The sequence below is a fragment of the Bidens hawaiensis genome, unplaced genomic scaffold (genome assembly GCF_021521415.1).
Source record: "Bidens hawaiensis isolate Kalapana, Puna unplaced genomic scaffold, B.hawaiensis_p1.1 tig00017562_1, whole genome shotgun sequence".
Classification (NCBI taxonomy): domain Eukaryota; kingdom Viridiplantae; phylum Streptophyta; class Magnoliopsida; order Asterales; family Asteraceae; genus Bidens; species Bidens hawaiensis.
The window spans coordinates 497,189-569,277 of record NW_027492652.1 but is presented as its reverse complement, the minus strand read 5'-3'; the positions used below and the strand labels follow the sequence as shown (position 1 = coordinate 569,277).

Genomic DNA, 72,089 nt, shown 5'->3' with positions numbered 1-72,089 from the left:
CGACCCCAACCACGGGCTCTGCCCCTTGGACCCTGCTAGGGGCTGCCGGCCCTAGACCCCGCTGACAGGGGCGCTGCCCCCGGACCCCCGTCCGTTGAGGGTTATAATTAGAATAGAAACGTGATATGGCTAGTGATAGATAATTGATACGAGTAATTGTTATACAGTTAGCCGTGCCCAACTGAAGAAAGGAATAACTATTAACGGTGAACGTAACCGACTTCAGGTGAGTTTCTAGCCACATTCCTTGTTATGTTTTCGGGGTTGTGTGCATACTCGATGTGATTAGTTAATACACTTATCCTAAGTGATAAGTGTGTGTGCCATATATGTATTATATGAAATGTATGAATGATTTCTTGTCGGTACGTGAACGATCTTTGGAATTGCATGTACTGCCAGGAAATGGTTTGATGTTATATGTATGTTGTAAGATGAAGAATGAATGATGTATGTACGTACGAAACTCTACAATTATGTATATAGAAAGTATGCTATGGAGGTATGGAAGAAAGGGTGACCGGACCCTAAAAATATCCGATGGAGGGTACCGGACCCTAATAATATCCGAGGATGAAGGGTGACCGGACCCTAATAATATCCGATGATGAAGGGTGACCGGACCCTAATAATATCCGAGGATGGAGGGTACCTGACCCTAATAATATCCAAGGTATGTAGGGCGAATGCTCTTTATAACGTGAGGTTAGTTATGTATATGTATGAAAGGTTGAAGGACAGGTTAAGTATGTAATGCGTACCTTCGGGCACGTATATGTGTATGTAAAGTAAGTTATGTGATTAACTAGAACTCACTCAGCGTAGATGACTTTTAGTATGCACGCAGGCAAATAGGTTGAGGCAGCTCGCGTGATTGAAGACACATGGCATGGAATCGAAGATACTGGCATCTCGAAGAAATGTTGTGATATTTTAAAGACTATGTTTTGTTTTAAATGACTATGAATGTTTTATAATACAAGATTTGAAGGTTATGTAAGATATTATGGTTGAAGTTTTATATTCGGCGTAAAGTTTTAATTAATTCTGATTTGTAGAACTATGTTTATGAGAAAATCCAACACCAAAGTAGAGCTACCGGTAACGGGGCCTTACAGAACAGCTATACGGGAGAAATTTCCAATGAACCTTCGATAGTATCCGGCCAATCCCAAGAAACTTCGAATCTCGGTTGGCGACTTTGGGACCTCCCAATTAAAGATAGCTTCAATCTTAGCGGGGTCCACTTGAATACCCTTAACAATGATGATGTGACCAAGAAATTGTACCTCGTGCAACTAGAACTCACATTTCAAGAACTTGGCGTACAACTTCTAGGTTCTAAGAATTTCAAGTAATGTTCGAAGGTGGACTTCATGATCATCCTTAGACTTAGAATAAAAAAGTATGTCGTCGATGAAGACGATAACAAATTTATCCAAGTAAGGCTTACAGATTCGATTCATCATATCCATGAATACGGCTGGCGCATTTGTAAGTCCCAACGGCATAACGGTGAACTCATAATGGCCATACCTTGTTCGAAAGGCGGTTTTCGGGATATCTTCGGATTGAACTTTGAGTTGGTGATAACCTGAACGAAGATCGATTTTAGAAAAGAAACTAACACCTTGAAGTTGGTCGAAAAGATCATCGATTCGAGGGAGTGGATAACGATTTTTTATTGTAACTTTGTTTAGGGCACGATAGTTGATACACATGCGCATGGATCCATCCTTCTTCTTAACGAAAAGTATCGGCACTCCCCATGGTGATAACTTGGTCAGATGAAACCTGTCTAGAGAAGCTCGTCCGGTTGTTTCTTCATTTCAGTTGGTGCAAGGCGATATGGAGCTTTAGCGATCAGAGCAGTACCAGGAATAAGATCGATCCTAAACTCTACTTCACGATCGGGAGGGATTCAGGGAAGTTCTTCGGGAAAAACATCAATAAAATCAGAAACAACATGAACGTCTTTAATTTCCTTTGGTTTGGATTCTTCGGTGACGTAGGCCATGATTTCTAAGCATCCTTGATTAAAACATTTGTTAGCCTTATCATGGAGATTAGGCTAACTTGGCCAGCGTCTTTATCCCCTTCTATTCGAATGGTTCGTTTGTCAGGGGCTTGAAGTTCAACAGTTTTGCTATTGCAAAGGATACGAACATGGTTGTCGGATAACCAATCCATACCCAATACAATATCAAACCCCGCAAGAGTCATAGGTAGCAATTGAATAGGCAAAATATTACCGGCTAATAAGATTTTTCCGTTTTCTAAAGCTTCAGTAATTCTAACAATTTAGCCACTAGCGGTCTCGACGCTTAGAGTTTTATTAAGTTTGATTAAAGGTTCGTTTAATAGACTACAAAAATTATAATCTATAAAACTTATGTTGGCACCCGAATCAAACAAGACTCTAGCATAAGTGTTGTTAACTAGGAACGTACCGGTAATGGTTTCCGGCATTTCGGCCGCTTTCTTTATGTCAAGAACGAAAAATCTTGCGTTGCGTTTCTTTGGTTCATTCTTTTGACCGCTATCACCCGCACCACCAGTCTCGGGTTTGTTCTTGGGGCATTCAAAGCTTAGATGTCCCATTTCTTTGCAGTTATAACAGGTCATCTTTTTCTTCCAACAATCGGTCGTTGCATGGCCGGGTCTATGACACGATTCACAGACTCTTGTTGTGGAAGACGGAGCAAAGTTGCATCAAACTTTGTGATATCTTTTACATGTTTTGCATGGCGTAGTGTTTGAGTTGAATCTAGTTTGTTGATTTACGCTCTTGCCCTTGAATCGATTGCCTTCACTAGTTCTTCTTTGGTCGTGCGTTGTTACGACTTTCTTATCCTCCTCCTTGTTGCGGATCATTCCGCCCATCAAGTACCCAGCTAACTCCATTGCGGAGTCGGCCGTTTGTGGCAAGTGTGACCTCACCATGTCACGAATCTCTCGTGGAAGTCCCCAAATATAACGTGTCACTTTGCTGGATTCAGGGTTAACCAGCTGGGGAACTAATCGACAGTATTCAAGAAATTTTGTGTTGTACTCACGAAGGTTTGTTCCAACGACCTTGTGATTTAGGAATTTGGTTTGGATTTGATCGGTCTCGTGCATTGGACAAAACTTTGCCATCAACAACTCCTTAAACTCGTTCCAGGTTAGATTGTACATCATCTCCCTTCCTTTACTCATGATCATTGTATTCCACCACTCGAGTGCTTCCCCTTTGAACATGAGGGCAGAATATTGAAACTTCTCTTCATCAGAACATTTGCTTGTAATTACAAACGTCTCCATTTCTTCAAGCCACCTCACGGTTGTGATGGCTCCCTTGTCTCCATGGAATTCTTTCGGTCCATAGTATTTGAAATCTTTGAACGAACACCCACCGATCTTGAGTTTCTTAAATTCTTTTCTAACACCTCCATCGGCATTTGACACGTGAACACTTTCTTTGATATGAGATGGTTTTGGACGGGACTTAACGGATCTTTGAGAAGGATTAACAGATCGGGAATGTTTAGATTGCCTAGATTGTGATCTAGCTTCGGATTCATCTCTTACAGTCCTTTTAATCATTTGATGGATTTGATTCATATATTTTTCAGGTATTTGTTCATCTTGTTTCTTTTCGGGGTCTTTCCCCTTATCTTTTCTTTTCTCGGCTTCTATTCGAGAAGCCTCCAAGTTGTTGCTTTGATGAGACATTTTATCTTTTTCTTTTCAATATTTTTCTTTATATCTGAAATTTAACAAATTTCTTTTATTTAAAACATACATTATTTTATTTATTCAACATATGTATATATCATATATGATATATACATAGATTATTTCATCACATAAATATACATCCATACTTGATGTATATTTATTCCTATCCATACGATTACATGACACGTATCACAACAAAGTTACATTAGCACATAAACTCCTATGACTTTATCTTCATCTTTTCAGTCCTTCATGATTTATTCACCACTTTGGTTAACTTGTTGCACTTTCGAAGAAGCGTCTCTCCTATTTTCTTCTTTTTCTTCCCATCAACGGCTATCTTCTTTCTCAAATCATCTGTCACGTGTAAGGCTCGATCTAGATGCTCCTCCTATGACTGAGGGATGTCATTGGGATATCCATAGCGGGGTGGCGGATCACGGTACCCCATCATGACTACGTCGAAATGGTTCCTTGGGTCCGGATATGAAGAAGTAGTCACATCGGAATGGTAGTTGAAGAAAGCTTCGGAAGCCTCATTCTGCTCTCGGATTTCGTTTGCTTGATCTTCAATTGATGGGATCTTGCCCTGGTACGGTAGGAAGCTTGATGATGCCTTGCCTTTGAGTTCTTGTAGAAATTTCATGTAGGGATCAACAGAACTATAACTTGGGTCTTCATGAGAATCTGACTCTTCCACCGGTGTTGTCTCTTCATTCGGATTGTCGGGGTATTCCTCCTCTGGTTCTTTTTGTATTTCCTTTTCTTCTAGGTCCTCTTCTTCCATTAATTTGGCAGTCTCTTTTGACATTGCAGGCAAGTGAACATTCTCGTACGGCATCGTCACCCTCATTCTGGTTTGCGAGATGGCCCTTCTTTGTTGAGGCGGGAATCGGCAAAATCCATTGTAGAAGTTTCGGTATGCCACCTTCGCTGATCCGAGTGGCACTGCATCCAGTCGGATGAGGTAGTCCTTGGTTCCTCCTTGATCGGTTGATTGGAGAGGAAGACATATGAAGGGTGAGGATTCGGTGGTAGATATGTTAAATCACCAGATGGGTAGTGTGGCGGGATCTCAGATGGTTGGTAAGTAGGAACCTCGGAAAGATGATACGTTGATACTTTGGATGGTTGATACATGGGTAAGCTTGATGGGTAACAGCTTGAGTGTCTTGGTGCTTCGTATACATAGTTTAAGTTATTATCGGGAAGGTTGATTGGGTTTTGCTCATTACCGGGATAGTGAAATGGTTGGGTTTGATCATTCTCCACGTTGGTATTGAAGAATGCTTCATTGTAATCTTTGATCATAACGCCTCTTGGAAATTTGTAGTATTTTCCAGCTCTCCTTCTTCATGTTCATAATAATCCATTAATTTCTCGAAAGACATCTTTGATGGGTGGTTTAGAATAAGGAGAGGGAAATAAAGGGTTACCAGCCAATCTTATCCCTATTTCAAACAATCAAATAATAATTTCCTATGCTTAGATCGAAGCTTGGGTATTGTTTTATGATACCCAATTCGCTAAGATCGATGGCTCTGATACCAACCTGTCACACCCCCATGTTAGGCCTAGGAGTGCGACCAACAGTTGGTACCATGTTTGTATATAAATCAAGAGTTACGGTTATTAGCGGAAGTCTTATAAAAACATAAGGATCAAAGTTGTAAATATTTACATTAAAAAAGTTGAGACGAAAGTCTCAAGTTTACTTATTTATAAGTTTTACAAAACCACCATATTTAATATTTAAAAATATCCGAGCCATCGGATTCTTGAGCCCTTCGTCTTCACAAGCCCTATTCTTGATTACCTGCAAAATGTTAAGTAAAATACGTCAGCAACGAATGCTGGTGAATATGTTGACGCTAAAATATTTTCTTTTACTTCGTTACCCCTCGAGGGTTACACAAGCCTCGGTCCATCTTGGCTTAGGAATAACAAAGTTATAATACAATTTAAAAACTCAAGTCTCTACCTAAGTACCCCTGCAAACACCGCAGCGTTCAACTTAGTTAAGTACCGTTCGTATACACAAGGTCGTGCTCCCCGCAGGAAAGCGAACTACGACCAGGTGTGGTGTGATGCGTACACCGCGTACTACCACATATGTAAGGATCTAGACAAACGTACACGACAGCCAGAGGGATAGGCTTTTACTCTTGATTCTAAATGTTTTAGAGACACTTAGTCTCACGTAAAGTTTTTCATATAACACATTGACTCATTTGAAAACAAGTTTGTAAAAGTTTGGGGCGCATTCACCTTTTGATTGGGATCGGCTTCAAACAACGTCCGTGGGTCTTTCCCTTGCTATCTCGCACCTATAGTACGAGTATAACTTTTTGTTAGATGGATATACAATCCGACTTAAGACCTTTAGTCTTAGTTTTATAAACTTTACCTCGATGAACCTTTAGTTCAAAAAGTAATATTATAAACTTTTAGTGTGTTTATAAAACCCTACGTTTCTTCTTATATAAGAATCGTATTTCTTTCTTTTCGTTATTATTTAAGAATACTCATTATTACTTAAATAATACTTATAACAAAGAATTATATTCACACACACACATATATATATATATATATACTTGTACTTCTTTCTTTTCTTTTCTTTCTTATATATTTCTTTTATTCTTGAGGTATCGAGTATAACCTCGACTTAGGGTATTAAGCCTTTATAATATTTTATTATTATTTTATTCGGGCATTGCGCCTACCTTTGTCGGCTTAACAAAAACCCTATATTCTTAAGCAGCACTTCTTCGCCGCTTGATCAACACTCTTTCCCTCCACGTCTTTTCTTGGCAATCCTTCTCCACACCTTGGCACGCTTTACAAGATACCAATGCTTCTTGTAAAGGGATCGTTGAGACGTCGAGATGATATCACCTTCTTGAATGTTGTCGGGTGGTGGCACGAATATCGAGGTAATGGGCACGGAATACGAGGAATCAAGCATGAACTTCGATGTATATCGAGTGTATGGTTTAAGGGTTCTAGATAGATGTTAGAGAGAGAGTAGTATGTGTGTTTTGTGGTGTGAATGGATCAAATCCGTGGCCTTCTATTTATAGGAAAATTTTGGAGCCCGTCGCGGTACGCGACGGCCTCCTTGGCTTGCCCGTCGCGTATCGCGACGTAGGCTTGCCCAGTCACCTCGTAGACCGGCCACGTGGCGACACGTGGCAGGCATTGTGCCGCGTGGTGACACGTGGCAGACGGGTTGCCACGTGGTGACACGTGGCGACATACCATGCCACCGTGTGCCACGTGGCACACGTGTCACGATGTGTCAGGTAGGTCATCGCGGTACGCGATGACCTTGTTTCTAAGGCTGTCACGTATTGCGATCGGCCAAGAAATCAAATTTTCCAATTTAGACCTTGGAGTTAGGAAATTGGCAGAATTGGTCCCTTGACTTTGGAATTTTGAGATTTTGGCTCGAAATTTCCGTGATGTTACAATAACTTTGTAAGGGCATATATTATATCTTTAGTTTTGAGTAGGTATATAAGATATTTTCAAGATTTTCAAGGGTATATATGAAATTGTCCCATTAAAAACTGATGTTACAATAACTTTGTAAGGGCATATATTATATCTTTAGTTTTGAGTAGGTATATAAGATATTTTCAAGATTTTCAAGGGTATATATGAAATTGTCCCATTAAAAACTTCAGCTACTCTGTCAAACACCTAAATATTTAAAAAGCAACAGCTACAGCTACCGACTTCCAGCCACCAACCACCAGCTTCTAGCCAACAGCTACCAGCTAGTTTTGTCAAACATACCCAAACTATATGTGAAAGAAGTTGTCTCATTACATGGTGTTCCATTATCCATTGTATCTGATCGGGACAATCGTTTTAATTCTCATTTTTAGAAAAGTTTCCAAATAGCCATGGGAACAAGATTAAACTTGAGCACAACATATCCTCCATAGACTGATGGTCAAAGTGAAAGGACTATACAAACATTGCAAATCATAATAAGAGCATGTGTAATAGATTCTGGTGGAACTTAGGATGACCATTTACTACTAATAGAATTCTCCTATAATAGCAGTTATCAAACAAGTGTTAATGCTACCCCCCACTTGAAGCACTTTATGGACAAAAGTGCAGAACCCCGGTGTGTTGGGCAGAAATAGGAGTAAAACAATTATTAGGTCTGAAAACCCAAGATCGTCAAGTCAAAAAAATATTTAAGACGACACGAGATCGTCAGAATATTTATGTAGATCATCGACGCAAACCATTGGAATTACAAGTTAGAGACAAAGTGCTACTGAAAGTATCTCCTAGGAAAGGAGTAATGTAACATTCGTAAAATTTCAAACTCGGTCCGTTAAATTTTTTCTCGTTACCAGTTTATTTATTAATCGAACGTTTGTTATTTATTTAATAATGATGATGAATTTTTATTATTGTCATTATTCTTTTACTTGTAATTTTTTCTTGTTACCGGTTTATTTATTAATAGAACGTTTGTTATATATTTAATAATGATAATGAATTTTTATTATTACCATTACTTTTAATTTCAATTCGGTCATTATTCATTTACTCCATACGCGAATTTAATTAGTTACTAAATCAATTATGACTATTGTGAGTGTACAAAATTTATTCCTAAGCTTTGTTTAGTCCTAAATTAAATAACCGACCTAAGACCAAGGACCAATATGTAAAATATATAAATAATATTTTATTCTATTTCTTCTTCTTCCTTCCTTACCCGACGCAAGAACACCCCCTAGTTTTTTTGGCATTAAAATCAAGACAAAATTTATGGGATTTGATTCGTTTATTCGTTTCTTGTTCATCACAAGATCAAACTATATGGTAAGTATGGTTAATTGATTGCTAATGACACCGATTTTTTTTAACCTTAGATTCGCGGCTTAACGATCCTCAAAGCCCTATATATCCACATCTAAAACGCAATTAACTTGTCCTTCATACAATACTCTACATTCCGCATCATAACCCTAACATAATTGCAGCAAATGGGCATCGTAATACCATTTTTGATTACCATTCTTGGTCGAAATCGTAAACCCATGATTACCTTCAATTCGTATCCATACAAGGTAATTAATATATCGGGTTTGATCGGATTTGTATGCTTGTTAAAATCCCTCTGTCAATTTTAATTGACAGAGGGTATAAGATTTCCATCTTGGGGTTTGTTTGATTAGGGTTTATGTTGATTTGGGGATACTGGTCAACGTGTTTAAAAGTACACACACACACACACACACATATATATATACAGAGAGAGAGAGAGCACGGTTAAAATAAGAAGTAAAACTATCCTAAGAAGTGTAAGAAGTGGTTTTGACCCTTAAAAAAATAAAACACACCGAACTAACAAAATAAAACACACCGAACTTAAAACACACTAACAATATCCACCATTAGATGATCACATCCAACTCCCGATATTACTTCACACACTTCTTACAAATAGCTCACTTCTTATTCTAACCCCACCCTATATATATATATATATATATATATATATATATATATATATATATATATATTATCAAACCTGTTTCAATATTCCAGTTGGTCGTGTAGGTGTATGTTCAACCCAGGTTCTTACAGACCCATGTTCGAGCATCTGCAGCAGCAGTTTTCGCATTTTATTTTCTTTTCATTTTTTTTGTTTAAGTTAAATTCTATTATTTTAAGATATAGATATAATAAAAACCAATATTGTTACACTTGTTTAACGGACGGAACCCCTTTAAACTTCTAAAGGAATTTTCCCATTTAACGATTCCATATGTGTGTGTTTGTGTAATTATATATCCATTTATAAACTTATATTGTCTCGATTTGAAAACCTAATATATTTTTTTAAAGGAGTTTTACTCGTCTAAACAACTTGATTATCTCTAAACAGTAAAAACTTCGTTAATAAATATATGTTTAAATAATATTAAATTTGACTCTTATTATTGAAAATGACATTAATCATTTATGCGTTTATTTTAACTCTCATAACATTTATATAAAATATAGTTATCAATCCCAAATCCGTTATAAACCCATGTTATCGAGTCTTGTTCGTTTTATCGTTATATTATTTAATTAGCCGTACCCTTAAAAAAATTAGGACTTGTCATTGAGACTCCTAGTGGAACTAACTAGTCCGCCTTAAACGATGCCACCTTCTCGTTACCATCTACCTTATTCAAGGTGAGTAATCACATCTCTTTTTCCCTATTTTTTTTTGGGGGCATTATGCGTATTAGAAATTACTATTACTATTATATTACTCAACCCAATTTCATTATTTGCGTGGTTGTGATATTGCTTGATTAATTGTTGATTGCTATATGAATTATGTGTTTATTACTTTTATGTTTGTTAGTACACGGTTTTGCGTCTCGAGTCTTTGTAATTATCGTTTTGTATTTATCGTTTATTAATGTAAAAGTTATTTATATTAATTAAGTAAGTTCGTTAGTGGAATAGTCTAAGTTCGTTAAGGATGTTTAACGAACTAGACCATAAGTTAAGTTACCTCATAATTCGTTAAGGATGTCTAACGAATCAGGGGGTGGTTCGTTAAGATTGATTATTTGTTTATTATGTAACGAAGTGGGAGACTAGTTCGTTACGGAATGTGTAACGAACTAGACCCATCTTCCTATTTATAGAGTTGCATCCTCTGTTTAATTTAAGTTTGGAGATAACGTATTGAACCTCTGTCCAGATTTCCTCTCAAGCTTCATCAAAATTAATCCTTCAATAATATACAAACACATATCTATACAACTAATACTAATACATATATACAACATATAATTAGTAAAAGCAACAATGAACTAGATCCGTTAATTGTTATTAGATCTTAGATCTGAGTTAGATCTGAGGGTTTCACAAGTGGTATCTGAGCTTTCGATGATTCGATTGCTATTGAATTGTGTTTTAATTCGTTAATTAAAGACTGATTAGTATAATTTGATATTATTTTGTGTTCGGTTTGAATTTGATCAGATTTAGTGTAAATTTGATTGAATTATGGATTGAATTTGGTTGATATGTGATCGTTAAGGTATTTGGAAGGTGTTGTGGACTGGAATTTAGAATTGGTTTGAGTTTGTGTTGTTATTGGTTTGGATCTGGATTTTGGCCGAAACAGAGTTTTGGTTTTTGGTTGAATTGATTAAGAGTTAAGGTTAATTGGTTACGGGATGGATTGATGTGGTTTCGTGTTGAAATTCCGAGTGTTTTGATAGTTTATTTGGACGATTTGGTTTGGTATCGAGAAAGTATTACATATTTGGATTCTTTGAGTGTGTTCTTCATTTTCCAGATTTCTGGAAAAGTGAGGATGAAGATTTGAAGATGAAGATTCATTATATTTTATTCGTATAAGAAATATGGGTAACACTGCTGAAAGCAAGAAAGTGATGTTAAAGTTTCAATTTAGAAATTTTAATTTGCTTAAGGGTGAGACTGTTGAAGAGATGACAACATGATTTAATCATCTGATAGCTGCAATGGACAAGACGAAGTTGGAAACTTCTGAAGTTGATAAGATTGATACCATCAAGAGTGCTTTACCAAGTTCCTACTCTAATTTCTTAATGGTATTGAAGGAAAATAATTATTTCAGTAATGAATATTTGACCGCAACTGACTTCATGCAAAAGATCGAAGCTCGTGAATATGATATGAAGTGTCAAAAGTCGTCTAAAGAGAATCAAGATCCAGCTTTTTATGGTGGAAGTATGCCTTTGAGTTCAACAATTTCTCCAATCACTGCATTTCTGAAACAAAATGCAAGTGACAATGCTACAACTATCTATAGTGATCCACGAGCTTGTTTCTACACTGCTGGAAGTTCTGGTTCACCTGGTGCTTCTGGTTCTTCTGGAGGGTCTGGAAATGCAACTCCTGCAAATCAATTCTCATCACAACCAAATATGAACATGAGGGAGGCTGAACAAAACTTTGCTTTCTTATCTGCCTTCATGACTTCTTATGAGAATTTGGTTAGTAGTAAAATTTCCACAAGTGATTTGACTGACGAAGATTATGACCAAATCGATCCTGATGATTTGGAACTTATGGATTTGAAATGGAATATGGCAATGATTGTTAGAAAAGTGAAAAAGTTCATGCAACTAACTGGCAAAGATCTTCCATCATTAAACAAGAAATTGGGGTTCGATAAATTGAAAGTTAAGTGTTATAACTGTCAAGAGTTTGGGCATTTTGCTAAAGAATGTGATAATCCAAAGAAGGAGTATAGTGGTCCTAGAAAACAAGTTCAAAGTTCATCTGGGAAAAATGGAAATGATGCTGGGAAGTCTTCTAGAATCAAACCATATTTTTCTGGGTCACAAGCTATGCTGTCCAACATGGATGGGACTGATTGGTCACAAAGATTGCTGTGCAATGATAATCAAGCAAATCTGGCTATGTTCGGGTTAAATGAAAATTTCTAAGATGCCAGTGGGAGTGAGCTATCTTCTGATAATGATACCGAGTCTGATTATGATGACTCGTGTGAAAAGCTTCCAACTAATTTTGCTTGCATGGCCAAAATTAATGAGGTTAGTACTTATGTTCCTATCTCTGTTAATGTGTCTGCTAATGTGTCTTGTGTTGAATGTGAGACAAATAAGCCTAAGTTAGAATATTTGAAAAAGCATAATGATTGTTTAGTGAAAGAAATTGCTTCACTTAAAGATACTTATCGACAATCTTTAGACTCTCAAATTAAATCTAGGGAAAAGATTGAAGTATTGTCGGCAAGTAATCATGATCTCAAAGCTGAGCTGTCTGTTAAAATGACAATCAATGATCAAAAATTTCAAGAAATCTTGAAACATCGTTCTATTATAACCGGGCTTGAGAATGAAGTTCTTGAGTTGAAAAATAATTTAGGCAAATTTAGAGCCTCATCCTTTTTGCTAAATGAAATAATTTAAGTATCTGGTAAGGAAAAAGATTCTAAAAAGGGTATAGGTTTTGTTGAGATACCACCACCATTTCCAAATGATTATAGACCAAATCCTTTGCTAGAAAAGAAGAAGAAGTGCTTGTCAAAGAACCCGTTATCTCTGACAAACCTAAACCAGTAAAATCTGAAACTGTTAAACCCCAACCACCAACTCAAAGGCATCATGTTGAAAGCAATAAAGTATTTGTTGAAAATATTGAGAATGTGATCATTGAGGATGTGTTTGAACCCGAAGTGATACACAAAAACCAGAAGATTCCAAGTTCTAATCACATTTTATGTGAACCTCATGAATTTGAGGAGGCCGTGTATGGTTCACACATAACTCAAGTGAGAAAGGAAGTACAAGTTAAGGCTAAACCGGTGAAGGCTAAGAAATCAGGAAAAAAAATTTCTAATGAGGATTTGATGCGTTTTATCAACACTAATGTTTCCAAGCCATCAACTGGTCGTGTGTTTAAATTAAAAGGAATAGACACCGTTTCCACTGAGAAAGATATTCCGATTAGCATTATCAAACCAGAATTGATTGAAAGTGTTTTACTGATAAAGAATGTCTAATTCTGAAACCGGGTTATGTTATTCCCGAGGACATGGTTGTCATGCGATCACCATGATCAAATGATATTTATGTTATAAATATGAGTTCTAAAGTATCTACGTCAATCGAAACATGTTTTGTCTCAAAAGCAACCGAGAAAGACTCTATTCTATGGCATCGTAGAATGGGTCACATTCATGTTCGAAAGATGAATTATCTCATGGCAAATGACTTAGTTGAGGGTGTTTCGTTGAAGAACTTTATGTTAACCGATCACTATATTGCTTGCAAAAGGGCAAACAAAAGAAAAAGTCACATCCTTCTAAGTTATTTAATTCCATTGATACACCATTGGAACGACTTTATATGGATCTGTTTGGTCCAGTGAATCGTGCTAGTATCTCTGGAGATTGGTACTGTCTGGTGGTTACCGATGATTATTCTAGATACTCATGGGTCTTATTTATGAGCTCAAAAAATCAAACACCTGTTCTTGTTTAAAATTTAATCACAAAGATCGAATCACTATACAAGCAAAAAGTGAGGAGAATTCGTAGTGACAAAGGTACTGAATTTAAGAACACTGTATTGGATTTCTTTTGTGTTCAAAAATGAATTCATCGTGAATACAGTGCCCCTTATGTACCTCAACAGAATGGTGTTGCTGAATGGAAAAATAGAACTTTGATTGAAGCAGCTAGAACTATGCTTGCCGATTCTAAGCTTCCTGTCCAATTCTGGAATGAAGCTGTGAATACTGCATGTTATACGCTTAATCGAGTTTTGACAGTTAAGAGACTCCAAAAGACGAGTTATGAGCTTTTAAACAATCAAAAGCCTAACTTAAAGTACTTGGAACCATTTGGGTGTCCCTGTACGATGTTAAAAAAAGATACGGGTAAGTTTGAAGAGAAGGCCATTGAAGGGTATTTCTTGGGTTATGCTTCTCCAAAGAAACGAGTATTTAATTTCACTTCCGGTTGTGTTGAGGAGTGGTACCATGTGGATTGTCAAAGGTATACCACACCTCCTCAAGGGAAAGGTCCCAACTGGATGTTTTACTATGATGGCTTATTTAATTCATTTACTCCAACAACTGATCAACCGGATGAAGATCTGGTTCGTGCGTATTTTGAAGATCATTTGGCAATTCCAATGTTTTCAAGTTCTAATGATGTTGAAGCTCCAGCCGTAGCTCCAAATGAAGATCCTAATGATGATACTCCAGCTTCATTTGATAATGTTTCTACTTCTTCTGATGATATTCAAATCGTTGATCCAGTTATTGAACCTGATACAGTTGACAGTAATGATTCATTTCATGAGCTTGGAGAACATTACACTAACTTATTCGAGAATGTTGTTGTTTCTGAGAATCCTACGCTTAGGATTCATAATTATCATTCAAAGGAAAACATCATTGGGGAACTTGATATGGGCGTTCAAACACGTCATCAAGTTGCTTATTCGAGTGAGAATAATGTATTGTGTGCTTATGCAGATTTACATTCTTCTGGAATTGTAAACGTTTCTAAATTCACTTGCTTTCTATCCCAAGTTGAGCCTACGGCGCCTCGTATGGCACTTCAAGAACCTTCTTGGGTAGAAGTGATGCAAGAGGAACTGCAACAATTTTCACGATTGGGTGTATGGGATCTTATCGACAAACCCGCTCGGGTTAAAAGCCTATTCCAATAAGTGGGTATTTAAATGTAAAAAAGACGATCGTGGGGTGATCGTGAGAAACAAGGCACGACTTGTAGTGCAAGGTTTCCATCAACAAGAGGGTGTAGACTACACTGAGGTATATTCTCCGGTTGCAAGATTGGAAGCTATACGAATCTTTCTGGCTTATGCGGCTTATAAGAATATAAAAGTCTATCAAATGGATGTGAAGAGTGCTTTTCTCAACGGTTAACTACACGAGGAAGTGTTTGTGTTACAGCCTCCTGGCTTTGAGGATCTTGATTATCCTGACCGAGTTTATCGCTTAAACAAGGCTTTATATGGTCTACATCAAGCCCCGAGAGCTTGGTATGGCACGCTTGCCGACCATCTGACGGATAACGGTTTCAAACGATGGACTGTTGATTGCACTTTATTTTATAAAAACATTAGTGATGATCTTCTCCTTGTTCAGATTTATGTCGACGACATTATCTTTGGGTCAACAAACGACGCGTTACGTAGGGAATTCGAGAATTCGATGCAGACTAAGTTCGAAATGAGTTCGATGGGTGAGATGAATTTCTTTTTAGGGTTGCAGGTTCACCAGTCTGCGAAAGGAATCTTCATTCACCAGACTAAATACGTGAACGATATCTTGAGCCGATTAAAGATTACTGGCGGAAAAATCTCTTCAACTCCTCTCCCCGTGGGTCACAATTTATCACCGGATGAATTGGAGGATACCGTCGATCCTACCCTCAATCGAGCGATGATTGGTTCGTTAATGTATATCACCGCTACTCGCCCTGATATAATGTTTGTTTTTTTGTTATGTGCTAGGTACCAAGCTAGTCCCCGAGTGACTCACCTGGCAGCGGTCAAGCGTATTCTTCAATATCTGGGGGGCAATCAAGACATCGGGTTATGGTACCCCAAGGACGATAATTTTGAACTTACCGCCTATTCTGACTCAGACTATGGAGGGTGCAAGATTAACTTCAAATCGACCTCAGCAGGGTGTCAATTCTTAGGAAGCCGACTTGTTCCTGGCAGTGTACGAAGCAGACAACGGTCTCTACTTCAACCGCCAAAACTGAATATGTTGCAGCCTCGAGTTGTTGTTCCCAGGTTGTGGATACAACAACATCTTCACGACTACGGTTTGAAGTTTCTTACTACTCCCGTTTTAATTGATAACTCTGCTGCCATTAGCATTACCAAAAATCCCGTACAACATTCTAAAACAAAACATATCGAAATTAGATATCATTTCATACGGGGTTGTTTTGAAAAGAAGTTAATTGACCTTGAGAAAGTACATACCGATTTTCAAAACTCCGATCTATTTACCAAAGCATTTGACAAAACGCGTTCCTGCTTAGTTTAAATGGATTAAAAACCCTTGCTAATATCCTGAAACAAGGATAATTATCTTTATTTTCGGTCTATTTTTCTTTTAAATTTTATTTTGGTTTTGGATTTTAGGGGGTGAAAAATAGAAAATACAAAAATATTGTGTTTTTCGTTTGTATAGTTAAAACCCAAAAACATTGAAAATTTTGAAAAAGGTCAAAAACATTGTGTTTTCTTGTTTTTATTGTTTCTTGTTTTTACGTCTTTAAAACATTTTGAAAATCCAAAAACATTTTAAAATCTCGAAAATGCAAAAATATTGTGTTTTCAGTTTGTAAAGAAAAATCCGAAAAACCAAAAAGATTGTGAAGTTTTTATTTTTTATTTTATTTATAAGAAACTTGAAAAAGACAAAAATATTGTGTTTTCAGTTTGTAAAGAAAAATCCGAAAAACCATAAAGATTGTGAAGTTTTTATTTTATTTTATTTTATTGATAAGAAATTTGAAAAAAGACAAAATGATTGTGTTTTATGTATGTAAAGAGAAAATCCAAAAAGATTTTTGCATACATTTGCTGAAAATTATGTCAATTACCTACATTTGAAGGACATATACTTGTATATGTTTGGTCCTGAGATTTACTTGTAAACATTCAGGATAGCCATTTACCTGATAATGGAAAGTTTTTGGGCGTTTGTTATGCGTTTTTACTTTATTCTTTCGCTAAAAACTATGTCGGTTATTTAAGTTTGTGGAACATGCTTGCATGTATTGGTCCTGTTATCTACTTGTAGATTGATAGGATAGCCATTAATCTATAGACTGAAAGTGACTGGGGTGATTGAATTTATTTTTATGCTCCTCAAAATTTTGAGTTTTGAAGCAAAAAGAGAAAAATGATAGTACATTGATTGTTTGACCCCAAATCCAGCAAGAAATAAGCTTAAAATACTGAGTGCTTAATTGCATGGGTGGGTGCATTGGTAGGTCTTAAATAAGCTATTAGAGCAAAATATGTGATATAAACATAAAGAAATGCCAAATTGAAAGAGGTGTTAGTTTCTAACAAAAATCTCAGTGAGGACGGCAGAAATGTAATAACCTGTCATACTCAAGCCTTATATCTGTTTGATCACCAAAAATATAATAAAGCAAATAACAAGCGTTAGGGTTCTGGACACTGTGAGTCTTTATGCGGCTTAACCATATGGGTATTCATATGCATGAATATTTCACTAGCTTTTAGAGCAAACCCAAAGTCATTAAACTTGATCACTGTTGTACTTCGTACAAATCTAAACTACTGACTTGATCAAAATCCATTGTTAGTCATACAATTTTTCCTCCCTTGCGTGCGTCTCAATACCAATAAGAAACGGACCCAAGGGGATACAATGTATGTAAGCCGAGAGACGGACTCGTGCATACTCACTCATAGTAAAAGAAACTTGATGCATTGCTCAAAAATTCTTTAAATTCAAATTTTGATCGACATTATAATGGTTTAAGTCAAGTTGGGGTGATATGGCAAAAATCAAATTAAGCTTGAACCGAGATTAGAGGCTGATAGTTTCTGATATTCTGTGCGCTAATTGAACCATTAATCATATCACAAAAACGCTTGAAAGTTTGTTATAAGATTTAATTGGACAACAATATCAATGACCGACTTAACGCCAGTCACAATATCGCTGAAATATAAAACTGTGATGGAAGGGCGATCTAGTTAATATGATTCTCTGCTCAAACTCAACAAAAATCCAAAAATATGTACTGCTTTTGAAAAATTATGCAAAAACACAAAAATATTTTCTATTCTATGATTTTATTTTCGGATATTTTCCTTGTAAATATATTCTTTCAATTTTGCTTTCTCGTTTTACATATTATTTAAGTTAAGGTATTTGATCATCGAGATATGGGATCTCGTTGTTTATTTAAGTTACTTCAATTGGTATCATTAATTTGTATTTAATTAATTCTCTTATTTAACTATTTAAATTAAAATTACATAAATTGATTATTTTAATTTATAACGAATCAAAGTGATTCGTTAACTATGACTCATTAAAGTAACGAATTAAAGTCATTTATAACGGATTGAGTTCCAATTCGTTAATATTAATTCGCTTCCGCCACTCTGTAATGAATGGCTTCTAATTTGTTAAGTTTTTAATGAATTACTTGTAATTCATTACGCCACGTGTTTATTTAAGATAACGAATCACCTAATTCGTTATTTCAAAATTCAAACGAATCAGATGATTCGTTACATTGAAAACTGTGTGTCAGACTACATAGGGATTCATGAAAGCGATTCGTCTCACACTATTCACTTTCTTCTTCACCTTTCCCTACTGTTACTCTGGCAAACTTTTTCCAAAACCTTCGACCATCATTATTTCGTATTTCGATCATATATTCTAAATCCTATGTACAATGGCCGATAATATGGAACAAGATCCTCCGGTTGCTTATCAAAAACAACAACAGCAACAACAAGATATGCCATTGCTTCTGTACGAAAAAAAGCATAACATTTGTTCTTTTGTCGGTACGAACTTTGCAGATGAAGACGTATTTGGTGATTTATTGACGTTTATTCGACGTTCGGCTATTCATCATGTCGTAACTGCATGACCGAAAGTATACTTTAGTATTATACGTCAATTTTAGAACACTGCTTGGTATATTGAAGCCGACAACCATATTGAAGCTACGATCAACCGAACGCCTATTACTGTTGACACCGATGTTATTCGACGGGTGCTTCGATTTAGAGATAATGTTGATAATCCTTGTGAGTTCGACAAATGATTGATCAGGGGTTTATTTCGTGGGGTGTTCTATGGTGGTGACCTTGAAGCTTCTATGTATAACAAGAATGGATTATGTCCCACTTACAAGTATTTATTGCACGTGTTAATCCATTGCCTTGGAGGACGTAAAGGTTGATTCGACGAATGCCGAATTATATTACAATCGGCATTTTTCTCTTTGATACTGCACAAACCTTTCAACATCTCTGAGATGATTTTCTATCACCTTAAGGAACAATGCCTTACTGTGATTCAACATAAGAAGTTCCTGATGTATCCTCGATTTCTACAGTTGATCATTCAAGATTTGATTCCGAATTTGTTTATTGATCAAGCTTTATTGGATGATGTGATCCCGCTTGAGCATATGTCTGCTGATACAGTACGGAGGATGAAGATTTATAGGAAAGATCCTCCACAGACCAAACGTTTGATTGGTCATCTAGTGAATCCAGACTATGTATGTCCTCCCGATGATCGTTGGATCCACGATGATTCGGATTCTGAGCATGAGGAAGGAGCAGGTGGGAATGACGGTGATGATAATGATGATGATGGAGGTCATGATGGTAATGGTGACGCTCAATCTCAACAACAAACTGCGGTTGAGGTTGCCTTAGTTGCTGCTATAGCTGCTCAACGCAAAAGGAAAGGGAAAGAGTTGGTTGGTGAAGGATCGACTAAGCGACGTGTGTCGGCTGGTGCTGGCGTCTCATTTGGAGTTCAACCTCCACGGTCGTCCATTCCTCAAAGACTGGTGGTGCCGCTTACTACTAGCACTCCGGAATTAACTTTGGTGACCACGCTTACGTCGGATCCTAGGCTTGGTATGATCCCTCAATCTGTTCTATCTACTCTACCAAGACCTACAACTGTTACATCGGTGGTTTCTCCAACACCAACGATGATGCCTTCCCAACCGATGGACTTTTCATTTTTTGAGGCTTAACCGACCTCAAGGTCCTGTTCAACCAATCCCGGCTTCGTTTCTTGCAATGTCACATGATCAACAGATGAATATGGTCTTGAGTATACTTCATTTGTATGAAAACCAAATGTTTGCTGACCGAATGACTCAAGAACGCATGATGGACAATCAACGAAAGCTGATGGGATATATCTATTTTTGTCAGAAAGAAACGAAAGATCTTCGTGAGATTGTTAAGTCTCAGGGGGTGAAGATCAAAGAGCAAGAGAATCTCATCTTGCAGCTGACATGCAAGGACGATGCACTTAAGAAGCTCAAGAACGATGATGAAGATCCAGATGCTTCGGGTGCTGGAGGAAGTGAGCCTAAACAAACTCACGACTCGTCCTCTGGTGCAGTTACAAGTGCAGTTGGTGATTTGGGGAAGCAGTTGATTGTTTATCGTGATTATACAGCTGCTAAACCCATTGAGATGATCAAGGCTGATACGGTCATCTTTGTTGATGATAAGGGGTGGTTAGAAGTATAGTTAATGCATATGAGATTGAGGAAGGACAGTTTGTTGAGAAGTCCCTAACACGAGAGCAGATTTCCATACTTCTTGGGCTAAACGTCGATGAGTTAACCGAGTTAGAAGCTGAGGATGATGTGGAGGTTGAAAGCGATGAAGAGATCTTAAATGATCCAACTATTGAGATCAACACGTCCTTTATTTATGAAGACGAGGAGGTGGAGATTGAGGACATGACTGCTGAGGAATACCCTGATTTATTTCAACACACTAATGTTGATCAGGGTGCTCCAATCTTTAATGAAGAAACTGTCAAAGTAGCTGAGGATCATCTGGAAAAAGTCTCAAAGGGGAAGAACGTTGTTGATACAAGATTTGATCCAAGACGAGATCCGACTGTTGCTGATATTCAAAGGTTTAAAGACCGAGTTGATAAAGATCATTGATCCGATGTGGCTCGTGAACTTGACAGAGACCGACAATGACGTACTTTTCAAGAATAAGATATTATTTGAGTGTCGTGAAGACTATGACCGAGCAATGCAGTTTCAACGCGTTATTCGTGTGTGTCATGAACATGGTATTCATAGCTGCAGAGATTGGCAGAGCAAGCGCTTCAAGTAATTTAAAGAAAAAGAGCTCAAGACGAAGGGGTATCTGTTAGTAAACGGTTTTGCGTCTCGAGTCTTTGTAATTATCGTTTTGTATTTATCGTTTATTAATGTAAAAGTTATTTATATTAATTAAGTTAGTTCGTTAGTGGAACGGTCTAGTTCGTTAAGGATGTTTAACGAACTAGACCATAAGTTAAGTTACCTCCTGATTCGTTAAGGATGTCTAACGAATCAGGGGGTGGTTCGTTAAGATTGATTATTTGTTTATTATGTAACGAAGTGGGAGACTAGTTTGTTACAGAATGTGTAACGAACTAGACCCATCTTCCTATTTATAGAGGTGCATCCTCTGTTTAATTTAAGTTTGGAGGTAACGTATTTAACTTCTGTCCATATTTCCTCTCAAGCTTCATCCCAATTAATCCTTCCATAATATGCATACACATATCTATACAACTAATACTAATACATATATACAACATATAATTACTAAGAGCAACAATGAACTAGATCCGTTAATTGTTATTAGATCTTAGATCTGAGTTAGATCTTAGGGTTTCACAATGTTTGGTTGATATCTCATCCTCATAGTATGATCATACGCCATCCGAGTAGACGTGTTTGAATCTAGTGGCATGTTCGAAAAGACACATTTATTACTTTTATTTTATGTTGTTTATTGGTTGCGAATTCGTCCGAGTAGACATGTCCGTAATCTAGTGGCATGATCAAAAGGACACTTATGTTTTTCTAGATTAACTGATGTTATTCACATCGCAAGGAATTGTTTATTTCTCAATATTATTATATTTATACCAAACTGTGAATTACTCGCTCAACATGTGTTGTTGACAAATTATTTTTACGCATATTGTAGATCGTTATTTCAGATGATTTGAAGTGGAGAACATACATCATACCTTAAGCTAAAAATTATAAAACTTTAAATGTTGTCGAAATTTCTTTTGTTTTAAATACTTTGTGTACTTTGATATGAATAAAATAAATTAAATACTGATACTTATTATTAATTTAGTGTCTTTGAGCTATGATACAAATTATGTCGCATCCCGGCATGTTCCGCTGTTAGGTTGGGGTGTGACAAAGAGTTTGATTCGGTAAAATAGAAAACTTGAGTCCAAGGCTTGTCGGACCCCTCAAATTATTTAACAAATTGGACCAGTAGCCTATCGGCTCGAGTTACTAGAAGAGATGACAAGTATACATGATGTATTTCATGTAAGTAACTTAAGGAAATGCTCAGCTAATGAATAGTTAATCATTAAAAGTACATCTTCAAGATATAAAGGTAAACGAGAAGTTGAAATTCGTCGAGAAATCTTTACAAGTTGAATATAGAAAAATCAAGAATCTCAAGCATAAGAGACTCGTTTGGGTCAAAGTGAAATGTGATTCAAGGCGCGGACCATAATATACTTGGGAATTGAATCATAAATTAAACAAAAATATCCACACTTATTCCAATGAATTTCGAGGACGAAATTTAGAATAAGGAGGAGAGAATATAAAAATCCACAATTTAGAACTATGGAAAGTGAGTTATCCCACATTGGAAAATATCAATATAACTTGTCTCACATATCTAGAAAGAAAAACTTGTAAGATGCTTATAAGGAATTGGACAGACATGATAATATTCTTGTATGACAAGACACTCTTAGTGGTTTAAGCAAGGGTGCGAAGCACTCGACGCACACGGGCTCGGGTGAAGTGCGATGGGCGCAATGTGGCGCTTTTATGACGCACCTTGCACTTCGGCATGAGCCGCGTTAGTATTTTTGGTGAAAAACAAAATTTTTATTCCCATCGCGCTACAAGACGGGTGGAAATTAGCCTTGTCACGATACGTGAAGGTTTATAATTATCCGAGAAATTTTGTTGTTCTTCGCGCTACGAGACGAGTCTTTAAATAACCCATCGCGATAGGCCACGTGACATAGCTAGGGCTGACTGCCTGAATCGACAAAGCTATAGGGTCATCACGCTACGCAATGCCCTTCTCCTGATTCTCCCGAGTCCATCGCGATACACGACCAACTTGAAAATAAGCTATAAAAGCGGAGTGATCCAACCTTCACTCTTCGTTCAAATCCTTCGATTTCTCACTCAGTTTCATATATATGTATACACACACACACACACACACACATATATATATATATATATATATATATATATATATATATATATATATATTTGGTATAATACCTCAAGTAGCCTTAACGGTATCCTGGGCCGGTCGAAAGAAGCTTAATACACGAATCCAATCTCTGCCTAAACAAGGTGAGACTTTATGCCATCGTGTAAAATTTCTAATCTCGTGATTATTGTTATGATTATCGGTTTATACATAAATACACACACGCACACACACATAGGGATGAGATCGGGACCGTACCGGTACCGACCGGTCCGGATCCCGAAAATCTCAGTCCCGAATATTGCGAATTCTTGGTACCGGTACCGAAATATTCGGTTCGGTACTGGTACCAGTACGGGACCGGGACGGTACCGGGATTAAAGGCAAAAATTCAGGAAATACCGGTCCTGTCCCATACCGTACTGGTCCCGGTCCCATACCGGTACCGAAACTCAAAAATTTGGTACCGATTCGGTACCGACGGTATCAAATCGGTACCGGTACCAATACCGATTTTACTCATCCCTACACACACACACTAAATTGTGTTAATCTAGGTGATTAATTACCAGGAAATTTGTAAATTATAAAGTTGCAAGGTGAGACATTCGATTTTTTATACAACTCGCATTTGTGTGAGACAACTTGTTTTCTAAATCTGTCATTGAGATTTTAAACTTGTATAACTCATGACAGAGATAGTACAAATGTTTTCAAAAGGTTTTCATTGCATTACAATGATTAATTCTCTGTAGACTCACGAGATAGTTACTACTGGTATTGTGGGGTTTTGTATACAAGGCTTACCTAATTGGTTATTACATGTTACTTATTAGACAAGTGTTAGCCCATAAATAATATGACCACAGTTGCGAGTGACAAGTACCTTTTGATAATGTGTAAGCAGACAAGTATAAAAACATCTTAATGATGTAATTGTAAAAATGTGTCACTTACAAATGAATGCACTCACCACCTGATGACCAAATATTTTTAAACATGTTTCAGGTGACTTGTTAAATACACATAAATGATGCTCGCGGGCCTTTCAACTTATATAAGTGGCTTGTCACCAAAATAAAGAAATATGTTTTGTAAATTAGGATTTATCCATATAAAACTTATGTTTGTATAAATATGGGTTTTATCCTCAGTTTATGAAATAAGAATCATGGTGTGTTTTACACTCTGATGATTTTCCTAACTACGGTCTTGATGATATATTTATGCTGTCAAATATTATAATAAACACTGATATCACCGCTCATGTTCACTGCTCCCCTCCCGAGCTATAGGGTCGGGGGCTGTGACAACGTCAGAAGTGGCGTCTTGGACGCCTATAGCAGTCTTGTTGCTTTGGTTCATATTTCACACCTAGATGTTGTATCTCATTTTTACTATAGTGTTGTTTGTTTTTTCAGAGTTAAAATGTCCGCAGTATGCGGACCACATCTGTAGCAGAAGAGGTGGACCAAACCTCTGCAGTTTGCAAGAAGAATATTTATTTTTTAATGTCTGCAAACTGCTAATATAAACTGCAATTTAAATAAAAAAGTCATTCAACATTGAAATTTAAATAATAATCAAACAACACTGAAATAATATTCATAAAACCACAAAACCTACACATGTATTCGACTTTAATAATTATATATAAACTACATAGAAATACACATATCCTAAACATGTGTACATTAAATATCAACAAAATTATACAACCTACACAAAAAATATAATCTTGGTTGAGGTATTCGTGGACTTGCTAGTGCATGGTGCGGTAGTAGTTTAGTCCTTGTTAAGCGGTTTTAAGTTCTTGTTTGATATAGTTCGAGCTTTTCATGGACTTACCAGAGCAAATGTTGTGTAATTTCATTTGACCTACATAACCAATTTAAATAAACTTAAAGATGATTTATTATTTATTGGCATTAAATTGGTACCTTTTACAAATAAATAAACAAACCTTTTTCGGAATCATATTTTGAAGCTCTAGGACCGTGATTTCCATATTGATTTGCCACAATTTTCCCCCATTTGCATATCATGTGCAAGTAACATCATAATAAAAAGAATACTGTAAAAATCCATTCATACATCAGATCAAACCGGTCCACGACTTCACTTGTCGAGGCACAACTGAAATACCAAATCCAAGTGACACCACTGCAACCATGAAACAAACCAATACATACCTCCCACCAAGATAGCCCGGTACCATCAAGTGTGCACCATTAGCAAATTACAAACCAAAATTACAGAAAATGTTATACATTCAAACATACTTAATTTGAAAATAATTTATAGTAGTCTGATAAAACCTGAACAAAACAAGAGGAGATGGAGAGAGAAGGAGTGGTGGAGGCGTGAGGACGGTTGTGACGGCGACGGTGGTTCGGGAGGTGCGGTGGGGATGGTTATGAGGGAGGAGAGGTTGATGTTGGAGGGGAAGCAGAGACTAGGGTTGGAGGTTTATGTTATGTGATATAAAAGAAAGAATGATAGAAGAGGTTAGAAGAGTATGGTCCATCACTTCTAAGAAAAGAGGACACGCAGATCTTTTTTAATGAAAGGTCTTTGGAAAAACAAACACACTACAGACCATAACGTATGCGCGTGGTCTGCGCGACGCAGACAAAAGATGTCAGGAAGAGCTTTTAAGAAAAAACAAACAGCCCCTATCTGTAATGGTGCATAGGTAAGAGTTCATAATGACAAATTCTCACGACTAAGACTTTGGATCATTGGTTGGCGGACGATGAAGTATTGCTGAGAAACCAAACGGAGAGAATCGGTTTAACAAAGTTTGAGTTAAAGTAGAATATTAAATTCAGTTCTATAGAAGCTTTTGAGCAAGACATATAAAGTTCACTTGGAATTATCTTGCTTTACACTTTAATAGTGTACGTAGATTCAACTAATTAATTAATATGTTTAATTTGAATGAAGTTTGTATTTTGTGATTAGTGTTTAATTAATTAATTATGTTTAAAGAAAGTAAAGTAATAAAAGGATGATATGCAGCTCATTTAAGCTTGGTTCACTTCCTTTAAACTTGGTCCATGAGTTGGCCATAATAATCGGGTGTCCATCGAACACAAGAAGAAAATAAGGGGAACGCCCAAAGAAACAAAGGAGATTGATCGAATTAAATAATAATAATTTTGTTTCAGAAATCAATCAATCATCCGGCCATGGCTTCGAACGCCCTCTCAAGACTCGCCAACCTCCACCGTCATTTCCGTATCACCAAATCAAGCACCGGCAAGGTATTATTATTATTATTATTATTCATTCCCCCGTGCTAGAAAGTAAGTTGTGATTGAATGAATCAGGGTGGGAGCAATGACAATGCGAGTATGGGGACGATTAAGATCTCTCCGGATGTTACCACAGCTTTAGCCAATGGCAAGGCCGTTGTTGCTCTAGAGTCCACAATAATATCTCATGGTTGGTAATTCATTCTTCATATCAATCATATGCATTCAATCATATTCATATATGTTTGTAGGGATGCCTTATCCTCAAAATTTGGAGACTGCAAAAGAGGTGGAGGCTATTGTAAGGGAAAAAGGAGCTGTGCCTGCAACTATTGGTATCTTGGAAGGCATCCCATGCATAGGTATGTCCTCTCTCGCTCTCTTCATTATTATCATATCATTCATCAAATTCATTTCTTAATAATATAATATTACCATCAAACCTCTTCCTTCTACTTACTAGCTTCCCAATTCAAAATCCCTTGTAGGTCTTAACAATGAAGAACTCGAGAGGTTAGCTAAACTAGGAACCACTGCTCGCAAGATATCCCGAAGGGATATCGCACATGTTGTCAGTAACTAACGCCTTCTTTATATATGCTGCAACTGGTCTATTATATGAAGCGATCTTAATAACCTTATGTAACTATTGCACTTGACGTGCCAGGTGGCTACAAGAAGTAGCGGTGGAACTACCGTGTCTGCAACCATGATCTTTGCTTCCATGGTACTGCTTCCCTCTTTTAGGCTAAATCATTTTCGTTAGGCTTGTGAAAAACCCGAAGCGTGTTCGTTTGTTTGACTTTAACCAACCAAACAATCGAACATGAACAATTAAACGTCGTGTTTGTTTGTTAAGAAAACGAACGTGTTCTTTGTGTTCGTTAACAATATAAATGAATGTATCACAAACATTAACGAACGAACAAAACTGAACATAAATGAACAAACATAATTGAATAAATAAAAAAATGCTCTTTCTACTCAACCGAGAGCCTTAAGCATTGTACGAGGTATAACTAAATAAAATTAAATGTGAACAGCAATGTATTCAGTATTTCGGTTTAAAAAGTTGTTAAAACTAGACTAGACTGTAAAAAGGCACAAAAAAAATTAAATAATATACTAACAAACGTAAAAGAAAAAACTTAAACAAATGTAAACTAGCGAACATAAACGTGTGTTCATGAACATATATGAACGAAAATTTTGTGTTCATGTTCGCTCGTTTATTAAATAAGAGAACACAAACAAACTTCATGACGAATGGTTCATGAACAGTTCACTGAACGTACGATTTGTCTACTGACCTAATTTGCTGCGGGCCAGTTCGATTAGGTTGACCCAACATATTTTTTATCCTAAAATTTTGTTAATAATTAGTATGCCAGTATAAATAGAAAAGTTATATTCTTTTTCATGAATTTAGGGGTTTTTCCGCATTAAGATTACATGAATACACTTCATGTAACTCTGAGCTGTTTCCTTTTTAGCTATTAATATATTTTACCCTTTTTTTCTGATTATTGATAGATAGTAACTCAAATTGACATTGAAAATAGTACATAGTAATACCCCTAATTATGCTTCATGTTTTACAAGAAGATGAGAGATCGGTTAGGTAGTTAGTGGGATAATAGGGTTGTTGCACAAGAAGTTTTCATATCTTTGTGTTATAAACTAGTACAATTAAAACATATATCAATAAGACTTGTTTCTAAGATTGCCATAAAATGATCAAAATAAGTTTTTAACTTTGTTATTTGACCCATTACTATTAAATATAGCTTGCATATTTCTTCAGGTTGGCATATCAATATTTGTGACAGGAGGCATTGGTGGAGTCCACAAACATGGAGAAAGCAGTAAGCATTCTGATTGATATATGTATACAATGCTGCTATATATTTTTGTTTAGCTTCTTAAAATGGAAACCCTCATAGTTTTTAGATTTCACAATTTAGATGCACCAAGGAACATATACGTTGGTCTCGGTAAAGGACTATACCCTTCTTACTGGTGGTTAGTTAGACTTGTAAACGAACTAAACGTTCAGTGAACGGTTCGTGAACTGTTGGGCGAGAGGTTCGTAACATAACAAAAATATCTGTTCATTTAGTTAAACGAATGATCATGAACACTTGTCTCGTTCGTCAACATCCGTTTACATTCATTCATTTAAGTTCGTTTACGTTGTCGTTGATATATTCATTTAGTTGTCATTAGCCCATGACAACTTAGTCTAGATTTAATAACTTTTTATGACCAACACATTGTTATGCACATTACACTTAAATGGTTTTAAATTAGTTATGATCGTTCATCTATGTTCAGGTATTTCTGTTCGTCTATACTATTAACGAACGAATATAAACGAACATGCACACGAACATATTCATTTTTTTGACCATCAAACATGAACAAGAAAGGTTTGTTTGTTTAATTGTTCGTGTTTATATTGTGTGTTCAGTTTAAGTTAACGAACAAAATATGAACGCTTCCCTTTGTGTTCGTTTGGGGCTTGTATACTAATGGCAAAATGTGTGGGTCTGGCTGACAGGTTGCATAACAGGACAAATTGGGTCCGGATCAAAACGGGGTATTTTTTTATACCGGCTGGGTTGACCGGAAGCACTTTATGTCCTATATATATAGTTCTTGTATATATATAGCACTCAACCATCGCGACACCGGCCGATTGGTGCATGCACCTTTGTCTTTCGGCTATCAACGTGACCACATTTAACGTTATTTTCACGAAATTAGTAAAATAACGTCATATTACAATTTCACTTTCGCCCACCCGAGGGCTCACACATGTATACATTATGCAAACTCCGCAAGCAAGCATGGGGTCCTTGTAAATAACCAATGTGTTAGTTATATTTAGAATCAATATTGTTTGATAATAACCTAAATGTTAGAATAATTTACTTAAGAGGGTTTTTGTTAATATCAAAATTTGGATGGTCTAACTGGTCAAAATTCATCCAAAGTGTGTTCAAATACATTAAACATCTTGATCCGTACTAAACAATTAACCAGTCATTTTGTCAATTACTGATTGTTTCAGCTATGGATATATCATCTGATCTTACTGAGCTTGGAAGAACTCCTATAACTATAGTGTCAGCTGGTGTCAAGTCCATATTAGATATCCCCAGAACCTTAGAGTATTTGGTATCTTCATTCTTCCATTTATTACCATTCTACCCTTAGACTGCCAGAGTGGCGTTTAACTGTAAATTCTCAATGTTACAGGAAACACAAGGAGTTTCTGTTGTTTCGTACCAAACTGATGATTTTCCTGCTTTTTTCTCTGAAAAAAGTGGCTGCAAGGTATGTATGTATATCTATTTAGGCTCGTTTATGTTTGTTCGTTTATATTATTCGTATTAATTCTCAATGCCATTACAATTTAGTCTTAGGTTATTTAAATAAAAATGTCAGCCATTGTGATTATAATCTAGTTTTATGAATTTATAATGCCAATAGATTTGATGTTCACGTTTACTTTTTATTGGTGTTCGCTCGGTTATGTTTGTTCACCTATGTTCAGCTACGTTTGTTCGTTTGCGTTCTTGAACCGTTTGCTTATACTATTAATTGACGAACATAAAAACACTAATTTTTAACGAACGAGCATGAACATGAACAAGAAACTCATTCGCAAGTGATCATGTTCTATCATTTGCTCGGTTAAAGGTAAACAAATGAACATGCCCTGTTCGTGTTGGTTCATCTATGTTCAGCACTTCAGCTGCGTTTTTTCGTTTACATTCGTGAACCGTTCATTTATGCTGTTAACAAAGGAACACGAACGCACTCATTTTTTTAACAAACAAACACAAACAAGAAAACTTCGTTCGTTTAAATGTTCATGTTCGACCATTTGTTCGGTTAAAGTTAAATGAACGAACATGCCCAGTTCGTGTTCGTTGATCTATGTTCAGCTAGGTTTATTTGTTTGAGTTCGTGAACCGTTCGTTTATACTACAAATGTACATAAACGAACAGGAAAACCTAGTTCGTGTTCAATCATTTGTTCAGTTAAAGCTAAAGAACTAACACGGACATGCCCCCTTCATGTTCGTTTGGTTCGTTAACAAGCCTAGAACTCACCAAACCGCCAAAACCCGGTCAAATCGACCACTAATGACCACTAATAATGTCATTGCAGGCACCATGTCAACTGGATTCACCCGAAGAATGCGCTCGCTTAATTGGCAAGTCTCATTAAACTTTATTATCATTCTTCAGTTTACATCATTAAATTAAAGGTACATAATAATAATATAATGATAACAGAGGTGAACAGGAAACTTGATCTTAAATCGGGTATATTGATAGCAATCCCGATACCAAAAGAACATTCAGTTTCGGGTAATATTATAGAGTCTGCTATACAAACAGCACTGAGGGAAGCTAGGTATGAATATTAATTATTATTTATTTGTTTATGCTTATGTATGCGTTTATTATTATCTACTACTACATATTTTGGAGCAGTGATAAGGGCATAACGGGCAGTGCGGAAACACCTTACTTACTTTCCCGAGTGAATGAACTGACCGGAGGAGCTTCTCTCGAGTCAAGTATCCTTTATATTATGTTAATTATGTTTACACACGCAATAAATTATCCCAATGATAATAATAATAATAATACAAACCTTCAAATAAAACAATTTATGGGATTGTGTAATTTAGGGGACATGACCTGAAACACCACACGGAAATAGCAGGCTTTGGGTTGTCATGTTCAGCCTCAGGTTGACCTGTTTAATTAGGGTCGTGTTAGGGTTGATATGTGACGGGGTTGAAATTTCGTGTAAATGTTGTGTTCTTAACAAGGTTACTAGACATTGCACTTGTGAAGAACAATGCCGCCCTTGGTGCTCAGATCGCTGTTGCCCTTTCTCAGATCCAAGACCATAGCTCGTCATCATAAAGGTTTATGTTTACCTTGGTACAATAATAATATTAGAGTCCGCATAACAAATGTGCCTAACCTTTCAAGTATGATTACGAAACTTATTTCATTAAGGGGCAACCATTTTTTTTCAACAAATAAATGGATCAAACATTCATGTTTTGTATTTGAATCTAGCATTGTTTGTTTGGCATGTGCAGGATCGCGGGCTAGAGGGTGACTCTTGAGATTGTTATGTTTCTTTACCTTGAAAATTTTCTATCTACTTGCATAATGGTTTAAGTTAATCTGAATGAAGTTTGTAATTTTTTTGTAGTAAATGTTTGATAAGAAGGATTGATATAAAAATATTGGGAGATTATGTTCCGTTTCACCTATTCTTTTACCGTCACTTTGTATGTTGGATCCCAAGTTTATAGGTAAGTTATTGTAATTGTTTAATTAAAAAGAGTGACGAGTGGATGTTGTTGATTCTTTGTTATTTAATTCTTCACTGGTTTCTTTATAAACTAGTTTAGATCAATAATTTACAATTCTTGTCTTTTACGTAATTTAATTTGGTAGGGATTAGAAATATTTCTCAATGTCACCTAAACAAGTTTTACGAAGCCATACTCGAGTGTAATTATTATTATTAGTGATTTGATTTTGGTGGGTGTAATTATTGGTGGTTGGCCATGTGCCTTGTACGTTTACTTTTGTATATAATAAAATTTGATCGGTGGTTAAAGGAAAAAAGAAGTTGCCCATCTAAGGTGAAAAAAAACCAAACCCTGAATCAGTTTTTTTTTACTGTACCAGACCCTACCTGTACGGTACGGATATGGTATGCATTTTAGTACCAAAAGCCATACTCGAACCGGACCCTATTTGTACCAGGTAATGCCCGAAACCCGAACCGGTTCCTTATCCGAAACCGGGTTTTTCCAATACTCGAAACTGGGTTTTTTAAATACCCTATCTATACCCGAAATTACCCGAAAAATAACTGAAAAATACCCCTAAAAAGTGCAACCTTTAAACAATTTCAATCTATACCCGAAAAATACCCGAAAAAAACCCAAAAATTACCCGGAAATAGGGTATTCAAATACCCGGTTTTAGAATACCCGGTTCTAGAATTAGTAACTTATTGATAGGCCACAAGCTAATGAGGATTGCTTCATATCCATTGTCAGTGCATATCATCCATATTCTATAGTTCTTGTATACTCTCTAGCGCTACAAGAAAAGAAAAGAAAAAGACCTCAACATTTTAGTTAGTTTTAAGCCTCTAGGGACGTTGAGCCAACCCTGATCACCACACTTTTGCAGCAACTCTAATCTTCAAGTTTAACAATACCCTGCCATAGCCGAACCATATACACCTAAGAATCGCCAAAATCCAAAACATGATGTGTTGCCGGAGTTTTCCATAATCCAATTTCAAAGCAGTTAGCGTCATTAAAACATTACACAAAAAGAAATGGGAAGTAATATGTCCAAGCTATGTAAGATAATTTTTTTTTAATAATTAGTTAAGAAATTCTTTTGTTTAAAGTTATGTTTGGTTATAAAAATAGGCTTAATTACATAAATAGTCTCTTTGGTTATAAAAAAGGTATTTAGTCATTTCATCTTTAAGTCAACAAAAAAATAACAAGAGTTAATCTTAATATCTTAACTTGTTATAAAATTGAAACCACAACAAGTTTTAAAAATTAATACCCAACCTATAACTTTGCCCAAACCACAGACACCATCCATGCAATTAACCCCCAGAGCCGACCCATAGGGAGTAGAGGTGCACAAACCGGGTTAAAACTTAAAAATGTTTGTGTTGTAACCGGCTCGGGTTAGTCAAAACCGGTTTAAGATCAGTTTCAGTTCAGGTTGAAACGGTTTCTTGACCAGATTACGATCGGTTTTGGTTCAAGTTTAGACCGGTTTTTGGCTAATTTCCGTTCGGATAACCGGCTTAGAACTAGTTTTGGTAGAGAAAATTACAAACCGGTTCCAAACCTACGGTTTCAATGCGTTTCAAACCGATTTTTACATAATCGGTTTCAAACGGTTCGATTTTGGTTTGATTTTTAGGTCGGCTCGGTTAACCGGTTTATTTGCCCACCTCTAATAGAGAGGGAGAGGTCTCGAGGAGCACGACCAACCTAGACCCATTCTTACGAAAGACCCATAATTGCTAAAAAAAATTATATATGTTTTATATATGATTCTATTTTAAAACAAAATAATATAAAATGACTTACTGGTGTAATTAAAAGACTTTCGGTGTATAGAACCAAAAGTTATGGGTTCAATTTTCATCTCATTGTGGGTGTTTTTTATATAAAAAAAAAACTTTTCTTTATGTTTTTATTTTAGTAACTGGTTTATTACTTTTTCTTTGGTCCGTATTGGACTTTGGAAATCATTTATCACATATATAAAAAAGTGATTTTAAGGGCCAATTTTTTTTACTTGTGTCGAGCCCTAAAGTTTTGATGAATTCTTGAGGACGACTCTGTTAACTCCTTTTATAAATAAAAAACTACATACAAAATCATAAAAACCAGAGTAGCACCCCTTTAAATAATATGGTCAAACTGGTGCAATAAACTATTTCATTAGTAGCTAACATTTTCAATCAAAATACTTCATACAAGAAAATGCAATTTTGATTTTACTTCATATGAGTTTATTACTTCATGTGTTTATGTTCTGTTCTTACTAAATATTCAATATTTTTACAGAAAAGGAGGGTGCGTGATATGCATTTTTTGTTTTTAATTCATACCAAAAGAGGGTAGATTGTGGTTGTTAGCATCTAGTGTTTTGTTTTGGTATGGTGTGTTTGGACTTTGGAAGGATGCAAATAAGTTGGGATAATAAAGGCAAAAGGCGTTTTGGCCACACCCCTTTGATTCCCCCTCCACATTAAGACATGCCAAAATACATTTTCTGAAATCTCTTTTTTTTTTAATAATTTTATCAAATATGTCCATTTAAATAATATGTACAAATGTAAATGCATGGGTGAGGTTATAAAAATACCTAATTGTGTCGCACACTCAAATTTAATGATTAGTTAATGATTTGTGTAGATGCGTGAGACAACTTGATACTAAAAAGTTAAAAGTTTAAACGCAAAGCTTAACATTTTTCCAAAATCTCTTATTCTTATTACCGATATGTTCTTCATATTCTTCTACGAGCTTTTATTTGGGATTGAGCGCGGACTAGATCTTTTCGATTGAACACGCCAAACAAGTTTATGTGAACTATCTATGTGATGACTAATTTCAAGATTTGAAACAACTATCGAAGGCAAAGAACGAAGAAAACTAAAGAGGGGATAGCGAGTGGAGACTCGTAAAAGTCACTGTACTCCAAGAGTAGTGATTATTCTTCTCAAATTTGCCATTATCTTCTAGTCGAAAACTGGACTACTGGTTGGCGTGTGACCCCTTTCCCTCTCTTTCCGCTTTACAACCCGAATGAATGAATATATTGAGCTTTGGAAATATTCCCTGATGTATTGATGAATTATTTTCAAAAGTAATCTAATCGGTGAATAAACCACTGTTTTGAAAACCGGACCGGACCGGCCGGTCCGACCGGTTCAACCGGGATTCGGTAACCTAGCCGGTCCAAACTGACAACAAGAACCGGTTTTGAATTATTTTTGATAAAACTGCAATATTAACTGAAAATACCTTATACTGCCACCTAGAGTCGATCAAATGACCTTTGTATTGAAAGAAAAGTGTACAACCAGATGGGCTACCTACTTTTTTGTTTCATTTTGTAAGTTAAAATAATATATTTGTTTCATTCCCATCAAGACTATCCCTTAGCACCAGGGTTGCCACTTTTACTTGAAACTCAACACGAGAAAAGGCCACCTCGAACCCGATCCAAATTAATTCGAGTTGGTTATTGGGTCTGATTTATAGGTTTCAGGTCAACCCAAAAAACCCGAATAAACTATTTGTTTAGAAAATGATATTATTATATGGTATGTACACAGTATACAGAAAACTCTACACATTCAACTTGTTCATATTCCACCTACTATAGTTGATCGACTATTTGTTGTTTAGATATCTTTTATATTGTGGAAAATAACAACCGTAATAGAAGAATATGTTGCTTTACAAGGCTATGTTTATTTATTATTTGGTTATTTACGTAACGAGTAAAGAAGAAATTGTTGTTTTGGTTTTCGTGTTGTAACTTTCTTTACTTTTCTTAGATACCCGAACCCTGATTAACCCAACCCAAAAAAACCTAAACACGAATAACTCGAACCCCAAAAAACCGTGAGAGATTTGGTTGGGTTTCGGGTCTAAAGTTAAAACTTTAAAACCCGAAGAACACAATCCAAAAAATACGAAACCCGAATAACACCCCTTGTTAGCACCATTGAATTCAACAAAAAAAAATAAAAAATACAAAGACACTAGTAGAAATGAAAACATGTATATACAATTCAAACGTTAAAAACACAACATTGATAAAATAATAAAAATTTAAAATCTGGCATGAGCTGCTTTCTCAATGATTCCCAATCCACCTCAAGTGATGACAAACAGTTAGAAAAAGCAGTTTTGTTTTGAGGGAGAAAAACAGTGCACAAAATTCACATATTCTCCTCCTGCAACAACAAAAAACACTAGTCGACACAAAGCCATCGGTGAACATAAATAAATACAAATCACGCCCCATTTGTCTCTTTTCTTTTATTCTCACTAATAATAATATTCCCTCCTTCCTTCCTTTGTAAATTCAACATACACACACACACACACAAATTACCCCTCATTTGACTTCAATTCACACAATTGCTATAAGATTTGAGTTGGGTTTTCCATTAATTTCAAAACCCACCAAGATATTGTGTTGCAGGTTTCTCTCTCTAAAAAACCCCCAAATTCAATTCAGTTGACAAAATTGTTTCAACATTTGAAGTGGGTTTTCGATGAATTGCAAAACCCAGTAAGGAATTTTGAATTGGGTTTTTGTTTAATTCCAAAACCCATTAAGCAAATTGCTGTTTTTTGGTTGCTTAATACTTCAATTTGTAATTCATTGTTGAAATCCAATGTTTCAAGATGATGGGTCATCATCTGTAACTTCAACACCATTAGTATCTTCTGTATTATTATCCGGAATGGGTTCACCATACCCATGGCTCAAAGAGCTCAAATCGGAAGAAAGAGGTCTATGTTTAATTCACTTGTTACTCACTTGTGCCAAACATGTAGCTTCTGGAAACTTTGAACATGCCAATATTGCCCTTGATCAAATCTCCCATCTCGCCTCCCCCCAAGGCGACACAATGCAACGAATCGCTTCGTATTTCGCTGAAGCACTCGCCAACCGAATCCTCAAAGCATGGCCCGGAATCTATAAAGCGCTCGATTCTACCAAGGTACCGCTTTCATCCGACAACGTTTCGGTTAAGAAGATGTTTCTCGAGTACTTTCCGTATTTGAAAATATCATTTGTGATAACGAACCAAGTGATAATCGAAGCTATGGAAGGGGAAAAGATGGTTCATGTAGTTGATCTTAATGCTGGTGAGCCCACCCAGTGGCGCGCGCTGATTCGTGATCTTAGCGCGCGCCCTGAAGGCCCACTGCATCTTAGGATCACAGGTGTCCATCAACAAAAAGAGGCTTTAGACCAAATGGCTAGGGTTTTGACCGAAGAAGCCGAAAAGTTAGATATCCCATTTCAGTTCAATCCCATTGTGAGCAAACTTGAGAGTCTTGATGTCGAAAAACTTAACGTTAAAACAGGGGAGGCGTTAGCGATTAGCTCGGTTTTGCAATTCCACTCATTGTTAGCACCTGATGATGAAGTCGTTAACCCGAAAAGAAACTCAAACGGGGTTAACTTTTTCCAAATGAATAAAAAAGATTTGGCCAACGCGAGTCAAGATACCGCCTCGTCATCCCCTTTGTCTAGTACAATCACTTCCACGAAAGTGGATCGATTTCTAACCGTGTTAAGGGGTCTGTCCCCAAAAGTGATGGTGCTAACCAAGCAAGATTCGGATCATAACAACCCCGCGTTAATGGAGAGGATTTCAGAATCTTTATACTTCTATGCATCCCTATTTGACTGTTTGGAATCGAGTTTACCACGAGGTTCAATTGAGAGACTGAAGTTGGAAAAGATATTATTCGGAGAGGAGATCAAGAATATTGTTTCTTGTGAAGGTGGGGAGAGAAAAGAGAGACATGAAAAGCTTGAAAAGTGGGCTCGAAGACTCGATATGGCTGGATTTGGGTGTGCCCCTTTGAGCTACTACGCGCTTTTGCAAGCACGTAGATTGGTTCAAGGGTATGGTTGTGATGGGTGTAGAATGAAAGAGGAGAATGGCTGTGTGGTGATGTGTTGGCAAGACCGACCGCTTTTTTCTGTTTCGGCTTGGAAATGTCGAAGATGAAAGTATGGTTGATATTGTGTTGTGTTAATGTTTAGGTTTGGGTTTGTGTTTGATGTTTTGCTTTTGTGTTTTGGTGTATGAGGACCAATTTAGATATGCATAGTTTTATATAGTGAATTTAATTTAATCTAATGGTTTATGTTGTGCAATCAATGACCAGATCCTTGAGTTAACAGGCAATTGAATAATCTGATCTTGTGAAGTTTGTGTTTGCTATTCTTCAAGTATCGATACTGCTGGCCGTTAAGACCATAAATGAACCTACACAAACATGAACATCGCATGTTTGTGTTTGTTAGTTTAATTTTAGCCGACACATGAACAAACACAAACAGTTTAGCAAACATATTTTCTTTTCGTGCTCGTTTGTTAAGATTAAATGTTGTGTTCGTTTATGTTTGTTAATATTCAAACGCACGGTGCACAAACATACACGAGTGCAAATGAACATAACGAACACAAACATATAAGAATTAGCGGCCATTTTTGGACAAAATTTTAAATTTAAGTTAATTTTCTAAGCGTCGTTACTCAATCTGCAATAGCCTAGCCTTTTATTTGTATATGCAAATGTTAGCTGATACTTTTGTAAAGAGTGAGTCCCTTCACTTTTACGTTTCTATCTCGAATTCTAGTTCTCAAATCTGTTCATAATGTTCGTCCTATAGCATATTGACATGAGGCGAGGCTTTGTATCCCAGTGACTTGCCAAGTTAATAACTAGAAACTACATTCAAACCTTTAATCATAGAACATACAAAAGAAAATAACACACTAAAGGCTTCATAAAGAATTAAAGACATTTTTTTTATATTGAAACTTTGATGCAGACTTTTACAGGAAAAAAAAGAAAAAACACAAACAGAATTCTCAATGTCACACCATTCATCTTATTCAACTGGTTTATACAGCTTCTCCACCATCTTCCTGTATTCTGCAAACATCATAATAATAATTTCAGTATTCAACAATAACAAGTATACAAAGTCTCTACCTGAAGAATATCCAAACATATGTTTCCAAAAGCATCCATGTTAGGATGGAAGCAACCCGTCACAAATGTGATCATCTTTGGAGGCTTGAACGTGTAATCGTTTGGGAATACAAGTGAGAGTTTGTATTCGATTCCTTCAAAGACTCTTTGCTACCTGAAATAATTTCATTTCCATCCCTAGTAATATTCGATTAAATCACGAAGAGATAAGGAGGGATTTAACACCAATGACAGTAAGAACTCAAAAATTCATAACCAAAAAATTTCGTTAGCAATAATCAACCTTGGAACAATTAGTTTAGGGTAACATTTACCGGTGATTCTATGCTGATAGCTAACAAATTTCTAAGTCGTGCAACAAAACAGTACTAAAAAAATTACAAAAGAGATATTCCAGACATTCCAAAATAGAGATAATCTTCATCGAATCTTTATTTTGATCATCATTTGTATATAACATTATCATCATCAACACTCTCTAACAGACCTCCTGTTCGGTTACACTCTCCTTAAATGCGTAATGAAGATATGCGATCTGCCTTTGGGTCCGCATTAAATGAAAGTTGGTCGATATGCTATTATGCGAATTAAGTTAACTTTTAGGTTAAAATTACCCTCTTCAGACTAATATAATTTACCGGACTTGTCATAACAAGAAATCATTAGAATCATCAAAAATGTCAACAAAATCAAAACATGCACGAAAATGCATTCAACTCGGTCCCAAGAAACATACATATAAAGAATCTTCAAAGTACATGTTTATAGAAAAAAAACAATTCTCATTGCAATGTTATATGCAACCAATCAAGCCTCCATTCATCCTATTCAACTGGTTTATACAGCTTCTTCACCATCTTCCTGTATTCTGCAAACATAATAATAATAGTTTTATTAGTATTCATTCAATAATCAATGATATAATAATAACACACCAACCAACCTTCTTGATTACTCCAAAGTGCTGCTGCTTGTGTGTTCAAAGGTGAACTTGTATTTGGTTCTGCAATTAAATTGATAATAAATTGACACCCATTCAGATATTAATTCAGTTTATTATTATTATATTAGATCATCATACCTCCAAGCAGACTTTGAATAGAGATCAGAATACTTCTCACATCATAAGCAGCTGACCATTTGTCCTAAAATTATATTATATAAATATAATCATCAGTGTTAATTAAATACATACATGTATGTTAAATCAATATATAACAATTACCTGAAGAATATCCAAACATATGTTTCCAAAAACATCCACATTAGGATGAAAGCAACCCGTCTCGAATTTCACCTTCGGAGGCTTGAAAGGGTAATCGTTCGGAACGAAAGCGAGAGCTTGTATTCGGTTCCTTCAAAGACCGTGTCGTTGCTCCCGGAAATCGTTCCTTTCCAGAAAAAGATGTTGTCTTCCTCCGGAAACGCAGATACCGTGGTCTCACCACTCATCTGTAATCAAAATTATTATTATTATTATTGTTATAACATAAACCCACATGAATAAAAGATTCTTTCTTGTGTTTACTTACCATTAGATCCATGAGTTCTGACTGCAATCTGTTTCAATCAAAGATAATAAACATCAATTATATAGCAATTTGTTGAATAATTTATGAACGGAATACCCGAAATCAGTTGAACTCAAATAATACCTTTTAAGGACGGATTGAGTATCAACGGTTTTAGGGATGGGAAGAGAATGTTTGGAAGCATTAGCGGGTGCATCAGCAGTCAAATTGTTGCTTTGATTGTTGACGGCCGCCATATCAGAAACTGTAATTGTTCGAATCAAGGGAATTAGAAGAAGAAGAAGAAGAAGATGATGAATGAGAGAGACCAATTGATTAGTTGTTACTAATATTATTGTCTCTTATTATGATATCTTCTTCTTCTTTTAGTGTATAATGTTGAGTGAGATGTGTTGAAATGGTGGGTATTAGTAGCGGATTTTATTTGAACGTTGAGATCTGAAGGCGGCGTGTTTCTTCTCTTTCTCTAACGGCTACTTTCTTTAGGTTTTTCTCCTTTTCTTTTCTTTTTAATTTTAAATTTTTAATATAATATTCTACTTTGTTTTGAGTTTGAAATAATTGATTACAAAACTAATTAATTAAACCCGGATACTAAATAAATAAATGGAAATAATTTGGTTTTTCAAACACAACTAACCAAGGAAATACTTTTATTTTATTTAATAACTAGGTTGGTGACCTGTAAAATACACATGTAAAAAATTATTTAAACTCGAATATAAAAAATTGGTATTAATGGATTGTTTTGCAGAATAATCACATATATATCTTTAATAGAGGAGAAAAGAAGAAAATATTGTAATTATAGGTTTTTTTAATTTGAAAACAATAATGTGTATAGGTTTTCTTAATTTTAGAATACTACTTCCTTCGTTCTATTTTAGATGTCATGGGACCCACATCACACAATTTAAGAAATATTTGAGTTTTTTATTTTCTAAGGTGTAAAATGACAATAATCTCCTCAACTTATTTGGCTAAAATCCATTTTGTCTTACATGACACCAACCATTTGCTGCCTACTTTTTGCCGCCACATTTTCATAGAACCAACAATTATACTTTTACTTGTATTGTTCAAAATGTTTGAATCCTTTACATTTTCACTAAATTTAAATTGCTGCCTACTTTTTGCCTTCTGTTTGAAACACCCAAAATAAAGTGTTTGAATCATTTCATTTTCACTAATTTTCTTTATTCCATTAAACTATGGAACACTCAATAAACCCACGTAAAAAAACAAACTTGACCAATGAGCAACGACAATCCATTTACCAAATGTTATTCCAACAAAGTGTCAATGGAGGATTGAAAAGTGAATTCACAAGGGATGTGGCGACACTCTTCTCTGTATCTACCCGGACTATAAGTCGCATTTGGCATGACGCTAAACTTCAACTTCAACATGGATCAGTTGTTGATGTATCTTCGAAAAGGGCTAATGTAATTAGACGAAAAAGGATACAAATCGATTTTACTCATGTCTCACAAATCCCACTACGTCGTCGAACAAATATTCGGTCTCTAGCAAAAGCAATAAACGTTTCAAAATCAACAATGCATAAAAGAATTAAAGAAGGAGCTTTAAGACCACACACAAATGCGATCAAGCCGGATTTAACCGATCAGAATAAGAAAGCAAGGTTAGAGTTTTGTTTATCAGTGGTTACTCGATCTTTGTCAAGTGCTAGTCCGACATTTTATGATATGTTTAATGTGATTCACATAGATGAAAAATGGTTTTATATGTCCAAACCATCCAAACGTTACTACCTTGTTCCCAACGAGGATGAGCCGTTAAGAACATGTAAATCAAAAAAGTTTATCACAAAAGTAATGTTTCTAGCCGCAGTTGCACGGCCAAGATACGATGCATCAGGTAATGAAGTGCTTTCGGGAAAGATCGGTATATTCCCATTCACAACTTTGGAACCTGCATAACGGTCGAGTAAGAATCGTGTTGTGGGAACGTTAGTAACAAAACCTATCTTATCGGTGACTAAAGAAGTAACAAGGTCTTGGTTAATCGAGAAAGTACTACCGGCTATTAGATCTACATGGCCAAGAGATCACACGGGTCCAATTTTCATTCAACAAGACAATGCAAAGCCCCATATTGATGTCAATGATACGGAGTTCATGCATGAGACATCTAAAGATGGGTTTGATATCCGACTATATTTTCAACCTCCAAACAGTCCAGATTTAAATGTGTTAGACCTGGGCTTTTTTCGGGCGATTCAATCTCTTCAAGAACATGAGGTTTTAGGATCAATCGATGAATTGGTTAGTGCTGTTAAAATGTCTTTTGAAAGAATGCCATCACATGAGCTTAACAAAGTGTTTTTAACATTACAAACATGCATGAAAGAGATCATGAAAGTTCGAGGTGGCAATAATGATAAAACACCGCATATCGGCAAAGGTAAGTTAGAACGACAAGGGAATTTACCACTACAAATCGAGTGTGACGAAAACTTGATATATGAAGTCCTTTCGTATTTGGGTCAGTAAAGAAATCCTATTTAGAGCTTCATGTCTTTTTTGTTTGTTGGTGGCAATGAAGAAAAATAGAGCTTCATATTTTCTCTAGCTTCATGTTCTTAAGGAAAAAGAAAGAAAAGAAGTTTCTGTCTTTTCTTAGTTTTGTGTTACTCTTGTATGGATGTAAAAAATGTGTATGTAATATGCTCAAGTTTTGGACAATAGTAAAATGAAGGCTTTGTTAATTAAATTGTCTTTGACTTTTATATACCACTTAGATTAAATATTTGTATGTAATATTAAGGGTAAAATTGGAAATTGCATTTCTATTTTTGGAAATGGACATTTAAATTGGGACAACAAAAAATGAAAAGATAGACATTTAAAATGGGACGAAAAGAGTAATAATTTTTTTATGTGATTTAATATATAAAATAATTGGTTTACCTCGTGATTATTTGGTAAAGAGAAATACGATATAGAATTTGTAAATTCGTTAAGATTAAAACTAAAAAAGAAAAATAGTAGTATATCATTTAATAGTTATCTTTTCTATACAAATATCATGTTGGCATAATTGGTAAATTGCATCATTTTCAAAACTCCTTTTCAATACCCAAGTTTGAGCCAATGAGCGCTGTAGTAGTAAGGGAGAGACTTGGTATTCTATGTGACTCTTATTTGATTCTGTCTCATAGCATTTAGGTAGCGTTTGGTATGAATGAGAGGCAGAATGGAATGATCCATTATAATAAAATGAAAAAAAAAATGTGTTTGGTTGGTCAATGGAATGGAATCACCAATTACCATGTTCATTTCATTTCCTCCAAAATACCACAAATTCATTTCATCCACCACCCTTGTTTTTTTTCCATTCCATCTATCTTTCACATCATATCACCTCCAACACCCTCCCACCACTACTACCTATTACCTTCACACCACCACAACCACCACCACCCCCCGCCACCACCCACCACCGCCTTCGTCGCCGACCACCACCACCTCCCGCCCGCCACCACCACCACCCGTCTCCGCCACCACCACCGCATACCATCGTCGCCCACCACCGCATCCATTAACCACCCACCACCACCTACCATTGTCGCCCACCACCGCCACCACCAACCATCCCTCCCAGCCATCATTGCCGCCCGCCACCCGCCGCTTACTATTGCCACCACCGCCACTCACTACCATTTGTATTTTATTACGACTTTTTCTAGCTTACCAAAAAATAAAAATTTAATAATTCATGTCATTCTCACATGGTACCCAAACATGCCAATGGAATGGTAATGATCAATTCCATTACCTCTTCCATTCCATTCCCCCGCTCATTCCATTCCATCGCTTATTCCATTACCCCATACCAAACAGACTCTAAGTTTCAGAGACAATATGGTGATGAGTTGGATCCTTGAACTAAAAAAGTTTTATCTTACTGCACTGTCGTGCCTTCATTCGAGTGTTCATGGGCGTTGGTCTTAGGTGAGGGTTTTTCCTGGATCGAAAGACAAGTGTATCCCAATGTATTGAATTTAGCCAGTAGCACATTTGAAGGATTCGTTGGTCATTCAAAAAAGGCTTGAAACCAATCCACAGGCAAACTTTTTATTAAAATTGGGTCCATGTGTTAAACCAGTTTATTTTGGATTTTGATTATTTATTAAGGTATATTGGTTTTTTTGATTAATCATAAGTATTATTTTTGGTCGCTGTCAGTCCCAACTAACGAATTGGATGCCGACGGTTTCACCTTTTAACATATTTGTTCCCAATGGTACCGTGACTGATGAATTCTAACGCCGTTACTTGCCAGTTGTCGGCAAAACGATTTTAACCGGAAAAATCACATTTTTTCGGAAAATGAGAAAAATTTTGAAAATAGTTTGTTCAAAAAGTGTAATTTTGAAATGATTTTTATTGCTACAAAAGTGGTTTTAATTAAATGGCTTTTATTGCTAAAAAACAGTGATTTTGAAAAAAAAAATTCAAAAATTTTGCTTTTTAGACTTTGTTTGTCAAGTATAAACATCCTTCCCACACTAGAGTCTCATATTGTCCTTAATGTGAAAGTGTTCAAAAGATAAATGGAAAACGAGGTTTAACACGAATTTAACATCCCTACGAGTCGAGACAAAATTTATGCTATTGTTGTCTCCTTGAAAGACGCCAGGTTGTGTTGGCACTAAAATATATCTTACCTGCATATTATCTACAAATACAACCACAACACAAGATATAAAAGATAAAGTAAACATGGGTATATATATAATAACCAGTGTTGCCTATAGCGGGCATAATAATAATAATAATAATAATAAGAAGAAGGAGAAGAAGATTTAAATAATCCTAACTATGTTACATTGGCAATTAACAGTCCTAACTTAACGTTTGGCTGGTGGCGGTCCCAACTAAAGACATATTTGTTTTCAACAGTCCACGACTAACGGAATGTTAACTCTGTTAGTTTTATGCTGAGTTGACACGTCTTGTTGTCAAGAAAACATCTTAGGTAGCAACATTACTTGGCATCTAAGGGCATATTGGTCATTTGACCTATTAAAGTAAAAATATTTAAATAAATAAACACAAAGAAACTTAATATTTATTAAAATTTAAACCCTCTCTTCCTAGCTCTCTGCTTCTAAACACCACCACCGTCACAACCTGCCATTATCCTCCAGCATTGCACCGCCACCTGCACCTAAATTTGGGGCTTTTGGTGTTGGGTTGACTTAAGGTTCACCCTCTACTTTGCAAAGTGTTGCCCTCCTACAAACTGACTTTTCCAGATCTCGTCACCTCCATCGGCCACCATCGTCGGCTAAGTTCACCACATCTCCGCTGCATCAAGCCACAACCACTAAAAATACGATGGGTGTTGGGACTTATCGCCCGAAACGCAAACCTCAGCTATATCAATATCTAAAAATGGAGATCTGACATTTGTATACGCCTGCCTAATTTTGTTTTTGTTCTTGGAGTTTTGAAATGGAATCATGAAATTATAAAACCCCATTTATAAACTTGGCACCAAACGGGAGAAATTTTGGTTCCATAAATGGATCAATGTGAATCTAGGTAGTCTATTGATGACGAGATAGAGAACAACCAAATTGGGATCTTTTGATAAATTTTTGAGAATCAATTGGATTTGGTTTTGTTTTGTAAAACTTTAAAAAATTTTATGAATGGTAAATAGTAGGTCATTACTAGTTTTTAATGTCATGGCACTGAATTTTTAGTTTGTAGATGGTGGTGTGCCGGAATAATGGTAGCAGGTGGCAACTGGTTAAAGAAGAAAGAACGGGTTAATAACTACGTAATTTCTTTTTGTTTATTTATTTAAATATTTTTACTTAAATAGGTAAAACGACCCATATGTCCTTAGACGCCAAGTAATGCTGCCACCTAAGATGTTTTTTTGACAACAAGGCGTGCCAACTCAGCATAAAACTAACAGAGTTAACCTTCCATTAGTCGTGGACCGTTGAAAACAAATATGTCTTTAGTTGAGACCGTCACCAGCCAAACGTTAAGTTGGGATAATTATTTGCCAATATGACATAGTTGGGATTATTTAAAACCAATTTTCCGAATAATAATAATAATACCTCGATCATGCCCATCCCATCCTTAAGTACCTCGTCCATGCCCATCCTAAATTATCTACTGCGACAAAGGAACTGGATCGACCTAAAGTAGTAGTCAAGGTCTAGGGGCAAAGGAACTGACCCTAGTGTGCCTCTTGTATCTACTGCATGTTTAATAAAGCCTCACAATCCACCCACCTAAAAAAAATGGTACACCAACCCCAACTTGGACATTTTTAAAAAGTAAATAACAAAGAATGTAGACAATGTTACACTACTTTCCCGTCTTCATGCAATAAAGTTCCCAAAGATCACATAGATTTACAAGTGCTCTGTTAGTAACGGGTTTGGTGAGTTTGTAACCTAGGAGGCGGTGAATGTACCTGACTAAAGGATCTCCAAGAAGAAGCACATAACCAGTTCTTGATCTTCGTGTATATGGGTACCCAAGCTAGTTAGAATCACTATATGCAATGATATTGAAACCTCCAGCTGATGAGAATAATACACGGGTGTAATTTCAAATAACAAGTACCCTGTTGACTGCATCCTTATGGGTTTGTCTCAGGTCTGCAAAAAACTACGACAATATGTTGACCGAGTATGCAATATCTGGTCTCGTCTCTTGTAGATAAAGAAGTCGTCCAAATATGTGGCGATAGTGAGTAACTTCAACTTTTGGTTCACTTTCACCTTTATCCAGTTTATGATTTTATTCTATAGGAAAGGAGCTCGGTCCACACGCTTGCATCCCACAATTGTCAAGACTATCCAAGATGAATTTTCGTTTTCTTAACACCAACCCTTCTAAGTATGAGCAACCTTTATACCTAGGAATTATTTCAGATTCCCATGATCTATTGTGTTGAACCTCTTGTCAAGGTCGGTTTTTATGTGTTGCATTTTTGTCGCGTCATTACCAACAAGGATGGCATCATTAACATAAATGAGAGAGGCCACAAAGCTCTCATTTTCCTTGTAAAGGAACAAAAAATGGTCGGCCCTAGACCATTTGAAATTGAGTTTAAGGAGGGCTTTAGTGTACTTTGGTACCAATTCCCTGAAGCTTGTTTTAACCCATAATTTGACCTCCATAACCAACACGTTCTTTTATCTCCTTATTTATTAAAACCTTGTGGAATTTTCACATATAAGTCGTCATCTAAGTCCCCATGTAGGAACACATTGCTCACGTCATGTTGTTATATTGACCAGTTTCTTTTAGCGGCTATGGCTAAAAGTGTTCCGACATTTACAATCCGGGCAGCTGGAGTAAAATTATCATGATAATCTACGACCTCCATTTGTGTAAAACCCATCGCTACAAGGCGTGATTTGTACCTTTCAATATCTCCATTAGGCTTGTAACTAATCATATATTCCATTTGGGGTCCATGACATGTTTGCCTTCGGGCAGTATTCTAGAGTCTATGTGCCATTTTGTTCAAGAGTATGCATTTCTTTTTTTATGGCATCTATCCATCTTTATCTTTGACCGTCTGTTGGAAGAATTTTGGCTCATCGTTGGAATAGATTGTCACTAAAAAGGTCTTATGAGATTCAGAAAATTTATTGTAAGAAATAGAATTACCTATAGGATGTAGCGTTTATGACTCCTGATTGGTAGCGGGTAAAGTGTTGTAAGACCCCAGTACCGGTGCCCTACTTTAGCGTTGGATTTACTCATAAACACAGTTCTAAATATCAGAGTGAATTAAAACTTTCACATAATATTAATAAAGGTCAATCATTCATTACAAACATTCATAACTTGTCTTTTAAAAACATAACATAAAAGTTAGTATCAAAACATCGTGACAAATCTTCAGATGCCAGCATCTTCAGATCATGCCATGTGTTCCCCTCAATCCAACTATCAATCTATTTACCTGCGTGAATACTAAAAGTCAGCTACGCTGAGTGAGTACTAGTTAATAAAGCAACATACAATACATTCACATACTTACATATATACGTATTCGAAGACACATATTACATACTTAGCCTGCTACCTTTCTTTCATTCGTACACACATACTTTCTTTCTTTTATACTCTCATTCTTTTAGTCTGTACATTTCATACATAACTAACTTTTTGTTTTAAAGAACATTTTCACCCTATAACCTTCGCAAATATTATTTGGGTCTGCAACCTTTTAACCTTCGCGGATATTATTAGGATCTGCAACCCTTTAACCTTCGCAGAGTTTTGAAGAGTCTGCAACCCTTTAACCTTCGTAGAGTTTAGAAGAGTCTGCAACCCTTTAACCTTTACAGATATTATTAGGGTCTACAGCCCTTTTACCTCCGCAGATATTATTAGGGTCTGCAACCCTTTAACCTTCAATTCATACATACATTGCCTTTCTTTTATATTATTATATACTTTCATACATACTCTTGATCCTTTCCACATCATTTATATATCATACATACATCATTCATAAACAATCACATCTTCAAACTATCACCTGGCGGTACATGCAATATCCGAAGATCGTTCACATGTAATATTATGTTTGAAAAATTTGTTATTTAGATAATTTTATAATTAGTTGAGCAGCAATTGGTCAAGTAATGCTCCTCTCCACACTTGAATCTCACATTGTCCTCAATGTGAAAAGATTTGTAAAAAGATAAAAATTCTAATTAAGTATGGTGGGTTAAATTGGAGAGGTACTTTCCTACAGGTTAACGAAATTTCGACAGAGCGTCCCCTGTTTTTCGTCTATTTTTCCGTTTTGTACCTATATAATATAAACTGCAAACAACCACAAACAACCAAGCATAATACTATTGAAAATTGGGTGTGGAATCCTCCACATCATGCCCACACGGGCTAAATAACTACCTAATAAAATTTCTTGGCACCCACGGCCATAAATGTCACACCCCAACCTACGGCGGAAATGCCGGTACGGACTGATTGCTCACAGCTTTTCAAAGGTTACTATCATGCAACATTATTTAAATGACAATATCTATTTAATTCGATTTAATAATTCAAATATATCAAGTACAAAAGACAACTTATTAAACAAACAACAGTTACAAATTAAATTCTTGATTGTATCATTTCTAACTTAACTTCTTCACTAAGTCTTCACCAATCTGCATAAAATTTCTATGATAACTTGCATATGCGTATAAAATAGAATTTTGTCAACAACACATGTTGAGTGAGAAGCCACCAGTTTAGTTGCACATATAGTATATATAACAAAATACGTAGCTACAACAAGTCATATGAGAATAACAAATTAACCAATGAGCAAGTATAACTGAGATGTCGAGAAGCGCAAAGGCTAAGGATTGGCATATGATAATACTAGACTGAGATTATGTTGGACCTCTCCGAATGCGGAAACATACAAAGCAAGTAAGTACGTAAACAAGTAAGGTATAAATTGTTAAACATAAGACAATAGTTGCAGTTTTGTGTATAAGTATATATGAGAAAGTATATTTACGCATATGTCCCCAAAACGTGGAAAAACAAGTAAAATAAGGGAATGTGGTACTCACCTCGACAGACGTACAAAATTGAAAAGGGAATATTATGATTGATGATTGCGGAGCACGTGTTGACGATAAAGCCTCAAATGATGAACAGACGATGGTTAATTAGGACGAAATAGAGCCGGCCATAGCAAATGATGAACAGACACTCAAACAGCAATAAAAACTCGATTGAATAGACGGTTATAGACGAAGATGGTTAGGAAAAGGCGTCTGGAAGTTTAATTGCATTTTTATTATTGTTTACCTATATATTGAATCGGACCTAGGGTCGGCTAGACAAAATAAGAAATACGAATCACACAAGATCAAGATGCTAAATTAAATCGCCGGTTAGGCTACAATAGGAAGGTATAACGCGTATATTGATTCAATTTCCATGTTAATAGCGAGAATTGAGGACCAAGACATTCCAACTGTTAATCAGGTTCGCGAATACGATATCGGGTTTGGGTTAGGGCTGGATCATATAAGATCAGGAAATGGGTCATAACCTAATTTTCACTTTAGTCCTTGAGGTTGGAGGATGGCACATAAAATAGATAAAAGGTTTGATTTTGGGTTATTTTCGCCAAAGTAAGGAAATTATAGATTAAACAAAAATTAATCTTTTCGATAAGGGCGATATTTTATAAAATAATCTAAATGAGTCGGATATTTATATAAATTGTTAATTTGAAAAACCCGAGTTGTTACGATAAAAGTATCCAACCAAACAAATAACCAAACAAGTGACAGAATGTAAATTGTTCAAACAAACATGTTAATAATGTCATAAAAGTACTACCGGTCCATCCCATGCCTATACCAGACCTACCAGTGCCGCTGCTCGTCAGTTACCCGTGTCCATGCGATATCCTAATCTCTCGCCTCATTTCTGTGTATTCAGCCGCTCGCTGTGCGTCAGATGCAACAATCTGTCCTGACATCCTGTCAAATGAGGCGGTAGTGTTAGCTGTGAACTGGTCGCCCGTATAGGCCCTCAAATGAGTATCGGCTATCGTGTGATGAGCTAGGGCCAGCCCCTGATGAAGATGGGCCTCCCTGTTGGTGATAAGTGCGGTGGCGGGTCTGTGGAGGTGGTGATCCTCCTCTCCTCTTGGGATCGTCCTGGATCATCATGTCAGCCGGGTCCTCAGGATCCCAAACCTGGTTATAGATATCATGTAGTCTTCACACCTCTGGATCCCTGTTGATCTGCTGGGCCATCTGCATACTGATACAAAAACCAAGGTTAAGAGCAAGTGGATCCGGGCTACGGGTTCCTTCTCTGTCTGCATCGTAAGCTCCATACAGCTTATAGATCCACGGTCCACCAAAAATCGGGGTGTTTCGGCTTTTTGCATTTGCATTCGTTGTGAATAGTTTGCAGAACAGATAAGTGATGTTGCATGGTATGTCATTCTTCATGCAATACAGGGCCCATAAATCCTTCAGGTTCACCACCCCTCACTTTGACCACGAGCAGTGACAGTGTGGCTAAGCAAGCGGTGAATGTATCTCATAAGTGGGACGTGTAGTGTCGTGCTCTTTGAGCTGCTTGCAATGTAGGTTTCATTCCCGTAGCTTAACTGTTGCCATGCTTGTACCCTTGTGTTTCCAGCCTCTACGTCTTCATCACCATCTTCATCTGAGAACGTGGTTGCAGCTGTGTACCAGATTGTGCTGTCTGTTTCATCACTAGTATAAATTCCCAAATCTATCCCCAGTTGGGTAACCGATGTTGTGTGCCACTCACCCCCACACCTGAACTCGACTGCTTCATCATCCCACATGTCCAAAATTTTCATCTTAAAAGAGAAAGAGGATAGGAATTCCTTTGTTAACTATGTGATAGCTTTCCCTATCTGACTAAAAACCCGTTTCCATGGTCCTTTCACAATAGACTTGTACCTATTCCACTGATTAACTTGCATTAACGTATCCTTGCAAGCATAAAAGTTCGGTCTGGGAAGCGTCGGTTAAGGTAGGTCATTCTAGTTTGGGCTCTTCGGTCCCTTTCGGTGCGTTCTGGGAAGACTAGGAATGCATGTACATTATCCCAATATTCAGCCATCTGCAATTTGTACCCAAATTAGTTAAAATTTAACAAAAATTTTTGAGATGCTGGAACAGAACCAGAACCACGGTGCCATGATTTAAAAGCACGACCCCATGTTTTGAATCCGCTTGGTACCGTGCTTTTAAAAGCACGACCCCATGCTGCGGGTCCTTGGTAGTTTTAACCTAATTCCAGATTTTGACTTTATGTTGACCAAAAGTTGACCACGAGTCGTGTTTTGTAAGGCACAGACCGTGTTTTTAATCCTAATTCCACCCTAATCAAGACTCGAACTTGTGATTCCAACCAGTTTTTAACTAATTATTCTGGTTCAAGTTTGAAGATCCAAACCCGAATCGTTTTTCTTAACGAAACACAAGTGTAAATCTATCTAACCACTCATTGTTCTAAATCTAAACAATTAACCCATATATTTTCGGGGTTTGTACCCAATTTTATCAATTGGTTAGAACTGGGGTATGATTTAGACCTAAAATGTTGAATTTGATGATTAGAATTGTTAAATTAACATACCTTTTGTTGAAAATCGAAGATTTGAGGCGAAGATTAGTGAAATTGGTGGATGGTCGGCGATTTTCGGTGTTGGACGAACTTGTTTTTAGGTTTAAGTGAATGGCAAGTTATTTTATTAATATAAATCTCGTAATTGTTCTGGACACAAAAGCACGACCCGTGCTTTTTGAAGCACGGCCCCGTGCTGCATGAAGCAGTCAGATTCTTTTATTTTTGCTGTTTATTTGTAGGGCTGGTTCGTTTTTGGTCTGATTTTCTTTGAGGATTAAAGTTAAGATAGAAATTAAAAGTCCTAATTTTCATTAAAACATAAAACATAGTTAAACATAGTAGAAATAAAAGTACAATAACAATCTCGAATCACGAAACATAACACTAGCAAGAGTAACTTCTTAACAAGACAAAGTCTGAACTTCAACGACCACCATTCCCGAACAAGTCATGAATGTGTGGTGAGGCTCTTTTAGCTTCCAAGAGCTCGGAGAGCTTTTTGTTGAGTTTTGCGACTTACAGGTAAAGAAAATTGAGCTTAAAGCTCACATCTTTGTTGTGGCTATCCACAACATGGAAGTTCTCAACCCGAAGTAGTTTGACTTTGTTAATCAGCTCGATTAGGCGAGCCTCAGTTTGGATGTTACTCTTGACTTGGTCTATGATAATGCATTGGAGCCTTATGATTTCTTCCTCAAGGTTTGAGGAAGAATCACCATGCTTGCCCTTCCTCACTGGTCTTCATTCAACTTTCTTACTTTTTGTAGGTCCTCCCTGGGCGTCGCCGATCGATACGAGATCCGCACGAGGTCTAGGAGTGCGGAATCCTCCTAGACTCGTTAATGGTGTACAAGACGAAGAACACGATTAAACACGTACATAAACACATACACGAACAAATACACGAACAAATACAAGAACGGGATAATCAAATCTGCAGATTCTTATATAATAATCAAACAAACACGTTACATACCGTAACCAAACAGAAAACACGACTGACCCGAGGTGAGCTCTACCTCGGGTCGTCTCACACGACTCTCTTTGTCTCTTACACTCTCTAGCTACTTGAACTGCTCAAAACACACACTAATTTCTGGATTACTAAACCTAAACAAGACACACGTATATATATATAAAACATTCTCGGGCCTGGGCTTCAGTAGGCGAAGTTGTGCTAACTTCGCCTGTGGCGTTCGCTGGTCAGAATTGCATAGCGACGGTCACAAAATGCACCAACAGTCTCCCCTTTGACCATTGCTCTCAATTCTAACAAACACAAAAGATCATCTGTTACACGAAATGCACAACACTTTTCATTTCAGTAAACTTGTGGTTGGTGTGAATGGAAAAGTCGAGCACAGCCCCGTGCTGCTAGGGAATAAATGTTTCTGATTCAGAGAATTGTACGGAGTCAGTGCGTATCAAGCTGAAGATTCTAAGGTGACAACGGCCCCGTGCTTCAAGAAGCACGGCCCCATGCTTTTTGTCACTGAAAGTTTCTTTGATTTTTCAGCCAAACGCGAGAGCCGGAATTTTTAGAATGATGTTTAGTATGTTATTTCAAGAGTGTGATCATCCTAAAAATTACTTTTCATTAAAATTAAATGTCCTAAATCAATTATGGGATAAGCCCGGTTTTCCTATAAACGTAAAAATATTCGGGTTAAGCCCAAGAGCCCTAACACGATGTGCCTAGCACTTGTTTTACACATGAAAACAGAAAACTTGAAGTTCCTAATTTCACCGAAGGGTTCTCCTCCGCCAAATGGTCCTGGTGGCGAAAAGTACGTGAAGCCGAGAACTTGAAACTGGAGTTGTTCGTTAATGTCTTGAAGCCCATTTTCATGTTCTCCACTGATTCGGTGAGTTGAACGAGACACATTTCTACGAGGAGATTCATTTCGGTGAGTTCTTTGACGAGTTCTGGAAGTTTCAAAAGAAGCTTGGTTTTTGATATGTGTATCGGGTTTCGTTTCTCGGTTTGCGAGGGACAGGGATTGCTTCACTCATCTCAGTAGGCATGTTTTAATCTCAGAAGAGAGTGTGTTTGGTTTGGGTTGGTGCAAGAAATGCATTGGAAAATGGTGCCTTTTATAGCCAACCAGTAGCCAGGCACGACCCCGTGCTTGTAGAAGCACGACCCGTGTTTTTGGTCTGACAATTCTGTTACAAACCGGTCTGACTGAGATTTTTGCAGCGATGATTCCGGCCTGCACTTTGTGGCACGGAACCGTGCTTCTTGGAGCACGCCCCCCGTGTTTTTTTTTTGAATTTTCTAAGTAATTTTAAGTAAAACAAAAATATTTACAAGACCTAGTTTACGGAGGTCTTGGCCAAACCCTATTCCTTATATGTTTATTGGGTTGTTTGGAGGGTTACTACCTCCGAAACATCTTCAAATGGCCCATCGATGTATGGTTTTAATCGATATCCATTAACTTTGAACTTGTGGCCATCCTAATTTGAAATCTCGACTGCACCATAGTCAAAAACTGATTCAACTGTGTACGGACCTATCCAGCGAGATTTCAATTTTTTCTGGGAGAAGACGTAAATGTGTGTTATATAACAGTACTCGATCGACGATTTGAAACTTTTGTTTCCTTTTAAATGGGCGCCGTGTAAACGTTTAGTCTTTTCTTTGTAAGACCAGGATTTTTCGTAGGCTAATGTTCTTGGTTCTTCGAGTTCGTGAATTTGATCTTCCCGGTTTTTACCGGCGGACATTAGATCAAAGTTCACTGCTCTGAGTGCCCAATAGGCTTTCTGTTTAAGTTCTACGGGTAGACGACATGCATTTCTTTAAACAAGTTTGAAAGGTGTTGTTCCCATGGGAGTTTTGTAGGCTGTCCTAAGGGCCCACAAAGCGTCATCTAACTTTTCTGCCCAATTTTTGTGATTCATTCCTATAGTTCTTTCTTAAATCCTCTTGATTCCTAACTTCGAGACTTCTACTTTCCCACTGGTCTGATATGGTGTTGCTAGTCGGTGGCGAACTCCATATCGTGCTAAGACTTTGTCCATTAGAGCATTGCAGAGGTGAGTACCTCTGTCGTTGATTAAGGCTTTTGGAGTGCCGAATCGTGAAAATAACTTTTTCAGAAATCGTACTACAACCCGAGCATCGTTAGTGGGAAGAGCTTGAACTTCTACCCATTTAGACACGTAGTCAACTGCTACTAGGATGTATTTATTTCCGAACGAGTTAGGAAACGGGCCCATGAATCTATTCCCCATACATCAAGACTTCACAAATTTGAATGCCTTTTTGAGCAATCTCATTTTTGGATGAGATGTTTCTGGCTCTTTGTCAAGCATCGCATGCTTGGATCAAAGCATGTGTGTCTTTATTTATGGTGGGCCAGAAGAATCCTACATCAAACACTTTTCTGACCGTAGTGGCGGTACTGTGGTGTCCACCAGTTGTCCTTCATGGCAGTGTTTGAGGATATCCAAGGCTTCCTTTCCTGATACACACCTACAGAAAACCTGATCAGTACCTATCCTAAACAAGTATGGATCTTCCCAGAAATAGAACTTAAGGTCCGAAAAGAATTTCTTCCACTGCTGATGAGTTAGCCCTTTTCTTAAGATTCTACAAGCAAATAGTTTGCGAAATCGGCAAACCAAGGACTTTCATCTTCCTCTTGCATGACCACTTGGATATGCATGAAAACCTCATGTGGAAAATTATCATTGATAATTTCCTAGTTATGTTCTTCTGAAGCCGGGCACTCTAGGCGAGAGAGGTGGTCCGCGGCTACATTTTCTGCTCCCTTCTTATCCTTAACTTCTATGTCGAATTTCGGGAGTAGGAGAATCCATCGGATGAGTCTTGGTTTAGCATCCTGTTTGTTGAAAAGGTATCGTATGGCTGCATGATCGGTGTAAACTATGGTTTTGGAAAGAACGAGGTAAGATCTAAATTTTTTGAAGGTAAAAAATACTGCTAATAACTCTTTTCTATTGTGGTGTAATTTTCTTGTGCATCATTAAGAGTTTTACTAGCATAGTAAATTGGGTGGAAGTGTTTCTCTTTGCGTTGTCCGAGTACGGCTCCAACTGCAAAGTCACTTGCATCGCACACAATCTTGAATGGAAGGGTCCAATCGGGTGTAGTCATGATTGGTGCGTTGACAAGCTTGTCTTTTAATGAATTGAATGATTCAACACATTCTTCACAGAAGACGAACGGTGCGTCTTTTTCTAGAAGTTTGGTCATAGGTCTAGAAATTTTGGAGAAGTCTTTTATAAAACGACGATAGAAACCTGCATGACCTAGAAAACTTCTAATGACTTTGACTGAAGTAGGTGGGGGAAGTTTAGAGATGGTTTCTATTTTTGCTCTATCAACTTCCAATACTTTTTGAGATATCTTGTGACCGAGAACAATGCCTTCTTTGACCATAAAGTGGCATATTTCTCAGTTGAGTACTAGATTCACTTCCTCACACCTAGCCAACATTTTGTCTAGTTTTTTCAGAAAATTATCGAAGGAGTCTACAAAGACAGAGAAGTCGTCCATTAAAACTTCCATAGAGTTCGATCATTTCATGAAAGATGTCCACCATGCAACATTGAAAAGTGGCCGGAGCATTACATAGTCCAAATGACATTCTTCGGTAGGCAAAGGTGCCACACAAACATGTAAAAGTGGTTTTTCCTGATCTTCAGGAGCTATGGGAATTTGAAAGTATCCGGAGAATCAATCAAGAAAATAGTAGAACATTTTTCCAGATAAACGTTCAAGCATTTGATCGATAAAAGGAAGTGGAAAATGATCTTTTCTTGTGGCATCATTAAGCTTCGGTAGTCAATGAAAAATCACCAGCCTGTGATGGTTCTCATCGGTATTAGCTCGTCCTTCTCGTTCATTACTACTGCCATTCCTCCCTTCTTGGGTACTACTTGAACTGGACTAACCCAAGGTGAATATGAGGTTGGGTAGATTAATCCTGCATCAAGGAGTTTTGTTACTTATTTCTTCACCGCATCTTGCATGTTGGGATTGAGACGTCTTTGATGTTGGACCACGGGTTTGTATTCTTCCTCCATAAGAATTTTGTGAGTACAAAAGGAAGGGCTGATGCCCTTGATATCCATGAACTTCCATGCGATAGCCTTCTTATGGTTTTTGAGAACCTTAATAAGTTCGTTTTTCTCTTCTTTAAAAAGGTGAGATGAAATAATTACTACAAGTTGAGAGTCTTTTTCTAGAAAGGCATATTCGAGATGGTTCGGGAGTTCCTTTAGTTCTAAGGCTGATGGTTCTTCGATTGATGGTTTTGATTTTCATTGCATTCTGTGATTTCACATACTATTTCTGATTTTTCTTGATTATTAATGATAGTATCGAGATTATCGTGTTCCTACGTAGGATTAGTGTTTACATTGGTCACGATTTGTGTTTCTAATGGGTGCTGATGGAAGATTTCCGCATATAGCAACTCATGATAGAGTCGATGATGTCGACACAGTTAAATGTGTCATCGTGATGTTGCGTATGTCGTGTAGATTTTCCTATATCAAAGGTGATAGTCTCATCATTAACCCTTAGAGTGAGTTTGCCGGTGCAAACATTAATGATAGCCTTTGTAGTGGCTAGAAAGGGTCTTCCTAAATCAGAGGTACACTTTTGTCTTCCTCCATATCTAGAATTACAAAATCTACTGTGAAAACAAATTTGTCAATTTTGGCAAGAATGTTTTCAACAATGCCTCGAGGATATTTAACCGATTGGTCAGCTAACTGAATGCTCATGCGGGTGGGATTTGGGTCTCCTATCCCTAGTTTTGTAAAAACCGCATATGGCATTAAGTTAATACTAGCTCTTAGGTCGGTCAGGGCATTGGTAACAGACAGATTTCCTATGAGACATAGGATAGTAAAGCTCCCTGGATCGGTCATCTTCGATGGCAGCTTGTTTTGGAGGACAGCTAAACATTCTTCACTAAAGGTGACATGTGATAGCTCCTCCAGTTTCCTCTTGTTTGTCAACACTTCTTTGAGGAATTTGGTATATTAGGGCATTTGAGCAATGGCATTGATAAAAGGGATGTTGATGTGGAGTTGTTTGAATAGTTCTAAAAACAACCCATACCGTGCTTCCATTCTCACCTGCTTCAGTCGTCCTGGGTACGGAATAGGTGTAACATAGGTTCTGACCGGTTCCTTAGGTTGTACGGTGGCTGTTGGAATCATTACTTCCCGTGTTTTTCCAGTGGTTTCCTTTTCCACAACTGGTTCTGAAGTTGGTGAGGCAACAGTGGTTGTATCGCTTCTGAGTGTAACAACGTTAGCTGTTGCATTCGGGTTGGTGATTGTGTTGCTTGGGAGAGTGCCAGGTGGTCTTTCGGATAATTGTCGGGAAATTTGTCCGATTTGGGTTTCTAGATTCTGTAGTGATGCTTGTTGACTTTTTAGGTCAGCTTCATGTTTCAACAATACTCCGCTGATATCAACAATTCTTGAGTCGGCCTTCTTTTCTGCTTCATTTGTTTTGGTCATGATTTGGATCAACATTTCTTCTATTTTTGAGTAGCTTGGATTCTAATGGCTGCTGGAACTTTGATCTTGAAATTGTGGAATAGGATGGAAGGATTGATTCATAGGTCTTTTTTTGAATCCGGGTAGGGTTTGAGTGTTACCTCCGTCCTTCCAACTGAAATTCGGGTGGTTTCTCCATTCTGGATTGTAGTTATTGCTGAAAGCGTTGCTTCGAGTGGTTGTATTTAACTCACACAACCTCCCCTTGGTTGATTTAATTAGATTATAATTATACATTTCATTAACATATGATTTCTTTAACTAGCATGATAACCTAAGCAATCGTGTTAACAATGTTATTTCAGAATTATCAAAACTAGAGAAATAGATCATAACTTATATATCATCATTTCTAAGTACAACATAAGGATCCATGATTTATCTTAAATAAAGTATCAACATATTCTTTTTACCATTCTAGTTTCCAAGAACATGAATTACCATGAATGATTATAAATCATCAACCTTGATGTATTGGATTAAAGTGATAAAACATTTCTTCATCAATGGATAATTGCAAAATAACCATGTACTATACCAAACTAAACCACATGTTTCACATAATCATCAAGTAAAACAAAGCTTCTTCATATATTATAGATGGTAATAGGAGTTTAGCTCATAATGAGCATTGTTATGAACATAAGAAGAGATGATAACAAACACATGCTTAAACCTAGAACAATCTAACCGAATGTGGATGAGTCTCCACTCTTAATGATGGATTATGATGATGGATGATGATGATAACCTCCAAGCCTTCAAACACCTCACAAAATCTTCAATATGAGTGTAATGTGGGTGTTTTTATAAGTGAAACCCGTTTAGAAACCTTCTTCAAGCACACCAAATGAGTGCAACATGCTCCACTATTTATAGGTTGTCTAGAGAAAGAAGCACTGCCCCGTGCTTAGCGAGGCACGGCCCCGTGTCCACGTGTCCCAGTTACATGTTGTCAGATCGTACATGATGACTCACCACGGGGGTGTGCTTTATGAGTGTAAGTCCCGTAGAAGGATATTTCTATATGATATCAACAATCTCTATGTTAGTGCGGAAATCTAACAAGAGATGATTCAAGGTAATAAACAATAACACACAAGAACACAATATGATGCTTCAAAACACATGTTATTATTAACGTCGGGTGCTTAAGCACTATGATTACAATACTCGTCTAGCACACAAACAAAACTAGACGCCAATGATACTAATGAACGACCAACCCATGAACCCTATGCAACATGATCTATATATAGGGTAGCCAACACCCAACCCCAACAAATAGCCCAAAGCCCACCGAGATCCATAAAGGATCTCGGTTTACATACAAACCCCAAAACCAAAGCAACTAAGTACAAACCATCAAGTATAGACCCAACACTGAGGCATGCCCCCGTGCTTTTTATTGACATGTGTTAAATACTTTTGTCGTATCTGAAGGTGACCACGGCCCCGTGGTCAAGGAGGCACGGCCCCGTGCTTTTGTCTTAAGTATTTGTCTTTTCTTGTAGATTTTTGTCTTTTCTTGTGTTCAGAAGCATGAGAGCGTGTTTCTTGTTTTTCTTGTGTTTTCTTCCATTTTTCTTTGTCTTTTTGCTTGGGTTTACCTGAATTTGCATTTTGTTACGATAAGTAGCCTTCTGAGCTATGTTATTTGATAGAAGTTGTAGGTTTTAGAATTTATTTGATTGCTAAAAAGATGTATAATTTTATGTACATCAATCATTTGGAGAAAATAAATCAAACAATCACTTGTTTCAGATTTATATTATAAAAGAAACACCCATACTGATCGGCTAATGTCGTCAACAATCGTCAGAAAATAGTGGGTGCGTGTTAAGGTAGGGGTTTTATATTTTCCCCATATATCACAATGCAAAAGTTTAAAACAATCTTTGGATTTTATTGAACTGTTTGGAAAAGGTAATAAGGAAAACTTAGCCTTAGCGTATAAATCACAAAGTACATTGTTTATTTTTAAGTAGGTACCTTTGACAAAATCTAAGCATGATAGTTTCTCATGAGAAATATGCCCTAGTCATTTATGCCAAAAATCACTTACAACTGCCATTGCATTTCTCTTCCCTTCCACCATCTTCATCCGATAGAGCCATTGTCTACATTTACCCACGCTAATCAATTTTCTTGAGTGCAAGTGCTGCATGACACAAAAATTTGGGAAGAAAGTCACCGCACGTTGGATATCCTTTGCTAACCGATAAAAGGTTACATGTGAATTGTAACGTCTCGAAAATTTCGATCCAAAAACGTCAAATATTCGAAGTCAAAGACTGAAAATGAAATTTTGTTTTCTTGACCCATCGCGATACGCGATGGATCCAAAGACAGCCCATCGCGTATCACGATGGGTATGTTACAAAGTCCCAGGTTGGGCAGTGTCGCGATACTCGATCCCCCAAAACCAACTCGTCATCGCGACGAGGCCTGACAAGCAGTAACACGTGCCCTACCATGTGTCTAGCCACGTGGCACACGTGGCAAGGCTAGTTATTACGTGACAAGGCTATTCGCGATACGCAATGACATACAAAAGGTCCATCGCGTATCGCGATGAATTATTATATTCATTAATTCTGTCGCTGATCCATCGCGATACGCCCTACAAATAAGGCGGCCAGCCCTTCCATTTTGATCACAACATCTCACTCTCTCTCTTGAAACCACCCTCACACTACCTCGTAAAATGTGAACCGAACCGACCATCGTAGCTCAAAAACCATGCAAAAACCCGACGCTTCTTCGAAGTACGTGCCATCACGAGGCGAACCGATATTCTGCCTCGAAGTGCGTCCCAACAAATCCCGACGACCGACGACGTACCTCGATTTGCGTGCCAAGAAGTGTTGATCAAGATTTCTCTAGAAGCGTGCATGAGCAGAAGTGCTGCCGAAAGTACTAGGAATTTACAAACTAATCAAGGTGGGGGTTCTGCACGAATAAAATATTGTTATTATAATATTAAATAGGCTTAGACCTTAGTCGAGGGTATACTCGATACCTCGAAAATATAAACAAATAAAATATAATAGAAGATATTGTTATAAAAATAATTCATTGTTATTAATGAAAATATTATTTAAGATTCTTAAATAATAAATAAAGGAATAAAAGTATACGTTTATCGAACTGAAGGTTCGAATATATTTAATAAAGAAAAGATATTTTGAACTAAAAGTTCGAAAAGAAAATATAATCGAGGTAAAGGTTATACAAAAAGGACTAAAGGTCTAAAGCTAGATTATTAATCTAGTAATAACAAATGGTTATGATCGTACTATAGGTCCGAGATAGCAAGAAAGACAACTCGATCAGTGAAGTGAAGTGAAGCTGATCATTTTAAAAGGTAGTTATGCCCCAAACTCTTATAACTAGTTTAATCGAGTCATTTACTTATAACATTATGAACAAAAGTAATCGATGGCCCTCAGGCTGTCACACCCCAACATAAGGTGGAAATGTCGGGGCGTGAGCTGATTGCTCACAGCTCTCAAGGTACTATTATGCAAATTGATAAATGACAATATATATTTAATTTATTTAAATAAAACAATTACAGTTAAGTACATCAAGTATAAATAAATTACAACAATGATCAATTAAGTTTGTATCCTAAAAGGGCATCTCTACGTGATCTTCATCTTCCTAAACAACCAAGCTGATAACCTGCAAATGCGTATATAATATATTTTTTTGTCAACAACACATGTTGAGTGAGTAAAACCCCAGTTTAAGACACAACAGTAATAATATATAATACATAGAGAAAGATGCAAACTTCTCTTATGAGAATAAACAGTTAAACCATAGCATATGACCAATCAATCAAACCATATAGAAAGGGCTAAACCGTTGCCATGCGAATTGGCATTGGTTACCAAGAATGAGATGTCGGTGAAACCGCTGTCAATGCGTCGGATACTGACCACTACGATGGTAGTATGATCATACTATAATGTGAATATGTTGGGTCTCTCCGAAATGTATTCAAATAAAGCAAGTAAGCAAATAACAAGTTAGGCATAAACTGATATACACACAACGATTAAACACTTGTGGTTTTGAATACTAGATAATAGATAAATACTGTCAATACGCATATTTCCCCAAAAGAATTTTAAAATAAGTAAAAAGGGGAGTGATTACTCACATGATCAGATGAACGAAATATAAGCGATGATGTGAGAAAGATAAATCCTTCGTGATATACCGTCAATGATTCCTAATTAAATAATGATAATAAGATTATATAAAGACATAACATGGTTTAATAAATTAAGATTTCGATGTGATTGGAGTTATGATTACGATTTGGATGGTTATTGACTGATTGATTGAACTCTACGGTTATTATTATTGTGAAATCAACAATATTAGCTTAAATAAATAAATATGAGTTGAAATAATTATATGATAAATTAAATAATATTTAACTAAATGTAACGCAATAATAAATGTGTACATATATAAATACAACTCGTAATATATTATATAATTTAAGACAAACGTTAAAAAAATATATATTTATCATACAATATACATCTTGAAATCTTTAACGATAATCTAACTTTATAAATATAATTAATACGTATAAAATACGTTGATTATAATTTTTGTTTAAAGAATAATATATATATAAAGGGTTTGGATCAACTACAAATGAAATTAGCGTGCTAAACGTGATATATATATATATAAGAAATTGATAAAAATGGATTACAACGAGAAACATCAATAATGATGTTCGGGTTTAATGAAGTAAAGTTTGTTTTATTATTATTATATCTATAGTAGATACATACACACACACGTAAACGAAAGCTCTTAACGAGATTGATTGATAAGAAACATTAGTTTATGGATGTCGGTTTGATAAAAATACATTTATTTTATATTTATTATTAATTATAAATAGTTAAAAATCCTTTAAATACCATAAAGAAAAATAAATGTTAAAAACTGGGCTAGGGAGGCTCGAACCCGCACCCCCAGCCGGTTTGAAACTTAGAGCACACACCATTAACCGCTGGTATGACATATTATTTAATGTATTTAATGTTTAGAACAATAACTTAAATGCAGTAGCCCAGACAAACCCCCAAATCCTATGAACCCTAATTCATGAATCGATTAATCCATTGCATGTTGGTTGAATTAAGTTTAGGGCTTTTGATTAATGGTTAAAAACGACCAAGTTATATATCTTAATTACCTCAATCCATAACGATTTGATGATGAAGTACGAAAGAAACCCGACGGCCCTGAACTATATCAGAACACTAATAACATAATTGATTAAGGGGTTTGAATCGCGGCGTGTAGAGGTTGTCCAGACGAGTTTAATTTGATTATTATCATGTATAAATGGTAGAACACGTTCTGGGTATATCCGGCATGCATATTAACGTAATAGAGATCTCGTTTATCAATTAAAGATGTCGGTGTAAATGGTTGAGGCAAGTAAGTTGATTTCCTAGATAAATTCCAAGTTTGATTAACGTATTGCTCAAGATTAGGAATCGGGTATGAGGTATAGGTAGGGGTGTGCAACGGGTAAGACCCGGACCGGACCAGAACCAGTTTGGACTCGGAACCGTTACGCATGAATTTTCAAACCCGGAACCGGACCTATTACAAATGGGTCGGTCCGGGTAGTAAAACCGGTTTCACGGGACGGGTTTGGCAGGTTTAACGGGTTTGTTAATACTATGGAGTAAATATAAAATTTAGTACAGTACATTTAGTACAGTACACTTTAGAAAGTTAATTTGAAATGTATTGCGACTTTGACCTTGTATTTGGACTACAAGGTTATTTGAAATGTATACAACCTGCTCACATGAACTCTCAAGGTTAATTTGTAATGTATACAACCTGTTTAAAATGCACATGTGCAGTCTGCAATGCAGCAAATGTGCAACACACCGACTTGTAATACAACCTGCTCAAATCAGATGCACCTGTGCAGCCCGCAATGCAGCAAATGTATACACCTGCTCATTTGCTGCACATTATATTACAAGTTGTAATACACAAAAAATCCACCCAAATTTGAAAAATCCAAACCATTCATCCAAACTTGAAAATAGTCAAACATTAATTCAAACAAAACTAGAAACAATCCAAACTTGAAAAATCAAAACAAAGCAAATAAAAACAATCTAGTTTAATTTTCAAAGAAAACTTAAATAATCCAACGACTTCTCTTCAATCTTCATTCGATCTTCATCTTACCGATTCTCTCAAAATCATCTAAAAATTTTAAAAACTAGTAGTTAAAAAAACGAGTCGAATATGAATAACAAAAATTAATAATTACCTTTTGCAAATTCCTCGTCTTTCACTATATCCTCAAACTCGTTAATCTCCTTTCTTCCTTTTCGTATCCAGTCTTGGGTACAGATTAACGCCTCAACTATATTAGGTGATAACGAACTTCTATAAGGGTCGACTACTCGTCCGCCGGTGCTGAAAGCCGACTCCGAAGCAACTGTTGAAACCGGAACAACAAATATATCTGGTAGAAAAAAAAATTAACATATATTTATTTGTAAAAATATGAACACAATTTTTATTAAAATTACCTTTAGCCATCTTTGAAAGAGTTGGATATCTAGCCGAATTCACCTTCCACCATTGTAAAATATCAAAATTGACGTCTGAGGGTTCAATGCCATCCATGAGAAATTTTTCCAGCTCTGACTTGTTTCCAAACGACTGATTACCACCACCTCGAATTTTTCAAAATTAGCCTTCCAAGAACAGTTACCTGACCGGGATTCTTTAGGTATATCATCTGTCCTTGTAGGATTTTTTGAACCAGTTTGATACAAAGTTTCATACTCTGTTATCAATGATCATATTTCGGCTTGCACATCATCAATCATATCACCTACCATTTTTTCCGACTCGTCTTCAGTCATATCTTTCATCAACTCAACAACTTTTTGACAATTGTATTGTATTATGTCAATCTTCATTCGCGGATCCAAAATAGCCGCAAACTCAAACAATTTATTTTTCTTATCTTTATCATCAAAATACTTATCAAATTTGTGTTTCATCGACATAACCATCGTCATAAACTCAAAGTGATATTTACTATTTTTATAAATATCATCTATGGTATCATGAATGTCCATAACCTCATCATACAACTCATGAGCAACCACATATGTTGAACAAGAAACATCAACCGTTTTACGTTTGAATACTTCTAGTATAGACGCCATTCTTTTAGTATAATTCCAATGATAGTGATCAGGAACTTCACCTAACTCCTTCCAAAAATTAGAATCCTTACGAGCATATAAATCAAAAGCCTTATCGAATTTAATAGCTCGTTCTAACATATTATAGGTGCTATTCCACCTAGTGCAAACATCTAGGGATAACAAAGCTTTCGAGTCTACTTTTTTTTCACTAGCACACGCTTTAAACTTTGAAAGCCTAGCTGGTGAGTGCCTAACATATTTGATCGCGTTGCGAATACAATCAACAATATCATCTTGTGCTTTCAACCCATCTTGCACAATTAGATTTATTATGTGGGCTAGACAACACACATGTAAATACTTACCTTTACTAAACAAATTTGGCAACCTACGTTTCAATTCTCTAGCTGCAACGTCATTACACGCTCTATTCTCCACTCATCAAGACACTCCTCGATAACCGTTGCGATATTCTCACCCTTATGACTATCTATTGGTTTAAAGTTGATTATTCTTTTATGATAAACCCAATTATCATCAATAAAATGTGCTGTCAAGCACATGTAGTTAACTCGCTGGTTTGAAGTCCACGCATCCGTTGTAAACGACACCGTTTGCTTGTTTTTAACAAAAAATTCTTTCATGTAACGTCCCAAATATTATAATATTAAATAAAGAAAGATTTCGTTAAGTTGTCGTGTGTTAATTATTAATTAGCAATAAATAAAGAAAAGGGTCATGGACTTGGATTAATTAAGATGGATTAAAAAGAGTAATGGGCCTTAGGTCTATGGGCTTTAAAGGATATAAATACCCCTTAAACCATCCTAAAACCCTAACTATCATTTCCATCTTTCATAAATATCTACACACTCAAAACACACACACATCCTACACCACATATACGGCCGCGAGTGAGAAAGGGGTGAAACGGGATCGAGCGAACGTTAGTCTTGGTAGATCTTTGCTATACGAGCCATACACAAGATCTAGAGTCCATAAGCAAGCTAACCGAGGCCGAAGAACGCATAAAGGTAAGCCGTTTTACCTTTAACGTTTACGTTTTTTATAAACGATTAGTCTTGAAACTTGAACCTAGAGTAGGTTGAGTATGAACAAGTAATAAAGCAGCAAACTTGATGGTAAAACGAACCTAATGAACCCGTGAGCATAAACGACTCGTGTAAAATGAACCCTAGATCTAGTATTAAACGTTTAAGCCTAAAGGTCCAAACTTTATGCTTTTCCAGGCCAAGTTTTACCCGAAAAAGACCATGGGAATGATCGCGGGTCTGGTTAACATCATATCCAAGGATTACATGTTGAAACAGAGATGTTTTTGGGTCAAAAATCAAACCCGTAGCTGCTGTTGGGCAACTTCGCTTGCTGACCAAGTTCGTTGGCTATAACTTCGCTTGTTGGTAAGTTCACCAGCTGACCAAGTTCGCTTGAAATAAGTTCGCCCACTGTTAAGTTCGCATGGTTCTTAAGTTCGCTAAAATATATATGTATAAGTTCGCTTCTGGTTAGCCTCGCTGCTTTATAAGTTTGCTATTGGTAAAGTTCGCTTAAGTTAAGTTCGCTTAGGTTAAGTTCGCTTACATTTATGTCCGCTCATACATAAAAGGTAACGAATCAGATAGCGAATCAGACTTAATTCGTTATGAAGAATGAGTTAACGAATTAGAAAATAAATTAAAATCCTAATGAAAAATGTGTTAAGACAGTTAATGGAAATAAAATTTTTCCAAGCCTTGGACCCTGCTAGGGGTTGCCGCCCCTAGAACCCCGCTACCTATGAGTAGTAATAGTTGATTGATACATGTAAATATTATACAGTTAGCTGGGCACAGCTCAAGAAGGGAATAGCTATTAACAGTGAACGTAACCACATTCAGGTGAGTTTCTAGCCCCCTTTCCTTGTTATGTTTTCGGGGCTGTGTGCATACTCGATGTGAAGTGTGAATACACTTACCTTAAGTGGTAAGTGGATGCTATAGATGTTATACGAGGTAGCTATTATATAATGCTTGTCGATGCGTGAACGATCTTCGGATATTGCACGTATCATCAAGGATAGTGATTGCCAAGTGATTGTTAGTGTTGTTGGTGCATTTTGTGACCGTCGCTATGCAATTCTGTTCAGCGGAAACAAAGTACGAAGTTAGAACAACTTCGCCATAGGCGAAGTTAGAACAACTTCGCCTACAGGCCCAAGCCCGTGAAGTTGTTTATATATATATATAAATATAAATATATATATATATATATATATATGTGTGTGTGTGTGTGTGTGTGTGTGTCTTGGTTAGGTTTGAGGATCCAGAAAATTAGAGTGTTTTGTGATCAGTTTATTTTGTCTAGAGAGAAACCGAGAGGGAGAGTCGTGTGGGACGGCCCGAGGTAGAGCTCACCTCGGGTCGGCCGTCATTTGTTTTCGTGTTTGGTATGTAATGTGTTTCGGTTATTATATAAATGATCTGCAGATGTGTTTATCCCATTCGTGTGTTTGTTCGTGTATGTGTTTGTGTATAATAGTGTTCTTCGTCTTCTACACCAATAAACGAGTCTAGGAGGATTCCGCACTTCTAGACATCGTGCGGATCTCGTATCGATCGGCGACGCCCCGGGAGGACCTACAAGTGGTATCAGAGCATTAGGCTCTTATGCTATGGTTCGAGATCTGCGTTTTGGTGTTTCTGGCACGTTTTTGATGCGTTTTTGGCCGAACAGCCGCCGCAGGCGAAGTTATGGGGTTCAGGCGAAGTTGTCGCTTAAATTTTAGGGTTTAGGCGAAGATATAAGGTTAAGCGAAGTTATGGACAGGCGAAGTTATGGACAGGCGAAGTTAAGGAGGGGCGAAGTTGACTTTTAGGCGAAGTTGACTTTAGGCGAAGTTAAAAAAAAAAAAAAAAAAGTGGTTGGAGTTTTCGTCTGTATGGCTAGATGTACACGATTATTGTGAGACCGAAGACGTTGTTCCGTCAACGAGTGAAACTTGTTATCTCATGGCCTTACGTGTGAACAAATACGTGTCAACTCTGGATATGGAGTTGAGGTTGTGAATGGGATATTGATTGAAACTGGATATTGACACATATTTGGGTGTTTGTGGGCAATGAAATTGTTGTTGTTCGAGGTTGACCAACTGAAGAAAGTCAAATTGAACTGAAGGTTTTTGTCATTACTGGATTGCGGTCAGAGCATATTATTTATGTTATTTTCAAGGCGTTCGAGAATTGGATCCTGAAACGTGATGCTTATTTATTAAAGTGAAAATTCTGGAACAAGTTGGATTTAATCGGGAATTAAAGGTTTATGTTCTTGATCGTTATCCCTAGTGATTGAAGATGCTTCGGATTAATTAATGGTCATGTGTGTTAGATTCTGTCAAGGTGGTTTTGTGATGAAATTGATCACTTGATGTTGAGTAGTTGAAGATTAAACCTTATCGTATGCCGACGTGTTGGTGAAGTTGTGGAGGGAGCCCAACTTCACGTGTTGGTGAAGTCAGAAGGACTCACGTGATTGGTTGAGATGATCAATTAGGCACGGGGATGCATGCATTTCAAAGACCTCAATCTATATAGTCGGAGAAGCTTACACTGAAGGGGAGATCGGATATGGAAGACGCTGGGTGATTGGTAGATTTGTGAAGCTACAAGACAGTTTCAGACACGGATGGTTGAAGAGCAAACAGAAGATCATCAGTTAAGAGGGAGTCTGTTGGTGCATGTTTTGTAACAGATGATCTTTTGTGTTTGTTAGTATTGAGAGCAACGGTCAAATGGGAGTCTGTTGGTGCATTTTGTGACCGTCGCTATGCAATTCTGTTCAGCGGAAACGAAGTACGAAGTTAGAACAACTTCGCCATAGGCGAAGTAGTAACAACTTCTGCCATAGGCGAAGTTAGAACAACTTCGCCTACAGGCCCAAGCCCGTGAAGTTGTTTATATATATATATATGTGTCTTGGTTAGGTTTGAGGATCCAGAAAATTAGAGTGTTTTGTGATCAGTTTATTTTGTCTAGAGAGAAACCGAGAGGGAGAGTCGTGTGGGACGGCCCGAGGTAGAGCTCACCTCGGGTTGGCCGTCATTTGTTTTCGTGTTTGGTATGTAATGTGTTTCGGTTATTATATAAATGATCTGCAGATGTGTTTATCCCATTCGTGTGTTTGTTCGTGTATGTGTTTGTGTATAATCGTGTTCTTCGTCTTCTACACCAATAAACGAGTCTAGGAGGATTCCGCACTCCTAGACATCGTGCGGATCTCGTATCGATCGGCGAAGCCCCGGGGGGACTTACAAGTGTGTACGAATGCTTTGATGTGACTTGCTTATTATGTAATGATATGAAGTGTCTTGTAGACAAGTAGAGGTAGAGCGTGTTAGAAGTGGCAAGAGTCTAGTAAGAGTGTTAGTGGCATGACGATAGCACGTGGTAGGGTAAGCCTATACGTGACTTCGTTATTAAAGTGGCAAAGTGGCGAAGTGGCATAACGTTATACGTTATTAAAGTGGCAAAGTGGCAAAACCGTCAATCGTTATTAAAGAGGTTAAGTGGTAGGGATAAATAAGAGGTTAAGTGGTAAGGTGAGCAGGTCAGATAGTGGACTTCGTGTCTTCGGATACGTATATAATGCATGTTGTGGTTGTATGATAAGTTGCTTGATTAACTAGAACTCACTCAGCGTAGCTGACTTTTTGTATGCACGCAGGTGATCTAACCAACGAGCTAGCATAAGGATGACACATGGCATGGCTTGAGCGGCTGGCATCTGAAGATAGAAGAAAAGATTTAATGTTTTGTAACGAATGATTGATGTGTTATATTCCGTGAAAGTTTTAATTAACTCTGATTGTAAGAACTGTGTTTATGAGTAAATCCGACGCTAAAGTAGGGCTACCGGGAACAGGGCCTTATATTTCAACTTTAGTTTTTCATCTAAATAATAGTCAAGAATATCATGGGCTACTGTCCATCTAGAGGGGATGTTAAAACTCGGACAAAGGGCCTCCATGAATTCCCTAAACCCCACATGTTCAACAAAAGAAAATGGAAGTTCGTCCACAATGATCATTTTGATCAACAACATCCTAACTTTTACGAGATCGAACTTCCATGTTTTCAAACTAGTCTGACCATTATCACCATTTTTTGTAACTATGGTACTTTGATCTATCATAGCATTTGGATTTTTAGGACACCTAGGAATGTGCTTACCTAATGAAGATGTACCATTATTCTCCGAGTCTGCACACAACACTTTTTTACAGTAGTTGCATCTTCCTTTCCTAAGCCCATTAATATATATTTTTTCAAAATGGTCCCAAACAAAAGAAGAGTTCTTTCTTTTCTTGGTTTATCTTTTCGCGGGCCTTTTCCTTTTCATGGATTCGTTTCCATTCTCGGGGTTTTTTCCATTCTCGGGTTTGTTTCCGCTATCACTGTCGTCGCTCGGTATGAGTTGTGGTTCTTGTCGATCCATATCCATCTACAACAAACAATTAACAAATATATACATCAATAGATGATTATGCAATTAACAAATATAATGACTTAAACATAAACCATAAATATAACTAATTATCAGCAAAGGTAAACTTTTATAGTTGATGAATCTAAACTAAGTTGTGAAAACTATCACAAAAGCATACACTTTCTGTTTTA

General features: G+C 36.8%; 2 protein-coding genes and 2 pseudogenes across 3 annotated transcripts; 3 read left to right on the top strand and 1 right to left on the bottom strand.

Annotated features, from left to right (window-relative positions):
- Nucleotides 1-26,434: 26,434 nt before the first annotated feature.
- Nucleotides 26,435-31,863, top strand: LOC143554120 (pseudouridine-5'-phosphate glycosidase-like). Its single transcript, XM_077043973.1, has 13 exons — nucleotides 26,435-26,581; nucleotides 26,648-26,762; nucleotides 26,824-26,934; nucleotides 27,061-27,143; nucleotides 27,240-27,299; nucleotides 28,377-28,437; nucleotides 29,646-29,752; nucleotides 29,834-29,911; nucleotides 30,753-30,798; nucleotides 30,881-31,001; nucleotides 31,082-31,167; nucleotides 31,434-31,524; nucleotides 31,705-31,863. The coding sequence occupies exons 1-12, from the start codon at nucleotides 26,507-26,509 to the stop codon at nucleotides 31,520-31,522; spliced, it is 1,032 nt and encodes a 343-aa protein (XP_076900088.1). The 5' UTR covers nucleotides 26,435-26,506; the 3' UTR covers nucleotides 31,523-31,524; nucleotides 31,705-31,863.
- A 4,245-nt stretch (nucleotides 31,864-36,108) lies between these two features.
- On the top strand, nucleotides 36,109-38,064 carry LOC143554122 (scarecrow-like protein 3 pseudogene; annotated as a pseudogene).
- A 755-nt stretch (nucleotides 38,065-38,819) lies between these two features.
- Nucleotides 38,820-40,775, bottom strand: LOC143554119 (ubiquitin-conjugating enzyme E2 20-like; annotated as a pseudogene). Its single transcript, XR_013138938.1, has 6 exons — nucleotides 40,587-40,775; nucleotides 40,464-40,491; nucleotides 40,157-40,383; nucleotides 40,013-40,076; nucleotides 39,875-39,934; nucleotides 38,820-38,871 (listed from the first exon to the last, which is right to left on the bottom strand). The product of XR_013138938.1 is annotated as a ubiquitin-conjugating enzyme E2 20-like (transcript).
- An 899-nt stretch (nucleotides 40,776-41,674) lies between these two features.
- LOC143554124 (uncharacterized) lies at nucleotides 41,675-42,979 on the top strand. Its single transcript, XM_077043978.1, has 2 exons — nucleotides 41,675-42,371; nucleotides 42,471-42,979. Exons 1-2 carry the CDS (start codon nucleotides 41,675-41,677, stop codon nucleotides 42,977-42,979), a joined length of 1,206 nt encoding a protein of 401 aa, XP_076900093.1.
- The last annotated feature ends 29,110 nt before the right edge of the window (nucleotides 42,980-72,089 follow it).

Coding starts and splice junctions, on each gene's coding strand:
- LOC143554120 (XM_077043973.1), top strand. CDS start 26,507: ATGGCTTCGAACGCCCTCTCAAGACTCGCCAACCTCCACCGTCATTTC. Junction 28,438..29,645: donor CCACAAACATGGAGAAAGCA/GTAAGCATTCTG, acceptor TGATTGTTTCAG/CTATGGATATATCATCTGAT. Junction 30,799..30,880: donor AGAATGCGCTCGCTTAATTG/GCAAGTCTCATT, acceptor TAATGATAACAG/AGGTGAACAGGAAACTTGAT.
- LOC143554124 (XM_077043978.1), top strand. CDS start 41,675: ATGGAACACTCAATAAACCCACGTAAAAAAACAAACTTGACCAATGAG. Junction 42,372..42,470: donor AGTGCTTTCGGGAAAGATCG/GTATATTCCCAT, acceptor CGGTGACTAAAG/AAGTAACAAGGTCTTGGTTA.